The following is a 60,948-nucleotide window of genomic DNA, read 5'->3' on the forward strand; positions in this document are numbered from 1 at the left end:
CTCTCTGGATGGTTTGAAGGATCAAAGGAGGTAAGGCTAACAAGGGTTGGTAAATGATGGTATATTTGATGTAGCAAAAAAAAAGGAATACAATTCATCCATAATTCATTGGATTTCAAAGTAGCTTTTCTGTTTCTTCACTTTAAAGCAAAGACAATCTATTACTAATTTCCAACTGTAATTCTCTCCCAGAACTCTTTCCCAGATTTCTTTCTGTGGTATTCATACTCTTCTGAATAGCATTCTTCCGAACTCTGTTTTAGTTAATTTTCTTCTCTTGGTGCTTTTTTTGTTTTTTTAAATAGGCTTCAATTAGTCATGAGGTAAAAGTTTAAAATGGCAATGCGTTCCACACCATTTCTACAAGACTTTGTAGCTATGAAAGTATTTTCATGTGTGGGGTGTGTGTGTGTGTGTGTGTGTGTGTGTGTGTGTGTGTGTGTGTGTGTGCTTAGAGTACTGTCCTACTCTTTATGACCCCATGGACTATAGCCGACCAGTTGCCTCCATCTGTGGAATTTTCCAGAGAAAAATACTGGAATGGGTTGCTATTTTCTTCTCCAGGGGATCTTCCTGACCTAGGGATTGAACTCAGTTCTCTTGCATCTCCTGCATTGACAGGGAGATTCTTTATCACTGTGACACCTTGGAAGCCTTTTCATGTATATAAAACCAGTAAAATATTCCTTTGCTATGATGATATGATCCAGTTAAGTGATACAAGTGATACTTAGTGTAAGAAAAATATAATACTCCAACATATTCCAACAGAATGGGTGAACTTGGTAACACAAACCACGTAATAACAAGACAAAAAATAAGGGAAATGTGATGAAAAGGACAACTCAATTTTTACAAATTTTTTCTTCAAAAGAAAATTAAAATAACACTTTTGATATGTAATTTTCTTGTTCTTATTACCTATCACTTTATATAATTATTAAAAGAATTTTCATTCCCTGTGAGGAAAAATAATTTAGCATCATAATGATCCCAATTCCTCAGGATTATTAGGTTACTTGATAAAGGACATGATTAATGCCTGTGTTAACTACAAGAAGTTTATTCAAAATAGTAGGAACAGAATCCTGTTCACTGGTAAACAGGATTGTAATAATAGTCTATTTGTCTAAAAGTGGTGAATGGATACTTAGAAATATGATTTCACTTGATTTAGGATCCTATGTGATAACTCTCTGTCCAGTTCAAAATGCTATTAGGCGAGTTAATTCTGCAACCTGAAGTCACCTTACAGAAAATGTGCATTTGTCAAATAAGTTATTCATTAAAACTGTTATGATGAACGAAGAAAAATATACATACATATAACTTCTGGAAAGTAACTACAGTAATGCTGAAGAAGTATTTTCACAATTTATTTATGTTTCCAGACTAGAGAACTGTAATTTTTATTTAAAAAACTGTAATCATGCTAAAATTGTAGGGATAAGACATCCTACATCTTTTTTTTTTTAAATTGAAGGATAATTGCTTTACAGAATTGTGTGACTTTCCGTCATACACCAACAAGAAGCAGCCATAGGGTACACCCACGTCCCCTCCCTCCCGAACCTCCTCCCATCTTCATCCCCATCCCACCTTTCAGCCTGTCGCAGCACCCCTGTTTGTGTTCCCTGAGTCACAGAGCAAATTCCCATTGGCTATCTATTTTACATATGGTATTGTAAATTTCCATGTTACTCTCTCCACACATCTCACCTTCTCCCTCCTGCCCTCCCCCCAGGTCCACAGGTCTGTTCTCTATGACTGTTTCTCCATTGCTGCCCTGAAAATAAATTCATCAGTGCCATCTTTTTAGATTCTATATATATGTGTGTCAGTGTACAATAATTATATTTCTCTTTCTGACTTCCTTCTTTCTGTATAATAGGCTCTATGTTCATCTGCCTCATTAGAACTGATTCAAATGCGTTCCCTTTTATGGCTGAGTAGTATTCCACTGTATGTATGTACCACAGCTTCTTTATCCAATCATGTTAATGGACATCTAGGTTGCTTCCATGTTCTTGCTATTGGAAATAGTGCTGCAATGAACATTTGGATACATGTGTCTTTTTCAATTTTGATTTCCTCAGGGTATATGCCTAGGGGTGGGATTGCTGGGTCATATGGTGGCTTTATTCCTAACTTTTCAAGGAATCTCCATACCATTTTCCATACTGACTGTATCTGTTTACATTCACACCAGCAAAGCAAGACAGTTCCCTTTTCTCCACACCCTCTCCAGCAATTATTGGTTGTTTGACTTTTTGATGACGGCCATTCTGACTGGTGTGAGGTGGTTTCTCATTGTAGTTTTGATTTGCATTTCTCTAATAATGAGTGATGTTGAGCAACATTTCATGTGTTTGTTAGCCGTCTATATGTCTTTGGAGAAAAGTCTGTTTAGATCTTTTTCCTGCCTTTTGATTGGGTTGTTTGCTTTTCTGGTATTGAGTTGTATGAGCTGCTTGTATATTTTGGAAATTAATTATTTGCAAGATTTTTCCTTTGCTGTTATTTTATCCCATTAGGAGGGTTGTCTTTTTACCTTGGTTGTGGTTTCCTTTGATGTGCAAAAGTTTTTAAGTTTAATTATTTCCCACTTGTTTATTTTTGTTTTTGTTTCCAGTACTCTAGGAGGTGGATCATAGAAGATCTTGCTTTGGTTTTTGTCATTGAGTGTTCTGCCTATGTTTTCCTCTAAGAGTTTAATAGTTTCTGGCCTTACATTTAGGTCTTTAATCCATTTTGAGTTTATCTATGTGTATGGTGTTAGGAAGTGTTCTAATTTCATTCTTTTGCAGGTAGCTTTCCAGTTTCCCCAGCACTAATTGAATAGGTTCTCTTTGCCCCATTGTATATTCTTGCCTCCTTTCTCAAAAATAAGGTACTCATAGTTGTGTGGGTTTTTGCCTCTGCATTCTCGATCATGTTCCACTGGTCTATATTTCTGTTTTTTGTGGTGGTACCATATTATCTTGATGACTGTAGCTTTGAAGTATAGTCTGAAGTTAGGAAGATTGATTCCTCCAGTGCCATTCTTCTTTCTCAAGACTGCTTTGGCTATTAGGGGTCTTTTGTGTTTCAATATGAATTTGTGTGTGTGTGTGTGTGTGTTTTATTCTATGTCTGTGAAAAATTTCATTGGTGATTTGATACGGATCACACTGACTCTGTAGATTGAATTTGGTGGTAGAGTCATTTTCACAATATAGATTCTTCCTACCCAGGAATATGGAATATCTAACCATTTATGTCGTCTGTGATTTCTTTCATCAGGGTCTTATAATTTTCCATATACAGGTCTTTTGTCTCTATAGGTAGGTTTATTTCTAGATGTTTTATTCTTTTTTTTTGCAATGGTGAATGGGATTGATTCCTTAATTTTTCTTTCATTGTCAGTATATATGAGTGCAAGTGATATCTGTGTATTGACTGTGTATCCCACAACTTTGCTGAATTCACTGATTAGCTCTAGTAATTTTCTGATAGTTTCTTTTGGGTTTTCTATGTATATTATCATGTCTTCTGCAAACAATTAAAGTTTTACTTATTTTTCAACCTAGATTCCTTTTATTTCTTCTTATTCTCTAATTTCCATCGCTAGGACTTTCAAAAGTATGTTGAGTAGTTGTGGTGAGAATGGACACCCTTGTCTTGTTCCTGAGCTTAGAGGGAATGTGCTTAGTATTTCACTACTGAGAATTATGTTTGCTGTGGGCTTTTCATATAAGGCCTTTATTATGTTGAGGTAGGTTCCTTCTTTGCCCATTTTTAGAAGAATTTTTATCATAAATGGGTGCTGATTTTTTCAAAGGCTTTTTCTGCGTCTATTGAGATGATCATGTTTTTTATCCTTCAATTTGTTAGTATGGTGTATCACATTGATTGCGTGTGTATGTGGAAGACTCATTGAATCCCTGGAATAAACCTGACTTGATCATAGTGTATGAGTTTTTCAATATGGTGTTGAATTGTGTTTGCTAGAATTTTGTTAAGGATTTTTGCATCTATGCTCATTAGTGATATTGGCCTGTAATTTTCTTTATTTGCATTGTTTTTGCCTGGTTTTGGTATCAGGATGACTGTGGCCTCATAAAATGAGTTGGAAGTGATCCTTCCTCTGCAATTGTTTTTGGAAGAGTTTCAGAAAAAATAGGCATTAACTCTTCTCTAAAGTTTTGATAGAATTCCCCTGTGAAGCCATCTGGCCCTGGGCTTTTGTTTTTTGGGAGATTTTTGATTATTGTTTTGATTTCAGTGTGTGTAATTGTCTTGTTCATAATTTATATTTCTTCCTGGTTCAGTCATGGGCGGTTGAATTTTTCTAAGAATCTGTTCATTTCCTCTATGTTGTTCATTTTATTAGCATATAGTTGCTCATAACATTCTCTTAAGATCTTTTTTATTTCTATGGTGTCTGTTGTAACCCCTTCTTTTTCACTTCTGATTTTCTTGATTTGATTTTTCTCTTTTTATTGATGTGTCTCGCTAGTGGTTTGTCAATTGTGTTTATCTTTTCAAAGAACTAAGTTTTAGTTTTATTAATCTTTGCTATTGTTTCCTTCACCTCTTTTTCATTCATTTCTGCTCTGATCTTTTTGATTTCTTTCCTCCTGCTGACTTTGGGGGTTTTTGTTCATCTTTTTCCAGATGTTTTAGATGTAGAGACAAGTTGTCTATTCAGTGCTTTTCTTGTTGCTTGAGGTATGATTTTATCACCATAAACTTCCCTCTTTTGCTGAATCCCACCGTTTAGGGGTTTTCATGTTTCCACTGTCATTTGTTTCTGGAATCCTTTGATTTCCCTTCTTATTTCTCTAGTAACCTCTTCATTATTTAGTAATGAATTGTTCAATCTCCACGAGTTTGTGTTTTTGCAGGTTTTTTTTTTTTTTTTTTAGTCTCATAACATGGTCAGAGAAGATACTTGATGTGATTTCAATTTTCTTAAATTTACTGAGCCTTTATTTGTTGCCCAACATGTGGTCTATCCTGGGTAACATTCCATGTGCACTTGAGAAGAACTTTTATTCCTCTGCATTTGGATGGAAAATCCTGAAGATATTAATTAGGTCCATTTGGTCTAATGTTTCATTTAAGGTTTGTGTTTCCTTATTGATTCTCTGTTTTGATGATCTGTCCATTGATGTAAGTGGGGTGTAAAAGTCCCCTACTATTATCATGAGCAGAGGGACAACTGGGGAACATAGCAAAGAGAGCTCAACAATTTAACTCACTTGGTTAAAACAGAAAGAGTGATGGAAAAAAAGGGAGAAGAAATAAAGAGAAAGAAAAGAGAAATAGAAGGGAAGGAAAAGAGAAAAGGAGGGGGTGGATAAGAGGGTTAAAAAACAGAGAAAAAGAAAGAAAAAATAGGAAAGCAGAGGTAAATAGAAGTCTGTGGAAAAGATATATGTATGTGTGTGTGTGTGTGTGTGTGTGTGTGTGTGTGTGTGTAGGAATAGCTACTGCCAGTAAAGAACTATAGGGAAAGCAGTTGAAAATATAAAAAATAAAATTAAAATATTATCATAAAAAGGGTGAAAAAGAGGGAAAAATCTTAAAATGATTTTCTTTTTAAACAAGAAAAACAAAGAGGAAAACTTCACAGCACTGCAAAAGGCTAATGTGAAGGTGGAAATATGCAGGAGGAATGGACAGTGTGATTTATAAGAAAAAATGTTCTCAAGGTCATAGGTTTTCTCGGTTGTGGAGTCTGCCCCTGTGGATGGGGTTGGGTTAGTGTCCTGTGACGTTTTCTTGGTTGGGGAAGCTTGTGCCTGTGTCCTGGTCAATGAAGCTGGGGCTTGTCTCTCTGAAGGGCAGTGCAGTGTCCAGTAGTAGGTTTGGGCTGTCTATGGGTTCGGGATGCCTTTGGGCAGTCCTTTCTGGCTTTGGCAGTTTTAGACACATCTATTTCTGCACCCGCCTCAAAGTGGCCCTCTCGGCATATCATCACTGCTGCCAGCCCCCTACTTGTCCCCAGGATCATTACTGGTGCTTCTGTTCCCCGTCCCGCCCTGCACTGCTGGCCAAAGCTTGCTAGGTAGGGCCTTGTGAGGATCTTTTCTTGTGCCCTCTGCAAGGTGGAGACTTGTGCGGGCTTCCCTCAGTCCCCTGTGCTCATCCTCTAAGCTGCGGGGCTGGTGCACACTTGTCTCGGCTTCCCAGGCCCTCCCTCTGTAGTGTGGGGCTGGTGTGCACTTGACTTGGCTCCCCAGGCCTGCCCGCTGCTTCTCGGGGTTTGTGTTCACTTATCTTGGCTCCCAGTACCTGACCCCCACATCGCAGGGTTTGTGTGCACTTGTTCTGTCTCACCGGCCTGACCTCTGTCGGGGGCTTATGTGTTCTTTCTGCTCCCCAGGGCCGCCCTCTGTGCTGCGAGGGTTGTGCATGCTGCCCATCTGGATGCTTCCCCCTTCTCAGCACCCAGGGCCAGAATTTGCACCGCGAGGGCTGTGTGCCCTTCAGGGGTTTGAATGCCATGCCACACTCAGGGCCCTCTGTGCCACAAGGGTTGCCTGCCCTGGAAGGGTTTGTATGCCTCCCCACCCTTGGTTCCCTAAGCCCACTGTCTGGTTGGGGTCACAGTCTGTGAGCTGTAATGGCCTGAGAAGTGCAGCATTCTCTGATTCTGCCCTCTAAATCCCTGCTTTGCCTGGTTTTCCGAGACTCCACAGCTCCCCTTTGGGTCCACCTGTGAGGGAGCTTCCCTGTGCATGGGAGCTCCTATTTCAGGAATCCCTCCTTCCCTCAGGGGAAAAGCCCCTGCCCAGAAGTTCTCTGTCACTTCCCCCTTTTAGGTCTCCATCCTCTCTCCTACTTCATTTCAGGGAGCTTAGCCTGTCCCACTGGAGACCTGGAGGCTTCTGCTGTCACCTAGGGGTTGCTTTGTAGGAGTTGTTCTATATCTTGATGAGTTTTTGATGTATTTGTGGGGACATTGGCAATCTCCCCATTTTACTCTTCCGCCATTTTCTCCCACCTCTGAAACAATCGACATCCTACATCTTTTACTGCCATTTAATATTAAACAATGAGAGGTTAAGATATTTCTGAGGTTCACTTCAGTTCAGTCACTCAGTCGTGTCCAACTCTTTGTGACCCCATGGACTGCAGCATGCCAGGCTTCCCTGTCCATCACCAACTCCTGGAGATTGCTCAAACTCATGTCCATCAAGTTGGTGATGCCATCCAACCATCTCATATTCTGTCCTCCCCTTCTGTCTGCCTTCAATCTTTCCCAGCATCGGGGTCTTTTCAAATCAGTCAGTTCTTTGCATCAAGTGGCCACAGTATTGGAGTTTCAGCTTCAGCAGCAGTCCTTGTAATGAATATTCAGGACTGATTTCCTTTAGGATGGACTGGTTGGATCTCCTTGCAGTCCAAGGGACTCTCGAGTCTTCTCCAGCACCACAGTTCAAAGCATCAATTCTTCAGCACTCAGCTTTCTTTATAGTCCAACTCTCACATCCATATGTGACCAGTGGAAAAACCATAGCTTTGACTAGACAGACCTTCATTGGCAAAATAATGTCTCTGCTTTTTAACATTCTGTCTAGGTTGGTCATAGCTTTTCTTCCAAGGAGCAAGCGTCTTTTAGTTTCATGGCTTCAGTCACCATCTACAGTGATTTTGGAGTCCAAGAAAATAAAATCAGTCACTGTTTCCATTGTTTCCCCATCTATTTGCCATGAAGTGATAGGACCAGATGCTATGATCTTAGTATTTTGAAAGTTGAGTTTTAAGCCAGCTTTTTCACTCTCCTCTTTCACTTTATCAGGAGGCTCTTTAACCTATTCATAAAGACATATCCAGAGATGAATGAATAATTCAGAGAGTCTGTTCTTTTACAAATATTCTAAGAATTGACCTGAAACTTCTTTAGAAATCTAAATAATTTAGATAACATTTCCTGTTTGGGGTTCAGCGTGGTGAAATGACTTTGTTGTTGTTCGTTTACTTAGTTTTGTCTGACTCTTTGTGACCCCATGGACTGCATCACGACAGGCATCCCTGTCCTTCACAGGTGAAAAGACTATGATTTTAAAACTCTAAGGTAAGTGAACTCTGAGTTGAATCTTGATAAACTGCTGTATGCATCCATCATTCACTCCTAAATAGGAAAGTACAATATTTAAGCCTTAGGATCATTATCCAGGTTTAAAATAAATAACTTCTGTCCACTCAGGTAGTCAAAGTCATTTAAAATCAAATATCACAAGAACAAATAAGAGTCTGCTGCATGTAAAAGGTTTTTATTGTACAAAAAACATTGGACATACATTACATATTTAATATTTCTTACAGTAAGCTTATGGAATGGCTATTTTAATTCTTACTTCATGACTGAGTAAAATTTGAGAGAGAAGGTGCCCCAATTAATGTTACACAACTCAGTGTGGAGACAGAAAACACCTAAATCCAGTGTATTTTCTACCACATTTCATTTACTTCATATTAAGAGGACAGTTCAGCAAAGCTGACTTTATATCAACAAATAATCAAGACATTTTTAGACCAAACTTTACTTGCAGGAGAATCGACAGAACAGAGTGAGTGGTTTCCAACTAGGGAGATAGAGTTCAGTGAAAAATAAAATGTAAAATTTTCCATTAATAGGGAAAAGAGGAAAAAAAAAGAACAATACATGAGAACTAATTATAGAAATACTCTGCCCAGTTTTTGACACAGGGAGCTCAACGCAGTGCTCTGTGATGACCTAGAGGGAGATGGGAGGGAGGTCCAAGGAGGAGGAGACATATGTATACCTGTGGCGGATTCATGTTGATGTATGGCAGAAACCAGCAGAATACTGTACAGCAATTATCCTCCAATTAAAAAAATTTTTTTTGAAAAGAAATATTCTGATTCCTTGTGACTTTTCTTTTGAAGTTAAAATTTTAATTCATTATTTAAGGGCTCATTTGAATAATTCTAATCTTTAAGCTATGAAATTAAAAGACACTTGCTCCTTGGAAGAAAGTTATGACCAAGCCAGATAGCAGAGACATTATTTGCCAATAAAGGTCCGTCTAGTCAAAGCTATGGTTTTTCCAGTGGTCATGTATGGATGTGAGAGTTGGACTATAAAGAAAGCTGAGTGCCGAAAAACTGGTGCTTTTGAACTGTGGTGTTGGAGAAGACTCTTGAGAGTCCCTTGGACTGAAAGGAGATCAAACCAGTCAGTCCTAAAAGAAATTAGTCCTGAATACTCATTGGAAGGACTGATGCTGAAGCTCCAATGTCTGAGCACCTGATGCGAAGAACTGGCTCCTTGGAAAAGACCCTGATACTGGGAAAGATTGAAGGCAGGAAGAGAAGCGGACGACAGAGGATGAGCTGTTTGGATAGCATCACCGACTCAATGGACATGAGTTTGAGTAAACTCTGGGAGTTGGTAATGGACAGGGAGGCCTGGTGTGCTGCAGTCAGTGGGGTTGCAAAGAGTCAGACACTGAGCGACTGAACTGAACTGAATCTTTAATAATGTATTTTAAAATAAAATTTTGATATTAAATAAACTCTTTTCTCTAATAAGCATATGAAAATACCTTATAGGAAGTTATCTGCTAATATGGATGCTAGTATAATCAGAGTTTGACATATTTTAAGTTTCACCATTTTGTCTTTTCTGTTTTCCAGAATTTCCACTCTTCATTATAATGTCTATAGTTACTCTGAAGTGTTTTCAGGCAGTTAAATTAAAAAATCTTGTCAAGAGTTTTTAGGTGTTATAGTTGGAAAAATGATGTCAACATAGCCACCATGATGGTAATAAAATCCCTGCTTATTGAACTGGTCCTGCAGAAATTCTTTGATATTACTTTTTTAAAACTGCCACAATTTGGGAAGAAAATTAGGGAGTTGCTGTTATAATACATCTGATTATTTGGAGAATAGATGCTTGCTGCTAATACTGTGTTGTCAAAGTAAAATATTTCTTCCTTCTCAATTTTAGCTTTAAAATTGTTCAGTAGCTCGATGCAACATTCTGGGGCAGGGCATCAGGTAAGGTGAACCTATGTTAGGTGCAACTGTCCACCACTCACAGGATGCTAAGATATGAAGTATCTGAAACATTTATCTCTCAACAAGCCCTGGATAATGAGATATTTTCACCCAACTTTTCTCCTGCTACACAACCGAGTCTTTGCGACCCCATGGACTGTAGCCCACTAGGCTCCTCTGTCCGTGGGATTCTCCAGGCAAGCATATTGGAGTGGGTTGCCACGCCCCCATCCAGGGGATCTTGCCAACCCATGGATCGAACCCGGGTCTCCCACATTATGGGTGGATTCTTTACCACCTGAGCTACCAGGGAAGCCCTGTTACACAAGAATAATATGACTTTATTCATTTAAATGCCCAATTAAAAAGTATACAAGGTAAGGGACTTCCCTGGTGGTTCAGTGGTTAAAACTCAGCCTTACAATGCAGGGGGTGTGAATTCAGTCCCTGGTTAAGGAGCTAAGATTCCGCATGCATCACAGCTAAAAACCAAAACAAACAAACAGACAAACAAGAAACATAAAACAGGAGCAATGTCTTAACAAATTCATTAAAGACCTTAAGAATGATTCACATCAAGGTCTTTTAAAAAGTATACAATATAAGACCAAACTCTATTCCAAAACAAGCAGCTTTTCTTTTAATATAAGAAAAATATGATGATAGAAAGCTTGAGAAATGCAAATAATTATTTTAAAACACAGAATTAAAAAGTACCAGATGGACAGACTGACCTAACCTAATCACATAAGCTCTTTAAAAGCAAGTTTTCTTTTTGTTGCAATGGTGAATGGTATTGTTTCCTTAATTTCTCTTTCTGTTTTTTCATTGTTAGTATATAGGAATGCAAGGGATTTCTGTGTGTTAATTTTATATCCTGCAACTTTACTATATTCGTTGATTAGCTCTAGTAATTTTCTGGTAGAGTCTTTAGGGTTTTCTATATAGAGGATCATGTCATCTGCAAACAGTGAGAGTTTTACTTCTTCTTTTCCTATCTGGATTCCTTTTACTTCTTTTTCTGCTCTGATTGCTGTGGCCAGAACTTCCAACACTATGTTGAATAGTAGTGGTGAGAGTGGGCACCCTTGTCTTGTTCCTGATTTCAGGGGAAATGCCTTCAATTTTTCACCATTGAGGGTGATGCTTGCTGTGGGTTTGTCATATATAGCTTTTATTATGTTGAGGTATGTTCCTTCTATTCCTGCTTTTTGGAGAGTTTTAATCATAAATGAGTGTTGAATTTTGTCAAAGGCTTTCTCTGCATCTATTGAGATAATCATATGGTTTTTATCTTTCAATTTGTTAATGTGGTGTATTACATTGATTGATTTGCAGATATTAAAGAATCCTTGCATTCCTGGGATAAAGCCCACTTGGTCATGGTGTATGATTTTTTTAATATGTTGTTGGATTCTGTTTGCTAGAATTTTGTTAAGGACTTAGGAGTATATCTACCTAAAGAAACAAAGGACCTATACATAGAAAACTATAAAACACTGATGAAAGAAATCAAAGAGGACACAAACAGATGGAGACACATACCGTGTTCATGGATTGGAAGAATCAATATTGTCAAAATGGCTATTCTACCCAAAGCAGTCTATAGATTCAATGCAATCCCTATCAAGCTACCAACGGTATTTTTCACAGAACTAGACCAAAGAATTTCACAATTTGTATGGAAATACAAAAAACCTCGAATAGCCAAAATAATCTTGAGAAAGAAGAATGGAACTGGAGGAATCAACCTGCCTGACTTCAGGCTCTACTACAAAGCCACAGTCATCAAGACAGTATGGTACTGGCACAAAGACAGAAATATAGATCAATGGAACAGAATAGAAAGCCCAGAGATAAATCCACGAACCTATGGACACCTTATCTTTGACAAAGGAGGCAAGGATATACAATGGAAAAAAGACAACCTCTTTAACAAGTGGTGCTGGGATAACTGGTCAACCACTTGTAAAAGAATGAAACTAGAACACTTTCTAACACCATACACAAAAATAAACTCAAAATGGATTAAAGATCTAAATGTAAGACCAGAAACTATAAAACTCCTAGAGGAGAACATAGGCAAAACACTCTCCGACATAAATCACAGCAAGATCCTCTATGACCCACCTCCCAGAATATTGGAAATAAAAGCAAAACTAAACAAATGGGACCTAATGAAACTTAAAAGCTTTTGCACTACAAAGGAAACTACAAGCAAGGTGAAAAGACAGCCCTCAGATTGGGAGAAAATAATAGCAAATGAAGCAACAGACAAAGGATTAATCTCAAAAATATACAAGCAACTCCTGCAGCTCAATTCCAGAAAAATAAATGACCCAATCAAAAAGTGGGCCAAAGAACTAAACAGACATTTCTCCAAAGAAGACATACAGATGGCTAACAAACACATGAAAAGATGCTCAACATCACTCATTATTAGAGAAATGCAAATCAAAACCACAATGAGGTACCATTACACACCAGTCAGGATGGCTGCTATCCAAAAGTCTACAAGCAATAAATGCTGGAGAGGGTGTGGAGAAAAGGGAACCCTCTTACACTGTTGGTGGGAATGCAAACTAGTACAGCCGCTATGGAAAACAGTGTGGAGATTTCTTAAAAAACTGGAAATAGAACTGCCATATGACCCAGCAATCCCACTTCTGGGCATACACACTGAGGAAACCAGATCTGAAAGAGACACGTGCACCCCAATGTTCATAGCAGCACTGTTTATAATAGCCAGGACATGGAAGCAACCTAGATGCCCATCAGTAGATGAATGGATAAGGAAGCTGTGGTACATATACACCATGGAATATTATTCAGCCATTAAAAAGAATTCATTTGATCCAGTCCTAATGAGATGGATGAAGCTGGAGCCCATTATACAGAGTGAAGTAAGCCAGAAAGATAAAGAACATTACAGCATACTAACACATATATATGGAATTTAGAAAGGTGATAACAATAACCCTATATGCAAAACAGAAAAAGAGACACAGAAATACAGAACAGACTTTTGAACTTTGTGGGAGAATGTGAGGGTGGGATATTTCAAAAGAACAGCATGTATACTATCTATGGTGAAACAGATCACCAGCCCAGGTGGGATGCATGAGACAAGTGCTCCAGCCTGGTGCACTGGGAAGACCCAGAGGAATCGGGTGGAGAGGGAGGTGGGAGGGGGGATCGGGATTGGGAATACATGTAAATCCATGGCTGATTCATATCAATGTATGACAAAACCCACTGGAAAAAAAAATAAATAAAATAAAAAAAAAAAACAAAAAAAAAAAAATAAAAGCAAGTTTTCTTTGACTGGTAGCAGAAGAAATCAAAGAGACTGGATGTGCTGAGAAAATGTTGGCATGAGAGGATATTCTGTTGTGAGCTTTAAGATGGAAGCAGCAAGAGGGGAGAACCTGAGACGCTGTCCTATGAGCAGACAGTGACTTTCAGAAAACAGTCTGTAGCAGAATGAGAATCTCAGGCTATAGGAGACAAACAGCAAGAAACTGGATTTAGTTAAAAACTTAACAGTTTGAAATCAGATTCTCCCTACCAGATCCCTCCATGTAAGATGCCAGCCTGGTCATCATCTTGGCATTTTGAAGCCCTAAGCAAAGAACACATTTGAGTTCACCTAGACTTCTGACCTGCAGAGCACCAAATAATTAATACATTCTGCTATAAGCTGTTAAATTGGTGGTACCTAGAGACCTTCATACAGAGCGAAGTAAGTCAGAAAGAGAAAAACAAATATCGTATACTAACACATACATGTGAAATCTAGAAAAATGATATAGATCATTTTATTTGTAAACCTGAAATACAGACACAGAAATAAGTGTATGGCTATCAAAAGAGAAGGGATTCGAGGAATAAACTGGGAGATTGGGATTGACATATACACATAAATACACAATGTATGTATTAATATAAAATAAATAACTACTGAAAACCTACTGTAGAGTACAGAGACTCTACTCAATGCTCTGTGGTGACCTAAATGGGAAGGAAATTCCAAAAATAGGAGATATATGTACAGGTACAGCTGATTCACTTTGCTGTACAGTAGAAATTAACAGAACACTGTAAAGCAACTATATGCCAATGAAAATTAATAAAAATAAATAAAACAATATTGTGTTTCATGTCTAGTACATGAGATGATGTTTAAAGCAATTTTTCTGCTTTCTTGTCAAAACTTCTATATTTATAGGAAAATTTCAGAGCAAAAAATCAAGAATTAAAGCATAATTAAAGAAAAATTAAATTAATGGCTATAAAGTAAGACTTCCTGAATATGAGCTCTGATTACAAATAATAAATAGCTAACTAGTTTTGAGGACTTAATTCAAGTCTAGTGAGTTTAAAAACTTCTAGATTATTAGATTAATATCATGACAGCAAAAAAAGTGATGCACACTAGGAGTGCTATCATAACTGTAACAAACCCTTACTTAATGCAACCCTAAATATGTAAGCATTTCATATAAAAATAGGAAATTTCTAAACTTTGCACCTATTAAAATTAGAAGAGAGTTCAATACAGATACGTGGCAATGCAATAAGTACAGAGGTTAATTTCTTAGTGAATAGAAACCGATTATTGATCACCAAATTTTGGAAAACTTGAAATCAAATTTTTTACTACAAAATGTTTCTGGGAAAAATTCAAGAGGAGCTAGATGAAAGATTTTGAAATTAACAAGATATTGATTTTTCTAACTTTGTGTGCTAATTTGTGGATTTAATAGCCCCTAATTTAATTAGACTAATGCCTTTGTGTTGACTTGCTTGTAGAGGTGGGCTGCGTGAAAAAAATGTTTAAATTTGTGAACTGATGTATCTCCAAAGAGAGGAAATTAATACACTTGTAGTTTGGTAATCTCAGTTAACAGCATAACCGAAATAGCTATGGATTTGGAAGATCCATGTAGTGTTACACCTGTTTCTTATTTATTTGTCACTTGAGGCTAGTAGAAGAGATTAGGAATTGTTTTAAAATTTGATCAGTTAGGTCCACAACCAGTTAGGTTAATACAATACAATAGGTTAATAATAATAGGATATAAACAAAAGAGTAGATGCTTCATTTCTATGATAATATTGAATGATTGGGGGTGGGAATGGAGATCGGAAGCAGAGAAAAAGAAAACTAAAATTACAACAGAGATACATGAAGTGAAATATCTATCTTTTCAGGCCATTATCCAAAGACACAGTGACTGAAATCACTGAAAGAATAAGTGATTGACTTGGGGGACACAGTCTTTTGCTAACAAAGACAGTTGTCTAACAATTTAGGACTTGATTTAAAAGTTATATTTTAGTATATTTGTGTTACCTATTATTGTCTTTCTGTAATTATTTACAAATTACTTATAATTATTTTGCAATTATTTATAAAATAAATGGTACTGAGTGAATAACACACACTTGTAATTATTTAATGTCCATGATTAATCAGCCTGGCCAAATTTAGCTAATGATAAGCATAAAGTCATTTGCAGTTATCAATTCCAAATCTATTTCCATTTTTATCTATTAGCCTCAAAGCCATAATACCCATCACAAATATAACAAGTCAAAAACAAACAGAAAATTCGAGATGGAAAGCCAAAACAAAAAAGAAAAAATAATAATAATAAGGTATAGGACACTAGCTGAGCATTCAAGTTTACTGTTTTAAACAGTAAGGGAAATGGCTTTGTCTGGTGTAAAGTCTGCTTCTGCTGCTGCTGCTAAGTTGCTTCAGTCGTGTCCGACTCTGTGCGACCCCATAGATGGCAGCCCACCAAGCTCCCTTGTCCCTGGGATTCTCCAGGCAAGAACACTGGAGTGGTTTGCCATTTCCTTCTCCAATGCACGAAAGTGAAAAGTGAAAGTGAAGTCACTCAGTCGTGTCCGACTCTTAGTGACCCCATGGACTGCAGCCTACTATGCTGCTCCATCCACGGGATTTTCCAGGCAAGAGTACTGGAATGGGGTGCCACTGACTTCTCTGATAGTCTGTGCTATGGTGGACTAAAAAGAAAATTATTCAGGAAGAGCTGAGTTTAGGACCTTATTGAATTGAACAAATCTGGGATTTGCTACAATTTTCAAACTAAAATATTTACTCCCATAAAAGAAAAGCTGTTTTCACATGGAAGATTAGGACAGGTTCCCAGGGAAAAGTCATGTCTACCATAGAAAGTTTTTGATAAATAATTGGCTCTTCTCTCCTGTCATCAGTCATCATCATGTCCACAGATTTACAGGCAAAACTATCATTGCAGGCCACAGAAAGAAAACCTGGCTATGGTGACCCACTAATCCTCTAGAAGTATGGCTTCTCAGGGTATTTTTTTAAATTTATTTTTAATTGGAGGACAATTGCTCTACAATGTTGTGTTGGTTTCTGCCATCCGTCAACATGAGTCAGTGAGAAGTACACATGTGTCCCCTCCCTCTGAGCCCTCCCTCCCACCTCCCGCCCCATCCCGCCCCTCCAGGTTGTCACACAGCACCCGATTTGACCCCCTGAGCCACACAGCAAATCCCACTGGCTGCCTGTTTAACATGTGATAATGTATATGTTTCAATGCATGCGACTCTCTCAATTCATCCCACTTTCTCCTTGCCCACTGTGTCAAGTCTGTTCTCTATGTCTGCGATGCAGACATTCTCACAGTATTTTGAGGCTGTTTCCTCCAAGCTGGAAAGTCACAGTGAGAGAGCGAGACACCATACATGTCAGAGGAGGGAAGCACATGTGACTTAAATCACTTTAGAAAACCATAAGACCAACGATGACAAACTCTGACCAACAGGATTTTAAAACAGAAGCTGAAGCTAATAAATTGGGACATGCTGCTAATGCAGTCAAGAGCAAAACCAAGAGGATAAATGAGAGGATTTCAAGAGCCAAGGCATTTTTACTTCCTTTTCCTAATCCCAAGATTGGAATAGAAGGTCCATTTGCAAAATGAACAATGCCCATACATTTCAAAATAACTACCTTTGACCCATTTTCTATACCTAGAAAAACATTGTTATGTTTTCTTTTTAATGACATTCTTAGAAAAACTGGAAACATCAAGATTTGTTGTTTTGTATTAAATTCTGTTTAAAATAAACTTTAAGCAGCTTGCTACTGTATAGTAATTTAGTTAATTTCCTTATTTCACTAGTTTCCTTTCATTAGTTGAATTTCTATAATCTCAGGATTTTATTTTTCTTCCTAATAAATCTACTTGTAATCATTAACTGGCTATGCAATTTCTTTAAGAAAAATCACGGAAATCTGTGATACCTAAATATGATAGTGTTCAAAATCCTCTGTATGTATAGCTGATGTATCAGCGTACAGCTGGTACACTTTACTACACAGTAGAAACTAATACAATGCTGTAAAGTGACTATACTCCAATAAAATTAAAAAAAAATAAAACCAGGTGTAGGAGATAGAAATTAGGAGATTAATTCAAATACTAGTTAACACATAAACTTCACAAATCTTGACAGATGACAGCACTCTTATGGCAGAAAACCAAGAGGAACTAAAGAGCCTCTTGGTGAAAGTCAAAGAAGAGACTGAAAAAACTGGCTTAAAACTCAACATTCAAAAAACTAAGATCATGGCATCCGGTCAAACCACTTCATAGCAAATAGATGGGGAACAATGGAAACAGTGACAGACTTTATTTTCGTGGGCTCCAAAATCACCGTGGACGGTGACTGTAGCCATGAAATTAAAAAGTGTTTGCTCCTTGGAAGAAAAGCTATGACAAGCCTAGATAGTGCAGTAAAAAGCAGAGACATCACTTTGCCAACAAAGGCCCGTATAGTCAAATTTATGGTTTTTCAAGTAGCCGTGTAGAGATGTGAGAGTTGAGTGACAAAAATTTGATGCTTTCAAACTGTGGTGTTAGAGAAGACTCTTGAGAGTCCTTTAGACTGCAAAAAGGTCAAACCAGTCAATCCTAAAGGAAATCAATCCTGAATAATCATTGGAAGGACTGATGCCAAAGCTGAAGCTCCAATACTTTGGCCATCTGATGTGAAGAGCCAACTGATTAGAAAAGACACTGATATTGGGAAAGATTGAAGGCAGGAGGAGAAGGGGATTACAGAGAATGAGGTGGTTGGATGGCATCACCGACTCAATAAACAAGAGTTTGAACAAGCTCTGGGAGATGGTAAAGGACAGGGAAGCCTGGCAGGGTGCAGTCCATGGGTCAAGGAGTCAGACATGAATGAGTGACTGAACAACGACAAATTGTAACAAAGGAAAGTGAGGAGTTAAAGAGAACTTCCGGGCTTCCCAGGTGGCACTAGTGATAAAGAACACTCTTGCAAATGTGGGTTCAATCCCTGGGTCAGAAAGATCCCCTGGAGGAGGGAATGGCATCTGATTCCAGTATTCTTGATTGGAGAATTAGAGCTATTTCAAGTCCTAAAAGAAGATGCTGTTAAAGTGCTGCACTCAATAGGTCAGGAAATTTGGAAATCACAGCAGTGGCCACAGGACTGGAAAAGGTCAGCTTTCATTCCAATTCCAAAGAAAAGCAATGCCAAAGAATGTACAAACTACTGCAAAATTGAACTTATCTCAAAAGCTAGCAAAGAAATGCTCAAAATTCTCCTAGTCAGGCTTGAAAGGTATGTGAACCATGAACTTCCAGATGTTCAAGGTGGATTTAGAAAAGGCAGAGGAACCACAGATCAAATTGCCAACATCTGCTGGATCATAGAAAAAGCAAGAGAATTCCAGAAAAGCATCAAGTTCTGCTTTATTGACTATACCAAAGCCTTTGACTGTGTAGATCACAAAAAACTGTGGAAAATTCTTCAAGAGATGGGAGTACCAGACCACCTTACCTGCCTCCTGAGAAATCTGTATGCAGGTCAAGAAGCAACAGTTAGAACCAGACATAGAAAAAGAGACTGGCTCCAAATTTGGAAAGGAGTATGTTAAGACTGTATATTGTCACCCTGCTTATTTAACTTATACGCAGAGTACATCATGCGAAACACTAGGCTGGATGACGTACAAGCCAGAATCAAGATTGCTGGGAGACATATCAATAACTTCAGATATGCAGATGACATGACCCTTATGGCAGACAGTGAAGAAGAACTAAAGAGCCTCTTGATGAAAGTGAAAGAGGAGAGTGAAAAATTTGGCTTAAAACTCAACATTCATAAAACTAAGATCATGGCATCCACTCCCACCACTTCATGGCAAATAGATGGGGAAACAATGGAAACAGTGAGAGACTATTTTCTTGGCTCCAAAATCACTGCAGATGGTGGCTTCAGCCATGAAATGAAAAGATGCTTGCTCCCTGGAAGAAAAGCTATGACCAACCTAGACAGCATATTAAAAAGCAGGTACATTACTTTGCTGACAAAGGTTCGTCTAGTCAAAGGTATGGTTTTTCCAGTAGTCATGTATGGATGTGAGAGTTGGACCATAAAGAAAGCTGACTGCTGAAGAACTGACAGTTTTGAACTGTGGTGTTGGAGAAGACTCTTGAGAATCCCCTGGACTGCAAGCAGATCAAACCAGTCAATCCTCAAGGAAATCAGTCCTGGATATTCATTGAAAGGACTGATGCTGAAGATAAAGCTCCAGTACTTTGGCCACCTGATGGGAAGAACTGACTCATTTGAAAAGACCCTGATATTGGGAAAGACTGAAGGCAAGAGGAGAAGGGGATGACAGAGAATGAGATGGTTGGAAAGCGTCACTGACTTGGTGGACGTGAATCTGAGCAAGCTCCGGGAGTTTGTGATGGACAGGTTGCTGCAGTCCATGGGGTTGCAAAGAGTCAGATATGACTGCATGACTGAACTGAACTGAAGGACAGAGAAGCCTGGCAGGCTACAACCCATAGGTCATATAGAGTCGGACAGGAGTGAAGTGACTCAGCATGTGTGCACAGAGAACTTCTAGATTTATATGTAGAACAATCTAACACACACATTATTAGCATTTCCAACACTGTTACATTTATTATTTAATTCTGATAAGTAGCCTGTAATGTAAATAAAGCAAATATATATGTATTTTAAAAAAATCCATGTGTATTAATTCTGTTTTTATTGTTCGGACTCTATAGTACTTGGTCTTTTTTCACATTCTGCTATTAAAGTGTGGTTTAAACAAAAACCATGTAGAAACATTCTTGTATATTTTTATAATCTACCTTACATGGACTTTAATTCAAGGAGGGTCATGATTTATTAAAGACCAGGTCATCAACACTGTACTACATCATCAGGGATACAGAACTGTTAACCTGGGAATTGCTGTGTGTATCTTTAAAAATTATTTTAGAGTAAGATGTTAACACTGTTTCCCCCTTCCTGTCCTCACTTCTGAACAGATTCTGGTGATTTTTTTTTTTCCTGGTGATCTTCAATTTCATACCAGCTGCAAACGTGGGATGTTTTGGAAGCTCAAAGATGAGACAATTCCTGTCCATTTTCAGCTTACAGTCTATAATAAAGACAGTCATTCTTGGCCAAAAGAAGAGCATAATTAAAGGTACACATTGTGAAAAACTTGGGAGTGAGCAGAATAAAGCATTATATATAAGACTGGAATAGAGCATATGTGGGTGAGGGAAGCAGAAAAATAGCAACACGTCAGAACTGCACTATGTGATCCTTCTACTCATACAGTGAAATCATTTTAATCATTTTTAAGAATTCTAAATTACTATGGAATCTATGAGTACCTGGGCTTCCCAGGTACCAGTGTTAAAGAACCTGTCTGCCAATGCAGGAGATGTAAGATGTAAGCTGTAAGGTCCAAGTTTAATCCCTGGGTCGGGAAGATCCCCTGGAAGAGGCCAAGACAACCCACTCCAGTATTCTTGCCTGGAGAATCCCTTGAACAGAAGAGCCTGGCAGGCTATAGTCCATACAGTTGCAAACAGTCGACATGAACACTACGCAGCTTTGCCATGTGACATGTCTTGGATATTATCTTGCCTTAATATTCATGTGTCCTACAGGTAAGAAACATTCAGAAATTATTTGATAAAAGAATACTGCCTACGGCTTTCTAAATTACTTCTTTGATCATTCCATCCTAAGCAGGATTTTCCTAAATACAAATGATTACATAATTATTTTGAACTTTTAAGAACTGAAAATCTCCTATGTTTATTATTTAGCTTTTTCCAGTAATTTTCTATGTTTAAAATAATTGATAGCATTTATTGAATCTTTCTACATGCCAGACACTAGCAAGGGGCTTTCCATCCAACATGAAGGGCCTACAACAATATTACTACATAGTTTTCTCAATACTGTTTCAGAGAAGAAAATTTTATGCCCCAAAGAAATTAGGTAAGTTTCTTAGCACCACATTAATATGTACAGAAATTAAAAATCAAACCCTAAAAATGAAATTTCATTCTGAAATGTACACTCCTCCCCACACCATCTCCACTCTCTCAAATTTGTTTTATTCCATCACACTGCCTTTTGCTCTTACTGGTTGGATCTCCTTGCAGTCCAATGGGCTCTCAAGACTCTGATTTATTGATCAAAACCTTCTCTTTTAATCTTTATATACCACTTTTAGTTCTTTGGGATTTGTTTTATTCTAATTACATTCTCTAGTTCTGAAATCTATGAAGTGGTATGCTGAAGATATTTTTAAATAACTTCTTTATACTTTCCTCCCCATATACCTTTTAAAAATTGACTTCAATGACCTATGCACATCAAAGGCATTCTGTCCCAGGGCTCTACCAACACAATTCTAAATAATCCTTGAATTATGAGGGATAAAGGAGTATCTAAATCTGATTGTGATTTGTACAAAATGTTTCATGATACTTTAGTTAGGAGTCAAAACTATGTTCAGTTCAGTTGCTCAGTCATGTCCAGCTCTGTGGCCCCTTTGACTGCAGCACACCAGGCTTCCCTGTCCATCACCAACTCCCAGAGCTTGCTCAAACTCATGTCCACCAAGTCAGCGATACCATCCAACCATCTCATCCTCTGTCATCCCCTTCTCCTGTCTTTAATCTGTCCCAGCACCAGGGTCTTTTCCAATGAGTCAGTTCTTTCCAACAGGTGGCCAAAGTATTGGAGCTTCAACTTCAGCATCAGTCCTTCCAGTGAATATTCAGGGCTGATTTCCTTGAGGATAGACTGGTTTGATCAGCATGCATTCCAAGGGACTCTCCGGAGTCTTCTCCAACACCACAGTTCAAAAGCATCAGTTCTTCAGCACTCAGCCCTCTTTATGGTCCAACTCTCACATCCATACATGACTACTGGAAAAACCATACCTTTGACTAGACGAACCTTTGTCAGCAAAGTAATGTACCTGCTTTTTAATATGCTGTCTAGTTTGGACATAACTTTTCTTCCAAGGAGCAAGCATCTTTAATTTCATGGCTGCAGCTAACACCTGCAGTGATTTTGGAGCCCCCCCACCAAAAAGTCTCTCACTGTTTCCATTGATTCCCCACCTATTTGCCATGAAGTGATGGGAGCGGATACCATGATCTTAGTTTTCTGAATGTTGAGCTTTAAGCCAACTTTTTCACTCTCCTCCTTCCACTTTCATCAAAAGGCTCTTCAGTTCCTCTTCACTTTCTGCCATAAGGGTTGTATCATCTACATATCTGAGGTTATTGATATTTTTCCTTTACTCTTGATCTCCTTGCTGTCCAAGGGACTCTCTGATGCTTTTGAACTGTGGCTTTTGAAAAGACTCTTGAGAGTCCCTTGGACTTCAAAGAGATCAAACCAGGTATTTTTCCTTTACTCCTGAGCATAAAAGAAAGCACCTGTAATTAATTCCAAAACAATGAATATAAGAATGAATACTTATGAAAATTTATATTATACAAATCTATATCAAGCTATATCAACTGATATTTATCAATATCAATTATGAATTTCAAACATACTAAATATATGTGAATATATTTGCATTTCATATATATGCATCACAAATGCATATAAGACTTATTTAATATAACATTGTAATATTTAGCATATTTTCTTTATATGCTATTTATTTAAATAACACATTGTTAATTATAGTTAAACTTCTCAAAGCTTCCTATTTGTATACCTATCTATGTTTAACTAATCTGCAATAGGGATATTGGTATAAGCCTATTAGGGCAAGTCAGCTCTGTGATTTCCTGCATGCTTAAAGGCAGTGAAGTATAAAGAATAAATGAAATATGAATAAACAATATCATTTAAGTTTCTGCCGAAAATCAGGTAGGACTCAAGGGGATAGCTCTCTGTCAGAAATCTTCATGAATACTTATCACAAAATATACTCACAGTTCCAATCCTGGAGCTGACAGAACCTTATTAAAACACATATATACACTTGTGGCTGATTCATGTCACTTTATGGGAAAACCATCATAATACTGTAAAGTAATTAGCCTCCAATTAAAATAAATAAGTTAAAAAATGTATTTAAATTTCAGTAAAACACTAAACTCTTTAACTCCTAGTCATCCTGAAATGTATCAGTCATTTAAAAGCAAGTTTCCAACCACATCTACCTTATAATCAGTGGTAATCAGACACACAAAACATGCTTATCAGGGTCTCTGTATCCAATGTGTTGCTGTTCTGTTCTGTTGCTAAGTTGTGTCTCACTCTTTCTGAACCCATGGACTGCAGCATGCCAGGCTCCCCTGGCCTTCACTATTTCCTGGAGTTTGCTCAAATTCAAGTCCATTGAATTGGTGATGCTATCTAATCATCTCATAGCCTTAGGGTTGAAAGAAGACAACTCAAGTCACTGACACATAGGAGAGAATGCTGAACAGGAGGCTGCACATCCTGGTCTTTATTTCTTACAAATCCCATGGCCTCGGTTCCATTATGTTTAAAATGAACTTATTAAAACAGTTGCTGTTGATATTTAACAAGACACTTTTAAGATAAAATGAACTTCTACATATGAAACTAACTATAGAGTTCAAGCAGATTTATTCCAGGACTAGAATCAATGATCACAGTTCCAATTAAAGTGAAACAGTCCCCATGGAAGAGTATTTCATGAATTAACCTTTAAGAGACATGTGCATTCAAGCACAGATGTTAAGTCATGTCTGACTCTGAGACCCCACAGACTGTAGCCCACAGACTCCTCTGTCCATGGGATTTTCCAGGCAAGAATACCAGAGTAGGCTGCCACTTCCACCTCCAGGGGATCTTCCTAACCCAGGTATCAAACCCGCATCTCCTGTGTCTTCTGCATTGGCAGGTGGATTCCTTACCACTGAGTGACCAGGGAAGCCCAGGGGCCTCTATAAGTCTAGGTAAATTGGAATATTATGCTATTAATATCATCAGAGTTTAAATATAGCATTATTGTGAGTCATATTGTCATTTCACATGTAAATTTATACACATAGTTCCTATATTCTTAACGACTTATATTACTGTAATATGAAAAAAAAACTTGAAAGGTTTTTTTGTCATTTATGATTCATTTCTTGTTATTTTTATTTGTACTAAATTTTATTTAATTCACATTGCTGATTCTTAGGAACCTGATCATTACATGAAGGCTATCGTGAACTGTTCATTTTAAACAACTTGATATTTTCAGATGGTCTTGTAACTCTAAAATTTCTAAAAACTTGCTATGTCTGTGATAGTAAAGATAATGAAATAAACACTTTTGATATCATTATTTATGATCTTCGTAACAAAGATTTTACAGTGCTTTGTTTTTTTTTCGAGGTAATTTCTAAATTCAGGAAAGTATTTGAGGTTCTCAGAATTTTATGAAGTTATATTATTTTTACTCTTTTCCACATTTAGTTTTGATTTAGAATCCAAGAGAACCAAAAGTTAACTCACACATCAAAGTTTTCTTATCTCAAACAGCTAATTTTCTCAAGCACATAATTTGACAAAATTGCTTTCTACAAAAAATTATTTGGACACTGCAGCTTGCAATATATATGGTACCATGCTGAGAATAATGATCTCTTCCTGATACTGAAGATGTGACAATGTTGTATAGGTCAAAAACTATTTTCACTTTAGAATGTCTATTTCTTAAGTTATTATTACTTAGGTACATTGAATTTTTTAAAGCAGTGCAGAATCTCCTTTTTCTCAGTATGTACAAAGCATAAGAATCTCACTAGGAATATTTGTTTCCAAAAGAAGAACATGTTCAAATATTCTTCTTTTAATGAATAGAGAATATACCCAGGGACATTTAATAATCTTGATATTATTATGACACCATTGTTTTGAGATATCAGGAGATCATGATTTTATAAATAAAGTTCTCATCACAAGAAAAAACAATTGCAACTACATGGGGTGGTGAATGTTACTGAAGTTTTGACTCACTGATTCTGCCTTCTTCATTTCTTAGTAAGTTTTGAAAATCAGGTGTTCTTAAACTTACCCACAAGTGCTTAAAAGGTGAAAGTCTGGCATAGTGGTACAAAGGTACACTTATGTTCTGTGTATATATATTCATCAGACTGCCTTGATTTAACTTGCCACTGTGATCTGGAGTTGGTGATGGACAGGGAGGCCTGGCGTGCTACAGTCCATGGGTTCGCAAAGAGTTTGACATGACTGAGTAACTGAACTGAACTGAACTGTGATCTGCAGCCAAACTGAGGAGCAGAGGTTATAACAGGAGATATAGAGAGGAAATAGGAAAAAGGGCATTTTTTCTCTTTCCACTATGAATTCATCTATTTAAAGCAGAAAATATATTGTGTATCTTAGTCACAGTTTGAGTTCTGCTTTTTTGCATTTCATTGCTGCATATTTTAAATCCCAAATTACAAAAAAGGTAGATTTGTTTAATAAACTTAATCCATTTCAGGAAATTATCTCTTGGTTCCAGTGCTTCTACAAAGTGGGAGAAATTGACCCAAGTTACAGTTGACTCAGTTCAGTTCAGTTGCTCAGTCCTGTCCAACTCTTTGTGACCCCATGGACTGCAGCACTCCAGGCTTCCCTGCTGCTGCTGCTAAGTCGCTTCAGTCGTGTCTGACCCTGTGCGACCCCATAGACAGCAGCCCACCAGGCTCCCCCGTCCCTGGGATTCTCCAGGCAAGAACACTGGAGTGGGTTCCAGGCTTCCCTGTCTATCACCAACTCCCGGAGCTTACTCAAACTTGTATCCATCGTGTTGGTGATGCCATCCAGCCATCTCATTCTCTGTCATCCCCTTCTCCTCATGCCTTCAATTTTTCCCAGTATCAGGATCTTTTCCAATAAGTCAGTTCTTCAAATCAGGTGACCAAAGTATTGGAGTTTCAGCTTCAGCAGCAGTCCTTCCAATGAATATGCAGGACTAATTTCCTTTACGATTGACTGGCTGGATTTCCTTGCAGTCCAGGTGACTCTCAAGAGTCTTCTCCAACACTACAGTTCAAAAGCATCAATTCTTTTGTGCTCAGCCTTCTTCATAGTCCAACTCTCACATCCATACATGACTACTGGAAAAACAACAGCTTTGACTAGATGAACCTTTGTTGGTAAAGTAATGTCTCTGATTTTTTAATATGCTGTCTAGGTTGGTCATAGCTTGTCTTCAAAGGAGTAAGTGTCTTTTATTTATTTTTTTTTTCTACTTTATTTTTATTTTATTTTTTCATTTATTTTTATTAGTTGGAGGCTAATTACTTTACAATATTGTAGTGGTTTTTGTCATACACTGACATGAATCAGCCATGGATTTACATGTATTCCCCATCCCGATCCCCCCTCCCACCTCCCTCTCTACCCGATCCCTCTGGGTCTCCCAGTGCACCAGGCCCGAGCACTTGTCTCATGCATCCAACCTGGGCTGGTGATCTGTTTCACCCTAGATAATATACATGTCTTTTAATTTTATGGCTGCACTCACCATCTGCAGTGATTCTGGAGTCCCCCAAAATAAAGTCTCTCACTGTTTCCATTGCTTCCCCATCTATTTGCCATGAAGTGATGGGACTGGATGCGATGATCTTAGTTTTTGAATGTTGAGTTTTAAGCCAACTTTTTCACTCTCCTCTTTCACTTTCATCAAGAGGCTCTTTAGTTCTTCTTCACTTTCTGCCACAGGGTGGTGTCATCTGCATATCTGAGGTTACTGATATACTTCTCCCGGCAATCTTGATTCCAGCTTGTGCTTCATCCAGCCTGGCATTTCGCATGAGGTACTCTGCATATAAGTTAAAGAAGCAGAGTTATAATATACAACCTTGATGTACTCTTTTCCTGATTTAGAACCAGTCTGTTCCATTTTCAGTTCTAATTGTTGCTTCTTGACCTGCAGACAGATTTCTCAGGAGGCAGGTCAGGTGGTCTGGTATCTCCATCTCTTTTAAGTATTTCCCACACTTTGTTGTGATCCACACAGTCAAAGGATTTGGCGTAGTCAATAAAGCAAAAGTAGATGTTTTTTTCTGGAACTCTCTTATTTTTTTATTTTTTTGTTTTTGTTTTTTATATTTACTTGTTTTTGGCCGTGCTGGGACCTCACTGCCGTGTGCGGGCTTTCTCTCCTTGAGGGAGTGGGGTCTCCTCGTCATCACAGTGCAGGGGCTTCTCAGTGCGGGGCGCAGAGCTCTAGGGTGCGGGGGCTTCAGCAGTTGTTTTTTTCTGGAACTCTCTTATTTTTTTTGATGATCCAGCGGATGTTAACAGTTGACTAGTTACTGTAAGAGGGTAACACCCTAATGATGTTATTTCTTATCATTAGTCTGGTTCGAATGCACTAAAGCAATTCTCTTTATGACTTAAATATTCCAATGATTATTTAAGAAACAACCTTTTCCAACAAGAAATCAACAGGAAATCACTCCTTGTTTAAAAAGCAGCTGAAAATATGAGAACCTTATGCTGTGATGGACAGAACTGGGCTACTTTATTTTAGTGATGGCATTCTTACTTTAGGGCTTCCTTGGTGGCTCAGTGGTAAAGAATCTGCCTGCAGTGCAGAAGACCTGTTTTCAAGCCCTGGGTCAGGAAGATCCCCTGGAGAGGGAATGGCTACTCACTCCAGTATTCTTCCCTGGAGAATTCCATGGAGAGAGTATACTGATGGACAATGGTCCATGGTGTCACAAAGATTTGGACATGACTGAGTGACTAACAACACATCCTTCTTCTATCTTGTCAATTTCCCATGATAGCAGTCTAAAACATAGCAAGTTTTGAAATATTTCTATATCATGTATTTCTTAAATAAAATGTACTAAACAGAAGTGGCCACCTTTTGATAACCAAGGCTATCATTTTGACATGATTGTGTTACAATGAAAAATTGTATTTGCCTATTTCCATCCTTGTAGTTGCCATCTCTGATTTTTACAAAACATCCTATTTAAATTTGTTTGGTGTGTTTTCTGCCTTATAAGAAATCAATTATTCATGGTTTATAAATAAAAAGCAAATTCTGATTAACCAACATGGGGAATCCTCCTCAGAGTCAAGTGTTTAGTTTCCGATACTGAATTTTAGGCAAGTTTGCTGTTTTTGTTCAATAAGTAAGTAAGTAATCCCCCTATCTGCCACCCCATGGACTGCAGCACACCAGGCTTCCCTTTCCTTCAGTATCACCAGGTGTTTACTCAAATCATGGCCATTGAACGGGTGATGCTCTAATCATCTCATCCTCCTCCCCTTCTCCTTTTGTTTTCAAATTTTCCCAGCGTCAGGGTCTTTTCCAATTACTTGGCTCTTCACATCAGGTGGCCAAAGTATTGGAGCTTCAGCTCTAGTATCAGTCCTTCCAATATATTCAAGGTTGATTTCTTTAGGATTGACTGGCTTCATGTCCTTGAAGTCCAGGCACTCTCAAGAGTCTTCTCCAGCACCACAGTTCAAAAGCATCAGTTCTTCGGTGCTCAGCCTTCTTTATGGTCCAACTCTCACATCCCAACATAGCTACTGGAAAAAAACATAGTTTTGTCTACTTGGACCTTTTTTCAGCAAAGTGATGTCTTTGCTTTTTAATATGTTGCCTAGGTTTGTCATAGAGTAAGCAAGTTTAGAGCCTGTATTTCCTCACTTCATTAGCCATATCTTAAAATGGTATTGGAAATTACTGTTGTTTCTGCAAAACGGGAAAATACTAGAAAATATGAGGAGCTTCTGTTGTGCTGGACTGCACTGGGCAACTTTCTTTTGCTGGTGGCATCCTTAGCTTCTCCGCAGAAGACTAAGTCAAATCCAGTTTGATAACTCCTCTGAATCATGGTGGTGGTTTAGTCACTAAGTCATGTCTGACTCTTATGGTCCCATGGACTGTAGCCTGCCGGGCTCCTCTGTCCATGGGATTCTCCAGGCAAAAATACTGCAGTGGGTTGCCATTTCTTTCTCCAGGGGATCTTCCCAACTCAGTAGTTGAACCCCGGTCTCCTGCATTGCAGGCAGATTCTTTACCGAGTTACAAGGAAAGCCCATACTTGTTTGTACTTTTTATATTTATACGTTTTTCAACAAAAAGTAGTGAATATGGAAATAAAGTGGTCATCCTTAAATAGATCTCTCTTGACACAGATCTCCCTTGAATTCAAATCTGAAAATTACTTGTCAAATCATGAGTGAACTTTAGAAAAAGTAGAATTCTTGAAGTCTCTGAATTAACATGTTAAAAACAAGCACTCAGTGGTGGTTGCCAAGGCTTTAATCAGAGAAAAGTGACTCAGTTTGAAGTACTTTGAGTTCGAATAAGAGATGTGCTAAGATTTCAGATATGGCACTTTATTCTGAAACGGTTGCAGCAGATTTAATCTGAAAATCAGTTCAACTACTTGTGAGTATTACCTAAAGTGATGTATCAGGGATGGTTTCAGATTTTATGTTGAATATTATGTATACGGATTACATGTTGTGTCAGATGGAATAAAACACAGAGCTTACAGTTTCTAAAATATTTGAATGATTTGTGCTGCATCTGAAAATTTATAAGAAACAGTCAAATAATGAAAGTGCTAACATTCTATAATATTTGTGTATTTATACAAACCTGTATTAAATTTTTCCTGCTTTTCAATTAAGGTTCATTATCAATTCATAGATTTAAAAAAAGAAAAAAAATTCCACTTAAATGATTTTCTGCTTTTTATGAGGTTTTTCTGCGCCTCTCTTAAGAGGAAGAGGCTGTCATATTTTACAAGCAGCTGCTATATTCTTCAGAAGCTGAACATGCTTTGTAGAATATTGCCTGAAATTTAATTACTGTTTATGTCAGTTTGGTTTTCATCAATTTTTTAGCAGAATGAAACAGACTGATTTGAATTCATTCACTGATCTTATACATGTCAAACAAAGATATTTTTTCTACATTAGGTTTTAAATGCCTATCTCTATGCATTTACTTAAAATGAAGGAAAATACAAACTGAGATCCTTAGGAATTCCAGAAATCAGTTAACTAACCACTGTTCTTTGAAGCTGAATTTTTATTCAGAATATAATTTCAAACACATTACTGGAAGAAATACATAATCATTAAGATATTCATTGTTAGTAATAGGATATATACCATAAGGAAATTTATATTGAGTGGCATATTAGATTATACTATTTATAATATCTTAAGGCACTATGTTTATTTAGTGCAAAAATTTTAAACTATATTTTTATAAGACTGTTGAAATCTAACATTTTTCAAAGCCTTTGGGAAATCTTAAATTACTCAAGCTCTAATACTAAAAAAAATATATATATTCATTGGTCAACTGTGAATTGTTATGTGCTATAAACTATACGTGAATGCTGAATTTACTCTGCTGCAGAAGGCAGAAATATTCTTACTTTCATGGAGCTTATTTCTTATCATCAGTACATTTGACTCATGGAATAACACTGAAACTTAAATGAAAGGTATTAAATACAACATAGAAAATGTATGAATTATTCAAAAAACTTAAACAAAACATTGTTATTTTAAAAATAATAAAACTGCAGAGTGTCAAATGCATACACTGTTTGGTAGGTTTTGGTAGGTTTTGGTAGGTTTTCAGGGTTTCCCTTGTGACTCAGCTGGTAAAGAATCCGCCTGCAATGCGGGAGACCTGGGTTCGATCCCTGGGTTGGGAAGATCCCCTGGAGAAGGGAAAGGCTCCCACTCCAGTATTCTGGCCTGGAGAATTCCATGGACTTTACAGTCCATGGGGTCGCAAAGTGTCAGACAGGACTGAGTGACTATCACTTTCACTTGTTATCAGGAATGCTACTAGCCAACTGGATAATCTCCACTACCCTGCCATCCTCCCTGTCTGGGTCTTACTCTAGTAAATATCTACCTGAGAAAATGTGTAGTCTAAATTTTTTTTTTCCTTTCAAGTTGCTTTCAGTCCCGTAAAAATGATTTAGAATAGTAATAGGCATATCATTCCTTAATTATACTTGAGGATCCGCTTAACCATTACTCTTTTCTCTACGTTCTCAAAGTATTATCTTAATCATAATCATTATGACTTAGTACTGCCAATGATGTATCAAGAGCCAGCAAAAAAAAGGAAAATGCTAAGCTTTAAAATAGGCATAATCATTAACATTAATCAATGATAGTCTTACATAAAATGACAATACCAAACAGAATTATCATATAAATTGTTTATGTCATTTTCAAATAAATAGGCAGATAATCAAATACTAGCAAATTAATACAAATTTATTTTAAAATTACTTTCCCCCTTTATTTCTTTGTTACTTTTGCTACATTTAAAAATATTTTTAAATATTCTTGATCTGTTAGAGCCCAGTTTTACATTTGTAAGTTAAATAAGCTTTTATAGGTTCTTTGCAAGTTTTTGCATAGGAGAAGCCTACATGATGGAGACAATATTAAGGGCTGTTAGACAAAGAGGGTCAAGTAAAGGACTTATTCTTGAGGAGACTGTGGTTTAGTAGGGTAAAGAATGGATCAAGATTTAATGATGAAACTTTAACAAAAGAAATGCGTAATAGTTTTAGAAATATGGAATATGCTCTGTGCTAGGGTTAACTTTGTATGCTTGACATATTCTTTGATTAAAAATTATTGTGTTGTGCAGAGACATTTTAAAGCATGGGTTTCCTTAACGTTCTGTTAATGAGATCCATTTCTATGCAATATAGGAAAGGCCCCAGAAGAACTGGGGCACCTGCACCGCTACCCCCCCATCTGAGAAGGGAGTGGGGAAGACTTTGGTTAATGGACATGCTCTGTAGACATAACCGGTTGTGGCTTTTCTCCCTGAAGTGAAATGCCCCCTTACACTTAACAGCTGATTGACAGTGGTCAGTATTATAACTTCACTTTCCTCTTTTGGGACAGTAAGAGGAATCTTCTTGTATTCTCTGACATTGTAGGATATTAAGCATGCTAAAATTTGTACAGCATAGAGCAGAATGTAAGAGCTGAGTTCTAATATTTAATTTTCCCTTCCTTGTTGTAATACATGAATACGTTCAAGGGAATTCCATGACTCAGTCCTTGTTATGCCATGCTTTTCCTGTGAATGCTTATTAAACTCAAGTCTTCTTGAACGAAGTTTTTTGTTTTGTTTTTTTTGTCTTATGAAAATGCTCAAGGATTCTTCAGGATTTCAAAGACAGGTAGGTCCAGGGACTGCTAAGTCATGGTACACCACAGATTGCCTTAACATGTCATGGCAAGTAACTCTAACTATCCTCACTAACAGGCAGCCATGAGATTGGCTACCCTCCATCTCGAGTAAAGCTTTTTCTTCACAGGAAGTCAAGGGACTCTCTGGGGATAATTAGGGAAGCAGTCAGCTTGTCAAAATGGCATTTTCTATATCAGTGTCCTTGTGACTCAGTTGGTTAAGAATCCACCTGTGATGTGGAAGACCTGGGTTAAATCCCTGGGTTGGGAAGATCCCCTAGAGAAGAGAAAGGCTATCTACTCCAGTATTCTGGCCTGGAGAATTCCAGGGACTGTATAGTTCATGGAGTTGCAAAGAATCAGACACAACTGAGCAACTTTCAAAGAGAGAGAGATGTCAATGCCTGGTTTAGAAGGAGGCCTATTGTATCTAATGTTCCTTTCTATACAATATCAGAGCTTCCCTGATAGCTCAGTTGGCAAAGAATCTGCCTGCAATGCAGGAGACCCAGGGTCAGGAAGACCCCTGGAGAAGGGCTAGGCCACCCTCTCCAGTATTTTTGAATTTTCCTTGTGGCTCAGCTGGTTAGGAATCCACCTGCAACATGGGAGACCTGGGTTCGATCCCTGGGTTGGGAAGATCCCCTGGAGAAGGGAAAGGCTGCCCACTCCAGTATTCTGGCCTGGAGAATTCCATGGTCTGTATAGTCCATGGGGTCGCAAAGAGTTGAACACGACTGAGTGACTTTCACCTTCTATAAAATGATACAGTTTGTTGTTATTATTGCATTATTATTTTTTTTTTTCCTGCACAGACTAGCAGTTGCATCGTGTGGCTCTCTAGTTGTGGCATGGAAGATTAGTTGCCCCACGGCATGTGGGATCTTAGTCCCTTGACCAGGAATCGGACGGGCATCACCTACAATGGAAGGCAGATTCTTGACCACTGAACCACCAGGGATGCCCCACATATATTTTTATTAATTTCTAAATCTTTATTTTGAATTATACATATTCACATGCTTATTTATCTGTAAGGAGTGTCATCTTTCTAGACAAGGTGCCTGGCACAGTATCTTTCTTTTAGTAATTGTTTAAATAACAAAAATCTAAAATTCTAGAAAATAGATTGAATTAAGATTCTAGTTCTGGAGGTTGAATTCCAGGTTTCTGCTTTTAATCAATAAAACATATATATGAAATAAAATACTGAAATTGTTTTATATTAAGGTCACAAAATGATCGAGCCAAACTTTTATGTCTGCCAATATTTTTACTTTTTACTAAAAACTATTTAAGAATACCATGTATATCTTGCTTTTATTATTTACAAATACAGAGATTAGTGGAGCCAAATAATATGTGGAGGTGTTTAACAGACATGCTTCTTTCTGATTTTTTTATATACTCACTGTCCCTTGATTTACAAAGTCAATAGAAAATGGTGCCTTAGGGGATACACATAAGCACAGGACCAAAATGTCACAGATCATTTTTGATGAGGCTTTTTCTAGGTCCATCGTGAAATGTTTGTCTTGAGAGCTACCATTTTATGAATTCTGTCTTCTGGCGGGGTGGGGGGAAATCAAGCTCAAAGTTGATAGCCAGGATGACTCAGACTACAAATGGTAGAGTGGGCCAAAAGGTTCTCTTCCTGGCACACAATTTATGACAGATCCCTAATGGCAGGTGGAAGGCTTGGTGCATTTTGTGTGTAGTCATGGCTGGGTGTTCTAGATGATTCCTGTCTGCAGTCTCCCTCTCTGGGGTCAAAACTCTTCTTAGAGAGAGATAAATCCCCCTAGGTATGTCTGGAATTCCAGAGCAGTGACGCTGAACCTGTGGTTGGGATTCTTGCTAGTGTCAGCCTGGAAGAAGTTGTAGTTACTATGAAATGGAAATAACATATTTAGGCAGAGAGTGATCTGAGATTCACCTACTTGCCTCATTTTCCAAACTCTCGGCTTCTACTTCATCTGCTGATTTTCCCCTTCTCTTCTGGTTGAAGCAAAACCAAGGAAAAATCTCCTTTCTTCCCTCACCATTATTCTGTGTCTTTAACTTTTATCTTTGGAGCCCAGAAAGTGTTTCTAGATAGGTGGCAACAATATGTAAGTGTGAATGGTTTTGGAATATGTTTGAGAGTGTGTTATTCCTTTAGTAAACCAGACTCAGGTTTAATTTATGAGAATTATAGCGTCCACATAGTCTTTTGCTCTGTCATTGAAACACAGGTGGTCAGCAAGAAATTATACTTTTTTGAATAAAGGCTTGAATTATTTAAAAAAAAAGAGCAAACAATATATGGAATTAAAAGCTGGCATTTCCAAGCATTGGGTGTGTGACCGCAAGGTCCTAAGTTTGATTAAAATTTAATTATGATAAAAGCAATATCTCTATCCAATAACATTTTATAGCTTATATTACCATCTTGATCATCTTCACAATCACTTTATCCATTCTTCCTTTGAGAGTGAATGGAACTGATCACACAATCATTACTGGCTATGATCTTTTCTTTCTCCATGCACACAAATAACTTTTAAAGATTTTATTGTATACAGTTTCTGAAAAGTTGTTTTAAAATAACTGCCTATTTGGTGTAAAGATTCTAAAAAATTTGCAACTATGCTTATTTGATCTTCTCTCCAAAGAAGAGGAACTGAAGCTTCTAGGAACTTCTACCTTGCTCAAGATCACAGGTAAAAACAGAGAGTCAATTCCTAGGCAGGTTGATAAGAAGCCCTGGGTCCCCGAGGAGGAGAAAGGGGTTCGGGTTCTCAAGGAGCAGATAGGGGTCTGGAATTCTCAAGGAGGGGGAAAGGACTTCCCGCCCCTGCCCCCCCCCCCCCCCCACATTCCTTAGTGAGGATTATATAACAACAATGTATCCTGCTTGAGGACAGTTTCTCCTTCTTGAAAACCTTCTGACTAATCCTGTTATCTTAAAATGTATATTATGGGAGTGGGTCTGGTAAAATCTTTCTATTGCTAAGTTCTAATCTTGTTATCTTAAAATGTAAATTGTGGGAGTGAGTCTGGTAAGATCTTTACAACTTGAGATATTCTTTTGATTTACTGTAATAACCAGTTAAAAAACATATAACTTCCTTGCTTAGACTAGTGAGGGGGCACTCTCCATCCCCCTCCTGATGTCTGTGTCAGAAACTTTCTCTGTCCCTTTTTATACTTTAATAAAACTCTTTTATGTAAAAGCTCTTTAGTGATGAAGCCTGGTCCCTGGTCCCAGGGAAGAAGCTAAATCTTCTTCAGAGATTAAGAATTGACATCATTCTCAGTAAGCTATCAAAACCAATTCAATTCAATTCAGCAGAATTGAATCCAGGGCATCAGAACTTCCAAATCCACACTTTTAATCATAAGTTCTTCTTTAATGTGTGATTTCACACCCTGGACAAAACAATGACTCTTTACATTTGCAGACTTTTTTCCTTTTTAGTAACTTGTATTTGTTACAGAAACATTATAAGAATTTAAGCCACTGGGTTAATCTTGAAATCATAATAATTCTAAGGTCTTTTCCAGCAAAAAACAAAACAAAACAGTGCACAGGTAGGAAAAAAAGGCCGTTCAGTAATTACTCTGTATAAGGAAAGGGTGGACCTGGCTCTGGTCTGGTCTTTATGGAGACACAGGGCCTCTTTTCCCTTGCTCCCTCATGTCATTAGAATAATATAATTAAGAAGATTTGTAAACAGAGCTTTATTTTCTTCTTTTTAGTTTTTATTTATTTCATTTTTTTTGGCTATGCCGTGTGGCTTTTTGGATCTTAGCTCCCTGACCAGGGATCAAACCCTAACCCCCTGCAGTGGAAGGGCAGGGTCCTAACAACTGGACCAGCGGGGAAGTCCCCAGAGCTCTTCCTTCAATATTCATGGAGCCTCCATAATGGGATGGAAACCTTCTAATTCATGTCCTCTGGAAAGATAAATCTCCAAGTCCTTAAGATGAGAACATGTTGAGGGAAGTGGAGGCCTTTGGTGGCATTTATGTTTAAACACAATGGTCTGACTGTTTACATAGGGGAGGCTGGCACTGATGTTATAGTTGAGGTTGTGAGCCCTGGGTGCAACCAGTCTGGCACTATATTATTTTTTAGAAGCTATAGTCATAGGTCAGGAAGCAACAGTTAGAATTGGACATGGAACAACAGACTGGTTCCAAATAGGAAAAGGAGTATGTCAAGGCTATATACTGTCACCCTGCTTATTCAATTATATGCAGAGTACATCATGAGAAACACTGGGCTGGATGAAGCACAAGCTGGAATCAAGATTGCTGGGAGAAATATCAATAACCTCAGATATGCAGATATGGCAGAAAGTGAGGAGGAACTAAAAAGCCTCTTGATGAAAGTCAAAGAGGACAGTGAAAAAGTTGGCTTAAAGCTCAATATTCAGAAAACTAAGATCATGGCATCTGGTCCCATCATTTCATGGGAAATAGATGGGGATACAGTGGAAACAGTGGGTGACTATTTTTCTGGGCTCCAAAATCACTGCAGATGGTGATTGCGGCCATGAAATTAAAAGATGCTTACTCCTTGGAAGGAAAGTTATGACCAACCTAGATAGCATATTAAAAAGCAGAGACATTGCTTTGCCAACAAAGGTCCATCTAGTCAAGGCTATGGTTTTTCCAGTGGTCATGTATGGATGTGAGAGTTGCACTGTGAAGAAAGCTGAGCGCTGAAGAATTGATGCTTTTGAACTGTGGTGTTGGAGAAGACTCTTGAGAGTCCCTTGGACTGCAAGGAGATCCAACCAGTCCATCCTAAAGGAGATCAGTCCTGGGTGTTCATTGGAAAGACTGATGCTGAGGCTGAAACTCCAATACTTTGGCCACCTCATGCGAAGAGCTGACTCATTGGAAAAGACCCTGATGCTGGGAGGGATTGGGGGCAGGAGGAGAAGGGGACGACCGAGGATGAGGTGGCTAGATGGCATCACCACCTGGATGGACATGAGTTTGAGTAAACTCCGGGAGTTGGTGATGGACAGGGAGGCCTGGCATGCTGTGATTCATGGGGTCGCAAAGAGTCAGACACGACTGAGCGACTGAACTGAACTGAATTGAATGATCTGAATGAGCTCCAACTTCGCTCTCCGAGTAGCTTCCAGAAACAATCACTGACGATCATTGAACCTGTGTGGCTAGTTTTCATTATTTGCAGGGGTAGGTTTATATGCATCCTTGACTTTTTAGTATTTTATTATTCTTTAATTCATTTTTTAAAAGAAAGTCATGCTATGTTTGCAATCAGATTAAAAATTAAAAAACAACATAAAACTTTATGTATAGCTTTATAAAAATACTGAGAAGAGTCAAAATAACTGCATGGGTAAATTTAAAACCAAAATATAAAAAACTTAATTACTTTCAAAACTATTTATAGTAAAGTGATAATATCATTAATTTTAATGTCTCTTACTTATTTGCTTCAATAATTTTTAAGTAAAGCATAAAAGGACGTGAAAATATATGATATCTCTGTCATCTAAATATCAATCTTTCTAATTGAAGGTTAAGTAGAATTTAGGTTGAAGTGATCATCTAAATAACTTTAATACTCTTCATAAAATCCCTTTGACTTGTAAACACAATGCTTGGGGTGATGGTTTACTGAAGAATAATATGAATGAAAACAACTGTGTTACCTTCTGGATAAGCAACTGTCTGTTATATTTGTTCCATCCACAAAAATATTTTGAGCCCTGACTATCTGTTGGTACAATTCTCGGTATTGTTTACACAGCAGGGAACCAAAAACTAAGTCTTTGACTTTGTAGAGCTTAAATGTATTTATTTGGGGGCAGGGCAGAAAGCAACATTAGTTAACATCAAATGATGATGAGTATCCAAAAAAAAAAAAAAAGATGTGTAAGGAGAAACAAAAGTGGAAATTGTTGCTGCTTAGGTAAGCTGGTGAGGGAGGGGCTCTCTCAAAAGGTGACCCATTTGAACAGGCACCTGAAGAAAGTGAGGATGCAAACAGCAATGCCCCAGGGCAGAAGTGTGTTCTATGCTGGCAGGCAGAACAAGAAGGTCACTGGATTTTTCTGGAGCAATGTTGGATGTTATTAGAGGAAATGAGATTGGAGAGTCAGTCCAGGCCAGAGCTTGCACTGTCACGTCTAAAACTGATTTTTACTTTGGCTTTTACTCTGTATGAGATTGGAAAGTCATTGAAGAACTTTGAGCAACAGAGAAACATCTACATTTAGCAAACAAAATACACACAATGCTCAGTTACATTTGAACTTCAGATAAACAGTGAGTAAATGTGACATAAAAGACATCCCAAATATTGCATGGGGCATACTTACTGTAAAACATTATTTATGATCTGAAATTTGAAGAATAGAATATCCTGTATTTCAAAGGTGTTCTCACACTTGTTGTTGTTTGGTCTCTAGGTTGTTTCCAACCCTTTTGTGAGCTCATGGACTGTAGCCCTCCAGGCTCCTCTGACCATGGGAGTTCCCAGGCAAGAATATTTGAGTGGGCTGCCATTTCCTCCTCCCGACCCAGGGATCAGACCCACATCTTCTGGATTGGCAGGTGGGTTCCACTGAGCCAGGGAAGCCCATGTTCTCTCACTGCTGTGTGGTAAATAAACATTTGGACAGGAAAGAAGTAGAAGCTGCTAGAGTCTACTTAAATAGATTCAAATATATTCACTCATTCTTCTTTAATCTGAAGCATATCTAAAAACCGTAACTCAGTGAGATGTGTGTGCTTATGGGAAGATATATGAATTTGTCTTATTTTAATAAATTTCTATCTTTTCAATTTTCTTTGGTAGCAATAAAGTATCTTTTAAATAGATACAATAAAATGAATTTTTATACAATGTCATTATAAACATGAAATAATTATATTATACAAAATAGATATTAATTTTAAAAAGCATAAAGTGGAACAAACAAGATTTGAAAAATATAACAAATTATTTTGAAGTAATGAACAAAATTAGGTCAGTAATTAGATTATACATGGTTTTTTAAGCATATATGGTGCATTTAGAAGCACTGTAAGCATTGCATTTACAAATGCAATTTGAAAGCAAATCACGAAACCTTTCAGAAGTGAAATTAAGATATTTTAAAAATACAATGCAATTATATTACAAACCAATGGCAAACCAAAAATAAAATACCCTTCACCTCATATTTTTAGACATTAAGAAATACAAAAGAATATTAGGAAAACATTATAATTGATAACAAAATGATGCTTATCAAACCCTATCTGAAAAAATAAAGCAGAAATTTAAAATAATTTGCAATTTTAAACGTATAAGTTAGAAATCTGCCCGCAGTGCAAGAAACCAGAGTTCCACCTCTGGGTCGGGAAGCTCCCTTGGAGAAGAGAACGGCAACCCACACCAGTATTCTTGCCTGGAGAATTCCATGGAAAGAGGAGCCTGGAGGGCTACAGTCTATGGGGTTGCGAAGAGTTGGACACCACTGAGTGACTGACACACATACAAGATAGAAATAAAGTATCAGCTGAAAAAGTTGCAAAGTGAAAAGCAACCTGGGTCTAAGAGGTAGACAGAAAAAAATTCTTAGAGAAAGATAATTAAATAGAAAGTGTACATGCAGCAAAGTTCAAAAAAGGTCTGAAAAGTTGACAAAATAATGACTTCTTAATTGAGAGAGAGAAAAATAAAAGAGAAACCATAAATATACATATATATATATATGAAATATACATATATATGAAATATATATATATTTCAGTCATGACAGAGTGGATGCCTATAGCTGGAGAGAAGACATTAAACAGATAATAAAAGGATATTATGAACAATCTAAAAGCAATAGATTTGAAACAGATGTGAAGAGTAACTTACTAAACTGTTCATGAAAATGTTAAATGAGTATTCTGGGCTTTAAAGAAATGGAATATCATCCTTTTTTTTCCCCACAAATAAAACTCAAGGTCATGATGTCTTACCTTGTATTCTTCCAAATTAATAAGAAAGAAAATTTTCAATCTTATAGAAGCTCTTCTTGACAACAGATGAAGAAAACCCCACTCATTCCATGAGGCTGGAAGACCGTCACACCAAAATCTGACAAAGATAGTATGAGAAAGGAAAGTGATCATCCAATTTCATATAGGAACATAGATGTAATGGATTTTGCAAAAAAAACAAATACACACCAAATTCAGAAACATTTAAATATACAAATACATCCTGAACAAAACTGATCTATCTCAGTGAATGTAGGTTTTATTAACATTAAAGATCAGTAAATGTAAATCAGTATCTTAACCAGCTAAAGAGTAAAACAATGGGTTCATGGCAGTAAAAGCAGAAATTACATTTGCAAAACTTCAGCATCCATTTGTCATAAAAAGAACAACCACCTCATGATCTTTCAGCAAAGTAGGTATAGAAGAGAATTTCTTTAACCTGCAAAGTTTCTCTAAAAACAAAGCACTGACAAAAAGGCCTACTGTAAATCACTTTTTCTTTAGAAAGGGAAACAATAAAGAAGAAAAAATTCTAAAATTTCTTAACCCTACCTACTTGCCTACCAGCATTCTCAATCTTATGTCATTATTATAGCTTGCTTTTCTTGTATAGAGATGCTCTTATCAAGTATATATATTCTCAGAGTCTTGCCTACCATGATATGTCTTGAGAAATTCTTCTTACTATTTGATAAAAAACTTTTTTTTTTTCCTGAATCACTGCCATCAACTTAAACACTTTATCATTAAAAAAATGTCTAATAATGCCCATACATCCAACTTGCTTTTTAATACATTCAATCCCTTCAGCCCGAGGAGACATAATTGCTTACTGTAATTACTATTCTCTGGATTCATCAACTTTTCAGTTTTCTGTTTGTTTTATTATACTATTTTTACACTTTTGTAAATACTATCTAATTGCAGTCTCTTAAAACATCTGGATTGGATTCTGTTTCTATTAATAGCTGACATGCTAGGTAATATAATGGCTAATCTTTAAGATTAGAATTATTTCAATTTTGTTGAGTGCAAGAAATGGTATTTATTACAAGCTATAAGTTTGTTATTCAGCTGACTGACTAAACCATTGCATATTAAGTGTGATAAGCTAGGCTGGATAAAGCAATGATTCTTTGCATATATGTTAGAGGCTGACTAAACATTTTTAACTTGATTTTGGCAAGTTTGTGTGCATGTGCTCAGTAGTGTCCAACTCTTTGTGACCCCATGGACTGTGGCCTGCCACACTCTTCTGTCCATGAGATTTTCCAGGCAAAAATACTGGAATGGGAGGCCATTTCCTCCTCCAGGGTATCTTTCCAACCCAGACTGAGCCCAAGTTTCCTGCATTGGCAGACAGAATTTTTATGACTGTGCCACATGGGAAGCCCAGGTGGAGTCTCTCTATTCTGACACGGGAATTCCAGAGGGTTTTCACACCACTAATAATAAAGCCAAACGCTGTGCTGTGTGCCGACCTGAAAGGACACACATGGTCTGTTCCTTATACTGTGTTTGGCATCATTTCCTGTCATGCTTCCCTTTTTCTCTCTCGTTTGGCCACACTGGCCTCTTAACTGATCCTTTGCTGACCAAACACTCTACCTTCAGAGGCACCTTAAACATCACAACTTCTGCCTAGACTGCTCTTTTCCTATATAGCTTCATGATTTGCTCTTTTACATTTTTAAACTTCCTAAATTCCAATCACCATTGACCTGTTTTTTTTTTCCTTATAGGGATGTTAAGTACTGAAATATTCTATATCGTCTTATGATTTGCTCACATTACAATACCTCCATGGAACTATCCCTATAAGAACAGGTTGTCTGGCCACTTTAAGGACCCATTCAACAGTGCCCATGACACTTTCCGACATACAGTAGCAACTCAAAAATACTTGCTGAGTCGATGAATGAGTGGTTAGCAATGATGATAAGGTGAACCCAACAAAAATTAAAACATTTCTACATAAAAAAAAAATTCCAGAAAAGAAGTTATTAGGTTGGTCAAAAAGTTTGTTTGGGTTTTTTTTTCTGTAATATCTTATGGAGAAACCCAAATGACCTTTGGCCAACCCAATATTTTGCCATTTAAGCCTTCTTTTCTTATGGGCCCCACTTAGTTTTGCTATAAACTACAAAACTCAATGGAAGGAAATCCTTTCAGAAGGATAGGTATCATAAGACAGGCTTTATTGTACAGGTTGCATGAAAAGATGAAGAAAAAAGAACCAACAGAAAGAGGAATAAACTTGAAAGAGGAAGACATCTCAGAGGAGAGACTAAGAGATTGCCTGTTTAAATCTAATTTAATTTAAATTTAAATCTAGTTTAAATTTAAATCAGTTTAAATCTATTTATACTTCCTTCACTTATCCCATTAACATCCTTACTGCAGTGTACTAATTATGTTCTTGAATCATGATAAAGATTTTCTTCCTCCTCAAAATCATGGACAGGCGTGAAGTGGGCCTGAGCTGCTCCAACAGCAGCAGTTTTGAATCATCAGTAGTAAATTAAAATGTAATTTTCTTTTCTTTTTTTTTTGGTTGGAGGTTGAAAAAGGGGGATTGCATTTATTAATTTATCTATTTTCCATTGGAGTAGTTGTTTTAAACCTTGTGTTACATTTTTGTTGGTCAACAAAGTTGTCCACATAGCTGTATGTCTATACCCCCTCCCTCTCTGACCTCCGGCCCGCCCCACCTCACCCCTCCAGGTCATCACTGGGCTGAGCTCCCTGTGGTGTACAGCAGCTTCCCACCAGCTGTCTGTTTACACAAGGCAGTGCACATGCATCAATCCCGGTCTCCCGAATCCTCCCCCTCTGCCTCTGTGGAGAAGGCAACGGCACCCCACTCCAGTACTCTGGCCTGGAAAATCCCATGGACGGACGAGCCCGGTGGGCTGCAGTCCATGGGGTCGCAGAGAGTCGGACACGACTGAGCGACTTCACTTTCACTTTTCACTTTCACGCACTGGAGAAGGAAATGGCAACCCACGGCGCTGTTCTTGCCTGGAGAATCCCAGGGACGGGGGAGCCTGGTGGGCTGCAGTCTCTGGGGTCGCACAGAGTCGGACACGACTGAAGCGACTTAGCAGCAGCAGCAGCAGCTGCCCTCTGTGTCCACATGTATCCATTCTCTACATCTATGCCTCTATTCCTGCCCTGCAAATAGGTTCATCTGTACCATTTTTATAGATTCTCTCTCTATATATATATATGCTTAATATACAGTATTTTTTTTTTCTCTTTCTGGCTTACTTCACTCTATATGACAGTCTCTTGGTCCAAAGGTAATTTCTAAGTCCCACCTCCAGGATTTCAGATTCCGAGAGTCAAAATGTAGCTGATTACTGCATATTTGTTTAAAAAAAAAAACGTGGTGTTTAGGCCCAGGGTTGGCCATCCCAAAATGTGCTTCAGTGGCATACCAATTATTTTAACGTTACTTAAGAATTGGCCAATGCAAGAGAGACACCTTGACTTTCATTTCTCTCTCTTTGAAGGCAGAAAATGAATCTTTTATGTGAAAAATGCACTTCCTGTGTCTGGAAGTAAGAGGTCATCCTTATCATGAAAGATAGGAAATTCAGGGCCACGGAACCCATAAAGACAAACCAGGTGACTTGAATCTACCACTCCAGCCCCAAACTCCATTTCGATTCTTCATTAATTAAACACCCAACACTTAAGTTTCTTTGTCCTGCTAATTCTTACAAATATATTGTTTCTTTTTCTAAAAGTGTATAATCTATTCCAACCACTTCTTAGGCCCTCCTTCTATGAGACTTCTGTGGGCACCAGTAGAATGTGTTTCTTTTTCTCCTGTTAATCTGTCTTGTGTCAATTTAATTTCTTATCCAGCCACCAGGACTCAAGGGGGTTGAGGGTGAAATTTCATCCTCTCAACAGTGGCTCAGATGATATCAATATTTACCTTTAATATGATTTAAAAAGCAATATGATCATTCCTGTAAATAATACAAATAATTGGCCGCTATGATGCCAAAAAGAAAACAGAGAATTATTCTGATTCAAAATAGGAGAAAATAATATATGTGTTATATTAAGGAATTGATGTGATAACAGGAAATTTTCCTCATCTACTAGCCATCTTTGATGCATAAACACTTACTTTAATGAACATAAGGTTAAAAGCTTATGCAACCTCTCTAATAATATTTTTAAGTCTGCAGGTGAAAGCAAATGTTTAGAAAAAGGCAAAGGTCAACCAAATTTTATTGTAATATCTAAATTACAATTAATATGTAAAGTATACTTAATTCCTATAGCAACAGGAATCTTTTTGAAACCCTGAACACTCATGTATTTCTCCTAATTTATGGAAAATGCTTAGAAGAAAAAATGCAGGAGATGTTGTGACCAGAATTCTTCCATTGCATGTTATTATCATGAAACCTCACACTATAAGTATGAAATATGATACCGCAGAGCACACCAATCTGTGTCACATCTTGCTTTCTTGCTCATTGAAATGGTAATTCCATGGAAAATAGATTCTTTTCTTGGGAAAAGTGACTAGCAATAACTTCGTAATGCTCATTTATTCTTTTCTTAAACATTTTTTCAGCAAATTTGGTGTAACAGAGAATATGCTAAACTCTGAGAATACACAGAAAAGTAGACAGTCTTGGCTGCAAGGATGCTGTATATGTAAATTTCTCTCAATGTGGACTTCAAAGAAGGTGACTCACTTTTCTTCCACAGATGCCATTTCAATTGTGAAATCTTTATACCTAATATTAGACATTATCCTCTTTAATATTTATACTTAAAAACCACTAATGCAAATTTCACTGTCACTAGAAAGTTGCTTATATTAGCCTCTTGGAGAGTTAAACCTGAAGATAGTTTCTGACCCTAACTTATACTGATCTACTTTATGGATACGCTCACATTATATGATTACATAATCATATGATTATACAACAATAAGTTAAATATTTGAAATATATACCATGTCTTGAAAAGTATAAAAGTCTCTAATATAGTAATTGCTAATCTAATTTCAATATAGTATTTGCAAAGCTGGTATAAGAATATAGTTATATAGTTATACAAATGCTTTAAACTGAAAAACTGCACACTTTTTATTGACTGAGAAATTTAAAATTCTTTTCCATAGGGTAAAGCAGTTGTTATTAGCCAAAACCAACAAACTCTTCTATTTAATACTTTTGGAACACATGAAAAATACACTTTAAATTCTTCAAAGTATCTTACCCATAACTTCTTTTAGGCAATACTTTTAACTTCCCAGGTCAATTGCTTCTTCTGTCAATTACTGTGCATTAATTTTGTATTCTGCAAATTTACTGAAGTCATTGATGAGCTCTGGTGGCATCTTTAGGATTTTTTATGTATAGAATCATGTCAACCTGCGACAGTTTTACTTCTTTTCCAACTTGGATACCTTTCATTTCTTTTTCTTCTATGATTTCCATGGCTAGAACTTCCATAATTGTGTGGAATAAAAATAGTGACAGTGAGATTCCTTCTCTTGGTTCTGATCTTAGAGCAAGTGCTTTCTGCTTTTCACCACTGAGTGGGATATTTGCTGTGGGTTTGATGTATATGGCCTTTATTACGTTGAGGTATTTTCCCTCTATCCTCACTTTCTGGAGTTATTATCATAAATAAGTGTTGAATTTGATCAGAAGCTTTTTCTGCATCTTTAGAGATGAGCATATAGTTTTTATTCTCAGCATATAGTTTTTATTCTCAATTTGTTAATGTGGGATATAACATTGATTTGCCAATATTAAAGAAACTTTGCATCCCTGAAATAAGTGCCACTTGATCATGGTGTATGCCTCAATGTATTGTTGGATTTGGTTTGTTAGCATTTTGTTGAGTATTTTTACATCTATGCCCATCAGTTATGTTGGCCTGTAATTTTCTTTTTTTGTGGTATTTTTGTCTGGTTTTGGTATCAGGGTGATGGTGGTCTCACAGAATGAGTTTGGGAGTGTTCCTTCTTCTGCAATTTTTGGAATGTTTCAAAAGGATAAGTGTTAACTCTTCTCTAAATGCTTGATAGAATTCAACTGATGATTTTGATTTTTTTGGAAAAATTTTAATCACAGTTTCAATTTCAGTAGTTGTGATTGGTCTATTCATCTTTTCTATTTTTTCCTGCTTCAGTCTGGGATCAAGTTTTTTTATATTTTCTTTACACAAAACTATATTCACTGACAATGAGTTAGTAATCACAAAAATTTAAGTCCCCACTTATACGTGTATCAGTATGACACAATTTTTAAGTGGCAGGAATTTCCCTTTTACCCAGACTGCCTTATAATGAAATGCAATTTTTGACTTCTGCTAACTACTGCAGGAATCAAAATTATCTGAAAAACATGGAGACAGCTCATAAATTTGCTGAAAATACCAACAGCTTTCATTTTTGTTTCTCTGCATTAGGGTGTCATTCGGAGTTCTGTTCCTTTGTATATTACTGCATATTAAATATTACAAATAAACATAATGCCATTTTAAATACTTGAGATAGTCAAACCTGCAGATGTAAGTACTGTCAAATCCATTTGAGGGAAGAAAGGAGGATATAAATTTGCTACCTCATTTTGTCATTCCACGGGGTACTGAAAATGAGTCCTATGTACTAAATGTTAGATTTCCTTTTTGTGGCATTGCTTTACTTTAGCTCAGGCTTGTGTTTTCTCTTGTCTAAAATAACTTCCTAGTTTAGCTTCCTTTGCCTTCCATGCTTACTCTGCCACTAGATTTTCTCCTATATTGTATCCTAGGTAAATTGCCCCTAAACTCTTCGGGTCCCAGAGAAGATCTTCTCAATATTACTACTGTCACCTCAACTTTGTCTATCATTACCTTGGCCACTCAGTCAAACATTACAAACACTGGTATCAGTTTCCACTCTTCCCTAAAGGCTATGTTTCTTCATATTTCAATATCATGGCAAATACTCTTCCTCTTTGAGAGAAAATTCCTCCAAAACTGGAAAGACATGAGAGTGGTTGAGTCATTTTCATCAAAATGGCAATATTTACCTAGTCTGCATAGTCTAGGATTCAAAATATCCACTATATATATTTTTAATGTGTATTATTCTGTTAGAAATATTTCTATTTACCAAAATACCTGAATTAGTACTTTAACTCAGGGAAAAAATTTCAAATGCATGAACTATGATGGTGGTAGTTTAGTCACTAAATTGTGCCCAAATCTTGTGACCCCATGGACTGCAGCCTGCTAGGTTCCTCTGTTCATGACATTTCCCAGGCAAGAACACTGGAGTGGGTTGCCATTTCCTTCTCCAAGGGATCCTCCCATCCCAGGGATCGAATTGGTGTCTCCTGCATTGCAGGCAGATTCTTTACTACTGAGCCACCAGGGTAGCTCATGAACTGTACAAAAAGCAATTAAATAGATATAATCTATTCAACAGTTAATTTAATATGATGACTCATTCATACCCACCCCATAGTTATACCATTAACAAAAATCTACTATTAACATACACATCTGAAATTAATGTGGTTTTGAAGCTCCTCTAGTTACTTTTCACTAACGAGTGTTTTGGAAATCAATACCAACTGAGACCTAGGTTCAATCCATGGGTTGGGAAGATCCCCTGGAGAAACTGGCTACCCACTGCAGTATTCTTGCTTGGCGGGACACAGTCCATGGGGTCTCAAAGGGTCGGGCACGACTGAACGACTAACACTAGTGCTTATCTGACTTTTTAATCATCTTTTTCCACCTCATGTATGTAAGACACTTGGAACACCCCTTTCCTACTCTATGTCACTTCTGTGAACACTGTGCAACCTGCGATGTCCCTCAGATGTCACATGTCCCTCAGATGTCACATGTATGGACACTCCATCCTGGTCTCCCAGCTCACAGGACGCGCATCTGTTTGTTTTTCTCCTCCTGCACCAGGGATCGTTTGGGAGTCAGTCCCACTCATCTGTGAGCAATCAAGAGCACTGTGCTAGTCATGGACACTGCTGTAATGGAGGACCATAACTTGCTGTAAAACAAAAGAAAAACACTCTCTCACAGTGCTGGGTGTAGGATGTCCAAATTCGGCATCATCACTTCGAAATTCAGTGTTAGCAGGATGGTGCTCCCTCAGCAAGCTCCGGGGGAGGATGGGCTTCCTCTTCCAGCTTCTAGGTGGATGCCAGCTTCTGTGACTTATGTTCGTCTCACCCAGGCCTGCCTCCATGGACACATGGTCTTCCTGTGTGTCTTTTCCTCTTCTATGTTCACATCTCTCTACTTCTTTCTTATAAGAACACATGTGACTGCATTTAGGGCAATGTATCATCCAGCATAATGTACCATCTCAAAATCCTTACAAATCATCCCATCTTTCTGTCATATAAGGTGATATTCATAGGTTGTGGGAATTAAGTCCTGATATCCCGGATATTCTTTAGCATCCTGTAAACATGGCCCCATTCAGATAATTCTCACTTTGGTAAGTGCTAGACTAATAGTTCTATTATGTGGTTAACTCACAACCTCCCTATTTAAACTGAATTGATTAGACCTGTCCTTCAAAGCAAAGCATCACTTGGTCAGCATCAATTTATGTTTAAAGCTAAACACTTCAAAGCAAGTAGTGGAAGAGCTTAGGGATTAAATAAAGCATTATTAAGGTAGTGATATCAAATTATTCTCCACTATGCCCTTATCACTTTATTGACTACATTAAAGCTTCTGACTGTGTGGATCACAACAAACTGTGGAAAATTCTTAAAGAGATAGGAATACCAGACCACCTTACCTGCCTCCTGAGAAATCTGTATGAAGTTCAAGAAACAACAATTCAAACCAGACATGGAACAATGGACTAGTTCCAAATTGGGAAAGGAGTATGTCAAGGCTGTATATCGTCTCCCTGTTTATTTAACTTCTAAGCAGAGTACATCATGCAAAATGCCAGGCTGAATGAAGAACAAGCTGGAATCAAGATTTCTGGGAGAAATATTACTAACCTCAGATATGCAGGTGATACTACCCCTATGGCAGAAAGCAAAGAGGAACTAAAGAGCCTCTTGATAAAAGTGAAAGAGGAGAGTGACAAAGCTGGTTTAAAACTCAACATTCAGAAAACTAAGATCATGGCATCCAGTCCCATCACTTCATGACAAATAAATGGAGAAACAATGGAAACAGTGACAGACTCCATTTTCTTAGGCTCCAAAAATCACTGCAGATGGTGACTGCAGCCATGAAATTTTTTTTCCATTTATTTTTATTAGTTGGAGGCTAATTATTTTACAATATTGTAGTGGTTTTTGCCATACATTGACATGAATCAGCCATGGATTTACATGTATTCCCCATCCTGATCCCCTCTCCCACCTCCCTCTCCACCTGATCCCAATGGGTCTTCCCAGTGCACCAGCCCTGAGCACTTGTCTCATGCATCCAACCTGGGCTGGTGATCTGTTTCACCCTTGATAGTATACATGTTTTGATGCTGTTCTCTCAAAACATCCCACCCTCGCCTTCTCCCACAGAGTCCAAAAGTCTGTTCTGTACATCTGTGACTCTTTTTCTGTTTTGTATATAGGGTTATCGTTACCATCTTTCTAAATTCCATATATATGCATTAGTATACTGTATTGGTCTCTATCTTTCTGGCTTACTTCACTCTGTATAATGGGCTCCAGTTTCATCCATCTCATTAGAACTGATTCAAATGAATTCTTTTTAATGGCTGAGTAATATTCCATGGTGTATAGGTACCACAACTTCCTTATCCATTCATCTGCTGATGGACATCTAGGTTGCTTCCATGTCCTGGCTATTATAAACAGTTGCAGCCATGAAATTAAAAGATGTTTCTTCCTTGGAATAAAAGCTATGACCAACCTAGACAGCATATTAAAAATCAGAGAATTACTTTGCCAACAAAGCTAGTCAAAGCCATGGTTTTTCCAGTAGTCAGGTATAGATATGAGAGTTGGACCATAAAGAAAGCTGAGCACCAAAGAATTGATGCTTTTGAACTGTGGTGTTGAAGACTTTTGAGAATCCCTTGGACTGCAAGGAGATCCAACCAGTCCATCCTAAAGGAAATCAGTCCTGAATATTCACTGGAAGGACTGATGCTGAAGATGAAGTTTCAATACTTTGGCCACCTGATACTAAGAACTGACTCATTGGAAAAGACTCTGATGCTGGGAAAGATTGAAGGAAGGAGAAGGGGATGACACAGGATGAGATGGTTGGATGGCATCACCAACTCAATGGACATGAGTTAGAGCAAGTTCCAGGAGTTGGTGATGGACAGTGAAGCCTGGCATGCTGCAGTCCATGGGGTCACAGAGTCAGACATTGCTGAGTGACTGAATGCCCTTAGGAGATCCATATTCCTATTTCCATGTAAAGTAGGAATAAAGAGATTCAGAATGTTTAAGTTTTTCCTAATATCTCCAAGATCAGGTTTAGGCTCAAAACTACATTTTTTAAGTCAAAAGCCATTGTTTTTCAGTGAAGTCATACTCCCTTAAAAATAAATATTACTAAGGATAAAAACAAATACCCTACATGATGACTTAAATAACAGCATAAATGACAATATGAAGTTTTTCCTTGATCACTAAAATATCTGACCTGATGTATGATGGAAAAGCTAGCAGCTTCTTGGCCTTCCATTTGTTAATGATAAATGTGCATTCTATGGAGTGACGATCCAGCAAAAACCAGTATAAGCTCTCTGGTTTGTCTTCCTGGTGTTCTATGTAACTGAGTATTTAAGAAAAGAGCTTTGTTTATCCCTTTATTTATTATAGCTTAAATGTTGCAAAACATTGTGATCTACACAATCCTACTGCCAATAAGAAATGAATAATTACCTAGGACTGGGGTTCTAAATAAGACCCATACCAATAAACAGATGTCAGCAGGATGTTGGCTTCAGTTTTTTGCCTGCAGGAAATCATTAAAAGATAAGCAGAAAATCAAGTCTGCTCCCCTGGTAGCAGAATGTCCATCCTTGGAGGCAGGCACATTTACTTTGTGTAAATCAATCCTGAAGAGGCAATAAAATAATCTTTTCTGTATTTACTTTAGGCTCTTGAAGCAAAGGAGTTCTGAACAATTCAAACCTGTTTTAGACAATCCCACCCCTTAGTAAATTTCATGGTTCGGTCTTCCACAATCATGTTGTGGTCTATTCGTGTGCCCTTAATGACTTTCCACTATCTGGAAAGCAGCACTGTATTCCAGCTGTGCAAGAAGGAGAATTTGTATTCCAGAATGGTTGATGCGCCGGCAGAAAGGCTGACTGAAAGCAGGTGTGCATCATTATGCTTAATACTCAGGACTTTTCTTTCTTCCATCTTAGCCCCCTAATGATTCTACAAGTTTTTTTTTTTTTTGACTCACAAGTTTGCAAAGGTCTAAATGGCTTAAAGAAGGTGGCTTAATTTTTTTTCCCCCTCACATTAAATAAAAGCTAAATTTCAGATATTCTTCATAAGAGACTCTTTTTTTTTATTAACATATATTCTAAGTAATGGCAATGAACCATTAAGAGTACAGAGTAATGAGTATGGAGTGGTTTTCATGTATCAGCAAGGAGCATAAGACAATACAGAAAAATTATTTTGCTTCAGACAAGATCAAGAATTATGTAAGATTTCCACATACAAAAATGAGCAGGGAACCAAGGATTTCTAAAGTTATGAAGCCACACACACTTGCCATTAACAAATTAGCTGTAGACAGACCTAGAGACTGTCACACAGAGTGAAGAAAGTCAGAACGAGAAAAACAAATATGTGTTTTCATGCATATATATATATGTATATATATATATGGAATCTAGAAGAAACGGTGTGTGTGTGTGTGTGCGCGTGCGCGCGTGCACATGCTCAGTCATGACTGACTCCTTGTTACCCTATGGATTGTGTGATCTATGTATTGTAGCCCCTGCTAGGCTCCTCTGTCCATGAAATATTCCAGGAAAGAATATTCCAGGAAAGACACAGACATAGACAAGGGACACATGGATGCCAAGTGGGGGAAGGTTGGGACGTTGGGAGACTGGGGCTGACACATATACACGATTATGTATAAAACAGCTCAGTAGTGAGAACCTCCTGTAGAGCTCAGGGAACTGTACTCAGTGTTCTGTGGTGACCTACACGGGAAGGAAATCCAAAAATGAGGGGATACATGAATATGCAGAGCCAATTCAACGTGCTGCCCAGCAGAAACAAACACGTCATTGTAAAGCAACTATATGCCAATAAAAATTCATTTTAAAGAATCTAGTTATGTGTTCACAATTTTTGTTCATAGGTGATGAGTGAATTATTCTTCTAAAGCTGTGAAATGTCAGGTTTATTTTAATGCACTCTTGAGTTACACAAAAGTTTAAAAATAAAAATGCAGGAATAAAATGTCTTATTTTTATGTTATTAAATGTATGCCACTTAGTGCTCAGTCCAAATTGCAATATCACTTGCCAATCATGTTGGTAGTACATATTGAAAATCATATGGGTAAACAATATGTACAATACAAGAACGTATACAGACACACTTCCTTCTCCAGGGGATCTTCCCGACCCAGGACTCGAACATGTGTCTGCTGTGTCTCCTACACTGGCAGGCAGGTTCTTTATCACTAAGCTACCTGGGAAACCCCACATAGACTGTACTTTCCTTTTTAAACAGAGGAGTAAAGTTTAAAGGAATTACTTTGTTAACATCTGAATGTTTATTCTCTTAGCTGTTACACACACTGCATTTTTAGATGTTACAAAAGAGAAAGTTTAGGTAAAAGCCTACCTAAATTTAGGTGGTTTCCTACTTTCAGTTTTGTGGAAAAACAGGTGGGACATCCTAGCCAACTATGCAACACAGTAAAGGCACTGCAGCATGAATCCCAAATTCAAATTAATTTAGTTTCAACGACTCCAATATTTATGACACCATAAGCAGGCAGATCTGCAGTGTGCTGTCCTCCACAGAGTTATTGCTGACAGAATTTTCCCTCCTTACTGGGAAGATGTAGTGGGTACAAAGCTGAGATAGATATGGCATCTTGTGTAGTTTTCTCTTTATGATATGAGTAAAATGAATCAGCATGGCTGTAACCTGTTTGGTTGTTATCAATAAGAATTCCCATAGGTAAAGATATCTACAAACATTATTAAAATAGAAATTGTTTATGCAGTTAGGAATGAAGTCAGATGGTCATCTCATGCCACACAGCTAAGTGTCAGACCTAGGATACAAAATCAGGCAGCCAAGCTATAGAATCTACTCTTTTAAGTACAAAATCATAATGTCTTTAGAAAACTACATGCTTCTTATCTGGCTGTATCAGTTAACTTCTCCTGTCTAATAAATGACCTTGTGGTGGACAGAATCCAGGGTGTTTGAGATTTTGTGTTAATATGATATCCTGCCCTGAGTATACGAAGGGTCTGTGTCTTGCTCCTAACCAATAGAATGTGGCCAGGGTGATGTGATGTCACTTCCTTGATGATGTTACCTATGGAGGACTTGGTCTTACCACTGGCAGATTTGCTCTAGATATGCCCCTTGCTGGCTGAGTAAGGAAGTAGCCATGTTGGCAAAGTCCACATGACAAGGAATGTGAGCAACCTCTAGTGGTGGAAGGCAACCTCCAGCCGAAAGTGGGCAAGAAACTGAGCCCTCTGTCTTGCATTCATGAGGAAACAAATTCTGCCAACAACCTGAGAGTGTCTTAAAGTATATTCGTCTCCTCTGACTTACTTCACTCTGTATTACAGTCTTGAGGTCCATCCACTTCTCTATAAATGACTCCATTTTGTTCCTTTTTATGGTTGAGTAATCTGCCATGGTATCTGTGTAACACATCTTCTTTATCCATTCCTCTGTGGATGGACATTTAGGTTGCTTCCATGTTCTGGCTGTTGTAAATAGTGCTGCCGTGAATTTTTGGGTGTATGTGTCTTCTTCAATTATGTTTTTTTTCCTCAGGGTATATGTCCAGTAGTGGAATTGCTGGGTCCAATCCAGCTTCTAGATAAAATCACAGCCTTATTGATAGAATTTAAACCTTGAGAGACCCCTAGCAGAGGACCCAGATAAGTCATGCCCTGACTCCTGAGCCGTGAAAACTGAAATAAGCAATCTAAGTTTTGCTGTGCTTTGCTCCACAAGAGATAACTAACACAAGTAACTGTGGTTTAAAACAAAAACTATTAATTTAGCTCACAGCTCTGCAGTTTTGCAATCAGTTTTGATCCCACTAGATAGTTCTGGTCTGTGTGGATTGGTTAAAGTGTCTGTCAGCTGGCAGGTCAGCCACTGAGGGTGTTTCACACAAGACTTAGGCTGGAATGGCTACCGACTTGGTCCTCTCTCCATGTGTACAGGTTATTCTGGAATTGTTCTCAGGATGGCAGCAGTGTTCTAAGTAAGTTCTTAAGAGAGCAAAGTAAAATATGCAAGTACTTTTCAGGTCTCTGTGGTGTGACATTGGCTAATGTTCTATTGGCAAAAAACAAGTCACATGGCCAACCAAGACTTAAGAACTGGGTGACAGACGCCAACCCCTGAGAGAAGAAATGGAAAAGACTGGCTGTGTTTACAAATCACTACACTGGTATTCTCCATCTCTAAGTGACACCACAATTCACCCAATTGATGAAGTCTGAATCATCCTTGATTCTTACTTTTTCACTTCCTATTTCACTCTTCTATCTGTGTAACCTAAGCTTAATTGGTTCATTTCTTTCCAACATTATTGCATTTCAGTAGAAATACAAATGACTGGGTTGTAAGCCTCAGTAAAAATGTGCAGGAATAAAACACAGTGTTTGCAGCTTAGGAAATCTTATGGCCGTTTGTCTGGTGTCTATGGACAAGCATTGAATATAACCTAGTCCTCACAGCTCAGTTGGTAAAGAATCCACCTGCAATGCAGGAGACCCCGGTTTGACTCCTGGGGTGGGAAGATCTGCTGGAGAAGGGATAGGCTACCCACTCCAGTATTCTTGGGCTTCCCTCATGGCTCAGCTGGTAAAGAATCTGCCTGCAATGTGGGAGACCTGGGTTCGATCCCTGGGTTGGGAAGATCCCCTGGAGAAGGGAAAGGCTACCCACTCCAGTATTCTGGCCTGGAGAATTCCACGGACTATACAGTCCATGAGGTAGCAAAGAGTCGGACATGACTGAGAGACTTTCACTTTTGCTATGGGTTTTAGTGTATGTTCCTAAAGTAGCAAAAAACTAGGAGTCTCTTAAAGGTCACCAGGAAAACACAAAGTACTAGTTGGGGTTCTCTAAGGCTGAAGTAAAACTTGCTAGAGCATAAAGAACCTCTCACCTGTTATTTACAGGCTAAATCCAATTTACTCTTTGAAAGTGAAAGTTGCTCAATTGTGTCCGACTCTATAACCCCATGGACTATACAGTCCATGGAAACTCTCAGGCCAGAATACTGGAGTGGGCAGCCTTTTCCTCCTCCAGGGGATCTTCGCAACCCAGGGATCAAAGTCAGGTCTCCCACATTACAGGCAGACTCTACCAGTTGAGCAACAAGGGAAGCCCAAATTTACTCTTTAACCGGGGTCAAAAAGTATGATCAGCAGAACAAATCTGTACTACTGCCTAATTTTGTAAAACAAATGAGTTAAGAAACCTATACAGATTCAATAGGAGAAGACTTCTAATCCCCTTTCAGCAGAGTTGCAAAGATATTGTGGCCATCTTCATTTTACCACAGGAATTTTGTGGAATATAATTTAATGGATTCATGGATGTTAATAAATTATGCCCTACCTGCTTAGAAATTATGAACACAGCCTTGGGCAGTCAAGCAGTCAGTGTGGGAATCCCTGCTGTTTCCATTTTTAGCTCTATGACGGAGGAAGATACATGTCTGTTCTTTACTTTCCCATGGTGGAGCGCATATGCCTGCCTCAGACATTTAATTCTGTTATCCTTAGTCTGATCTCTTGCCAAGAAAATGTGGTAGACAGGAAGCTTCTGCATTTAACCAGATTATTCTGATACTTAATATTCTTTTGATCTATCAGGTTTTGGATCTAGCCAGAAAAAGGCAAAACCAACTAGACTTCACTATTTGGATTCTTCAAATGATAGGTTGCCTATTTTCTCCTAACACTGAAGATTTTAAATGTTGTCAAGCAATAGTAAGTAACACTTGTATTTTAATGACATATTGTGTTTTAAAAGCCACAAAGTGATTTTATTTACATAATATCATCCACGCTTACAACTGAGGTAGAAGATAGATGGGCCCCTGGGCTGGACAGCTGGTGTTTGTCAAGTGGAGTAAGACTGAAGCTTTGTTCTCACCCAGACACTCCAAGGACAAAGCTAGTGGCAGAAGCTGAGCTCTGCTGAAGTAAAAAGATAAGGTGCCTACTCTTGAGGTCAAGGAAAACTTCTCTTCTGCACATGTGTAGGAAGGCTCCTTGAAGGAAGGGGGTGCCATCCCATAGTAAGTGTGGAGATACTCCCACAGGCCGCTGTGGTGGGATCCATCTTAGCAAAAAGTTGCCCAAGCATCTTGGGGAGGATCCTAGGACCAGTCAGGTAGGTGTGAGAAAAGAAATGTTCCTTCTAATTAGAGAGGATGTCCACATCCTTCTGCCTTGCTTCAGTCTTTTTTTTTTTTTTTAATATATGTTGATTTTTTAGTTTTTGTTTTTTAAAATTTACAATGTTGTGCTGGTTTCTGCCATACAACAAAGTAAATCAGCCACAGTTACACTTATATCCCCTTCCTCTTTAGCCTCCCTCCCCTCCCTCCATTCTACTCCTCAAAGCATCACAGCGCACCAGACTGGGCTCCCTGTGGTATACAGCAACTTCTCACCAGCTGTCCATTTACAAATGATAGTGCATATATGCTGATGCTAATTTCTCCATTTGCCCTACTCTCTCCTTCCCCACTGCGTCCACAAGTCTGTTCTCTATGTCTGCAGCTCCATTCCTTCCCTGCAAGTAGTTTCATCAATACCACTTTTCTAGATTCCACATATATGTGTTAATATATGATATTTGTTTTTCTCTTTCTAATCTACTTCACTCTGTATAACAGGCTCTAGACTTATCCACCTCACTAGAACTGACTCAATTTGTTCTTTTTTATGGTTGAGTAATACTCCATTGTATATATGTACCACAACTTCTCTATCCTTTCATCTGTCGACGGACATCTAGGTTGCTTCCACGTCCTGGCTACTGTGAGCAGTGCTGCAATGAACACTGGGGTACAGTGAATAAATTGCTTCTCTGTGTGCTCTCTCACTTGTTGTGCTGTGTCTCTAATAATAAGCTTTGTACCTGTTTTTACAGCATTTGCTTTCTTGAAATATTCCTGCTTTCACTGGGATAAAGGTCAAGGCCATTCTGCTTCTAGCCTCTAGCCCCTGGTGGGTCTAGAAGTTGGGAGTCCTGATTTTCACCCAGGCTACCCAGGTTCAATTCCTGGGCAGGGACTGCTCACTGCTGTATCTCTGACATCACAACAACAATTTAAATAAATGAAGAGTGGTTACTATTTTCTCTCTCTTTTTTTAACATATAAAGAAATCAAACATCAAAAGAAATTAACTTAATTTTTAAAATTCACATTGCTAGGGCATGTTCAGGGCTCAAACACAGGCTATAAATTTGAATCACAGGAAAGAAGACAATATTTTTGACATATCACTTACTGAGAAACTTCAACAGGTGTGTAAAGGAGAGAAGGGATCCTAATGTGTTTAGGGTCCTAATGTGTTTAGGATCCTAAGGGATCCTAAACCTCGAAGTAACATAAATACTGAAAACTGTTATATTTATAAAAACCTAATAAACTCATCATGTGAGAGAGTATATTAATATTACCTAATTGTGACTGATCTTTAGGTTGCATTCAACCACTTTATAATTTATTAAGCAACTTCAATGTGCTTATTTCTGTATGCACAGAATCTAAAAAAGAAATCTAAGGAACACTCCACCATTGGAAAAAAATAACTTGAAATTCAGAAGTGCTTTGAGTCTCATTATCATTCTGCTGGTGCAGAGTGTTAATAACAGCATTGAGAAGCGTTACTTTTGCATTAGTATAATTTTCATGTAGATGCCACCATCAAAGTTTACCTAAGTTGACAAATGACTGCAGCCCACTGCCACACCTGCTGCCTTTTCCCTGACAGCAAAGAGTACTATGCTATTGAACTTTCAAAAGATTAATTTCTATTTTCTGCAATTATGAATGACATGGTTAGAGGAGGTTATATGGAGTTGAATCACTGTGATTACTGTTTGCTGGAAATTATACAAATATGTATAAAAGCAAAGTTCGTGAAAAATGAAATTAGGTTAGACTTGATTTAACCTAGTGTAATTAATGTTACAACTCAAAGTGTAAATAAAACACCAACATAATAAAATCCAAATCTCAATGTAAATATGATTTTATTATGAAGCACAAACAGGATGGCTGTTAACATTTTTACTGTAGCATTACTGTATTTGATATCATTTTTGAGGTATTCTGAAGCACATTAAAATCCAATCTTGCATGATATATAATTTGAAAATGCTGCTATTTTATTTTTTTCCCTAAGAGCATTGAATTCAAATATGTTAGGCTCATCTTAGAGGCCAAATACTTCACCTGAGTTATGATTCAGAAAATAATCATTTGGTTCTGCTAAGCATAAGTTTATGTGATTTAATTTATATTATGGCAATATTAGCAATATCTCATTTACTCAGGATATTTGACTATTTAAATCTTAGTTTTGAGATCATTTTTTCTATTAATAATTTACTAAATTTCATCACTAAGTCATACTTCCACTCATTCTTATATTTGGTACTTTCTTTAGTTCTTTCATATATGACATATTGAAGCAAATGTCAGATGTGTATTTATATGTTTTATATCCTCACATGTGACAAAAAATGTTTAAATGTATGAAAGAGGCAAACACTCTAGGTTAGATTTAAAACAGTGCAATTATGAAGAAAAATTTAAGCATTTTCATATAAGAAAGGCAATGCAAAAGAATGCATACATACCAGTTCAGTTCACTCGCTCAGCCATGTCTGACTCTTTGCCACCCCATGGACTACAGCAAGCCAGACTTCCATGTTCATCACCACTCCAGGAGCTCACTGAAACTCAAGTCCATCAAGTCGGTGATGCCCACCCACCATCTCATTCTGTCTCCCCCTTCTCCTGTCTTCAATCTTTACCAGCATCAGAGTCTTTCCCAATGAGTCAGTTCTTCACATCAGGTGGCCAAAGTATTGAAACTTCAGTTTCAGCATCAGTCCTTCCAATGAATATTCAGGACTGATCTCCTTTAGGACGGACTGGCTGGATCTCCTTGCAGTCCAAGGGACTCTCAAGACTTCTCCAACACCACAGTTCAGCAGCATCAGTTCTTCAGCACTCAGCTTTCTTTACGGTCCACTCTCATATCCATACATGACTAATGGAAAAACCATAGCTTTGACTATATGGGCCTTTGTTGGCAAAGTAATGTCTCTACTTTCTGATATGCTGTCTAGGTTGGTCATAGCTTTTCTTCCAAAGAGCAAGCACCTTTAAATTTTATGGCTGCAGCCACTACCTGCAGTGATTTTGGAGCCCAAGAAAACAGTCTCTCACTGTTTACATTGTTTCCACATCTATTTGCCATGAAGTTATGGGGCTGGATGCCATGATCTTAGTTTTTTAATAAGTATATACTTAATTATATATAAAGTAGAGTAAAGTCATTCAGTCGTGTCTGACTCTTTGCAACCCCATGGACTGTAGCCTACCAGGCTCCTCTGTCCATGGGATTTTCCAGGCAAGAGTACTGGAGTGGGTTGCCATTTCCTTCTCCAGGGGATCTTCCTGACCCAGGGATCGAACCCAGGTATCCAGCATTGCAGACAGACACTTAACCGTCTGAACCACAAAAATAATATATGTATATATAAATATCTATGTATACATAATGTATAAATATATAACTGATAAATATAAGTTGATATTGCTTCAAACATTATTCAGAATTTCATGTTCAAAATGGAGGCTTTATTTTAACACTATTGCGTGTGTTTTCAGGATGCTGTTTTTAAAAACAAAGAAACCACCCCAAATTACATTATGTATTTATAAATACAGTTACTAGAATGTTAATATTCACAGTCAACTATGAAATCATCAGTGGCTATGAGACAGACCTATTCTACTCATCTGCTTTTTTCCTAGACATACAGTCTAACCAGCTTACTGTGCAGTAAGGCATGATCACATGACTAAATGCCCTCCACTGGGGAGCAAAGG

The 60,948-nt window shown here is 37.8% G+C and overlaps 1 long non-coding RNA gene across 1 annotated transcript; it reads right to left on the reverse strand.

Annotated features, from left to right (window-relative positions):
- Window positions 1-39,031: 39,031 nt before the first annotated feature.
- LOC122708209 lies at window positions 39,032-60,545 on the reverse strand. The gene is made up of 3 exons (XR_006345048.1): window positions 60,438-60,545; window positions 56,250-56,252; window positions 39,032-39,077 (listed from the first exon to the last, which is right to left on the reverse strand). It is a non-coding gene; the product is annotated as an uncharacterized LOC122708209 (long non-coding RNA).
- Window positions 60,546-60,948: the final 403 nt, after the last annotated feature.

The sequence above is a fragment of the Cervus elaphus genome, chromosome 14 (assembly GCF_910594005.1).
Source record: "Cervus elaphus chromosome 14, mCerEla1.1, whole genome shotgun sequence".
Lineage (NCBI taxonomy): Eukaryota > Metazoa > Chordata > Mammalia > Artiodactyla > Cervidae > Cervus > Cervus elaphus.